Source organism: Paramormyrops kingsleyae, chromosome 14 (genome assembly GCF_048594095.1).
Source record: "Paramormyrops kingsleyae isolate MSU_618 chromosome 14, PKINGS_0.4, whole genome shotgun sequence".
NCBI lineage: Eukaryota > Metazoa > Chordata > Actinopteri > Osteoglossiformes > Mormyridae > Paramormyrops > Paramormyrops kingsleyae.
The window spans coordinates 29995893-30067981 of record NC_132810.1 but is presented as its reverse complement, the minus strand read 5'-3'; the positions used below and the strand labels follow the sequence as shown (position 1 = coordinate 30067981).

At 41.4% G+C, this 72089-nt stretch overlaps 2 protein-coding genes and 1 long non-coding RNA gene across 4 annotated transcripts in view; 1 reads left to right on the top strand and 2 right to left on the bottom strand.

Annotated features, from left to right (window-relative positions):
• Window positions 1-16690: 16690 nt before the first annotated feature.
• LOC111840261 (prostaglandin E2 receptor EP2 subtype-like) lies at window positions 16691-67926 on the top strand. The gene is made up of 2 exons (XM_023804906.2): window positions 16691-17494; window positions 67753-67926. Exons 1-2 carry the CDS (start codon window positions 16691-16693, stop codon window positions 67924-67926), a joined length of 978 nt encoding a protein of 325 aa, XP_023660674.2.
• On the bottom strand, window positions 19490-23964 carry LOC140578358 (uncharacterized). Its single transcript, XM_072698947.1, has 3 exons — window positions 23415-23964; window positions 22883-23165; window positions 19490-22648 (listed from the first exon to the last, which is right to left on the bottom strand). Exons 1-3 carry the CDS (start codon window positions 23897-23899, stop codon window positions 21935-21937), a joined length of 1482 nt encoding a protein of 493 aa, XP_072555048.1. The 5' UTR covers window positions 23900-23964; the 3' UTR covers window positions 19490-21934.
• A 4010-nt stretch (window positions 67927-71936) lies between the features above and the next one.
• Window positions 71937-72089, bottom strand: part of LOC140578359 (uncharacterized) — a 7410-nt gene continuing 7257 nt past the window's right edge. For both annotated transcript variants that reach the window (XR_011982498.1, XR_011982499.1), the window contains one exon: window positions 71937-72089. This exon is cut by the window's right edge. This is a non-coding gene — a long non-coding RNA (uncharacterized lncRNA).

The window sequence follows — 72089 nt, the reverse complement described above, 5'->3', positions numbered from 1 at the left end:
ACTCTGTGGTATAACTGTCACTAATATTTGAATTTCATCAAATGATAAATCTATAAAAACTAGGTTTGGGTTAAAAGCCCTTCAACCACAACCTCAACATAAGAACAAGCCTAAAAAATCCACAACTCAATGAAATTATAAGCAACTTCAGAAGAAAAAATGCTCAGTGATTTAAAAGTAGACTTGGCAACACTGGATGTTTCTCAGTACAAAGAATGATAGTACTTGTGGTCTTGGCAAGACCGGTCTTGCTAACTTTCCTCCTAAGAATGAACTTGGGGCGAAATCAATCATAAAGTCATCTTCCTCAAATCTGTGGAGGTTATAGACATGAAGTAGGATTTTTGAGCTGTCATTTCCTATTGTTAAAAAGAAAAGAGTGAATGTCTTAATCAGCTGACATTAATTTGTGTGAATATTAGTGTTCTTCCCACTGCTCCATGAGACTGTATAGGTCCCCATTTCAAAATGCATGTTAATCCTCTATGTCCATCAATAGTCTATTTTGTGAGACATACTGTCATTTAGTTCTGACAGCTAATACACAGTGATGTTGTCTGATGTTAGCTGAAATTATCTTAAATGCTCACTGTGCCAACAACCATATTTCCTGCAAAGAAAAGGAACAGAGTACACAAGTAGTATACAATGGATATAAAAATGCCATGTTTTTGTGATGAAAAAAATTAGATCACGATAGATCATTTCAAAGCTTTTCCCACCTTTAATGTGACTCATAACCTGTACAGTTACATTGAAAAACAAACCTGTTAGGGGGGGAAATAAAATAAAAATCGTTCAATAAGCTGGTTGGATATGTGTGCACACCCTTAAACAAATACTTAGTTGAAGCACCTTTTGATTTAATTAACATTCAGTCTTTTTGGTAGGAGTTTATCATGGTTTTCATGTTTTGGGTTAGTAAATTAGATTTGGCTTTTGTCCCTGTGTCTGTGTTTTGACTTCAGCCTGGTTTTAACTTTGGATTTGTTTACTTTTCTTTTCTGATGTCTGTTTTTGACTTTGGACCATGATTCTGGAATTATATTTCTAACTTGGAATTGGATTTATAACACAATTTGATCTTCTCCTTGTCCAGTCATTATACTTGTAATTGCTAAAATAAATATTTTATTTGTTATTATTAATATACAGATAGAGGAACATAGCAACAGAGTATTGTGTTTGAGTGCCAGACCCATTTAGCGGTGATGTTTTTAAAATTGAAGGGCAAACCCATTACACATGCATGAAGTTACCCTCCTATGTATTTAAGATTTTACCTCAAATGGTCTCAGTTGCTTATGCTATGTTTGTGCTTTTTAATTTATTTTTATTTATTTATTTTTGTGTGGAGGGGGCAGCTTCACACAATAGCCATTGAATTACCAATATTTCCAATTGATTTATTACCATTATGGCCATGTTTCTCCCCAATTCAATTACTGCTGAAAGGGAGAGGAGAATGCAAGAGCTTTATGGTTCCTAATCGTTATTTAATAGCCCATTGGGTGGTTCATTACCAACATAAATTATTTAAACATTATTACATTATGTCATTACATTTGTTTCTTCATTGTAATGTTTTTGTACTTTTGGGATCTCTCATGTCATTAAAAAACAAAGGAATATCGGGAAGGGACAGAATTAGTGCAGAAAGGTGATTATAGTTAGATATTCTAGTATGAAGCGGCAGGTTAAATTAGTATACACAGAGTATACACAGAAGGGCTTACGATAGACACAAAGGGTCAACAGGGACGTATATAGTAGGGAATGTGAGATATTTACAACCATCACATAACATAAATATTAATGCAATATGGAACTGATCGAGAGGGTATTTTTTCAAGTATTTCCCAAATGTGGATGAGTCATCATTTAGGTGACGTCACATCTGTGGGTTTGATAACAGAACTACATCCTTTGGGAGTTCATTTTTAAATGTTAAAAAAGAAAGTATAACTAATATACGTGAAGGGAGACCCCAGGGATCCAAACGCAGAGGAAACAGGTAGCCAACACGAGAGACAGGAGTCATGGTCAGGTACACAAGTGGGGGTCGAAAGGCCAGAAGGAAGGGGTGCAGGCAGGTGCATGTACGGAAAAGGTACCAAGACAGGGACACACATTCACCAGTGTGGGTATCAGGTCTCCCTTACGAAACAAAACTATTGTATATTTAAATAAATGGAAATTACAGTCTATTTTATTTGACAACGCTGGACTGTCATGCCCCGCTCGTCCAATCCTCCCATGTGCCACGCCCCGTAATCTACGCCGTGCGGAATCCCTGTGTTTATCAGCTGTTTCTTGTTCTAGTCATTAGTCATATGTATTTCAGTCAGCATTCAAGTGTGTTCCACCAGTGCTGTCATTAACGTTGTGTTCCTCAGTGTGTGTGCGCCACTGATTAAACCCTTCGTTCCCCGACTTCCCGTCTCTCCCTCCTCTGTCCCCGCTCGGCACGACAGAACTTTTACTCACAATTTAAACACCTGTAAGCTACTGAAATTATGAAATTACAATCAGAAACCGCATTATTCATACCACAAATTAAAGTATTTTAATCTAAAAAAATAACTATGCATGCCCCTATAATATATGGAAAAACGTATTAGATACGTTTTCATATATTATAATATTTTGGAAAATACATAAACAATTTCGCCTTCATATATTAAAATTTATATGAACAACATATTGTCATGATCGCCGAGGCACAGACCGGGGAAGCAGGACATAAGCCATGGAGTCGGGTAACGTGGGATTTATTTGAATCGAAATCACTCGGAAACTTTAAACGTTAATGACCGGACTGGGAAACATACTCGAAGGTGGACTTAAGTACACAGGACTAATTAACAACAACGAGAGACAGCTGGCAAACGTGATTCCACACGAGGTAGCGAGGGGGCGTGGCACAAGGGAAGATCGGACGAGCAGGGCATAACACATACTTAGTGCAATATATTTTCATATATATTTTCATATTGGTCAGCAATCCAGATATTTCTGTGTTAAAGACAGTGGTTGTACTGAGAAAAGGTAGCAAGTTAAACATATATTTCTTTGTTGTTGATGTCAAAATAAAAATGGACATTGTTTTTGCGGTTAACCATAGTAATTTTGTATTTGTAATTTATATCAGATTATCAATCTAGTACTGAACACAAAATGTTCTGGTCTCTTTCTCACACTCCTGTTGACCTAGTTAAGGTCTCGATTTTGTCGAGACCTTAACACACTACACTACACTACACTACCAGTTCCAAATAATGGTAAGACATGACTAACCGCAACAGAACTTTTGACTTTACATGACTTTGTTCATAATTCTTCAGGACAAGTGTATTATAACAAAGAATGACAGGTCCAAGACATGGATGGATGGATGCATAAATTTACTACTCAAAGCGAAATTCATTAGACTAAAAAAAAAAAAAAAAAAAACTTGCCTCAAAGTTACCAGGTTACGGAGTTTGGCATTTTTCTTTTGTAAGCACTTAATTTCTGCTGGAGGCTGGAGAGAATCTCTTCTGCAGCTCTTACCTGAGCTTCATGTATGGCCTTCCTCTGTATTAACAAATATTTGACGTTAGTCAGGGGTGAAAGTAGTTTTCATTTCTTGCCGGTACTACAATCTTTTAATCACTTTATCGTTTTATATCTCTCTTCAGTCGCTCCTGAAAAAAAACTTTAATATTTAAGTGGGCTTACGTGAAATGACAAAAATGTTTTACTTGCAATCACTAAAAAAATATATATTTTAATAATATTCGGGTCGCGGTCGGTCAGGTCGTTTGAAATAAAGATGCCAATTAAACAATTATATAATTTACACATTTTTTATAAAAGACAAAGACTTTATTGGCTGAATAACTGCGGAAGATGCAGCGCAAGCTCGAGACTTTAGAGAGGTGACGACTGGGGAGTTCCAAAAACGCACCGACAGAAAGAGCAAAGTAGACATTTGCAGAAATTATTAAAAGCTATTGATCATAGTGCTGGCTTTGTCAACCTTTTAAAAAACAATTGTTACCTTTTAGCCTTCTTTTTAAGCCCAGGCCCTACTGTAATAAAATTTGTAGTGTGAAATCCTCGTATAATGAATTCGAGCGTCCCTGCAGCGCACCCCTTCAAAGTAGCCTAATATGCGCGCATAGGAAACATTTAAGTCATGACAATAGTTTGTCTGACAGAAAACACCTGTGCAGCGCTCTGTGATGTCGGAATAAACACAAATCACCACAAAAGAGGAACACATTTTTATCGAGGGGATTCTTCACACCAAACGCCCTGCCAAAATCCGACAGAGCGCAAATAAAAGACCTGTCTGCAGCAGACGCGTGCAAGTGCACCACAGACTAATAGCTATTTCGAGTAGCCTAAACGCTATTCTCTTCATCGAATGCATGTCTCAAATTACATTTTGTGGGTAGATGTGTTTTCAACTTAAACAGCGGACGTTACTCATTGTAAATGTGTTTTTTTAGACCGCATAGACCCTCTACTCTTACCAGTACTACGTACCGGCTGTAAATCTTATAACGGTACGTCTTACGTTCACCCCTGACTTTAGTTATACTGTATGTACAGTACATTACAAATTTACATGACTGACTTGTATTGTTTACAACAATTTGCAAGACACTTTAATGGCTTATGATTGAAATGTATTTCGATAAAGGACATTTATATGTTGATGAAATTTGGAAAATGATCAACCCAAGAAACAATCATTCAGTAAACCTAAATTATTATGTGTGCCCCTCTTAAAAGAGTGAATGGAAATCCATTCCATACCAAGTCAAGAGAGAGCTACTGAAAATTACCCAAAGTGACCTAAAACTAGAACTTGCCAACATTTAGCATCTATTAAAGTGCAAATCCATCTTAGCAGGGCACAGGAAAGATGGTCTTTCCACCAATCAGAAATCCTTTAAAAGTTAAGAAGAATCTTGTACAATCTAAGGAATAAGATAGCTTTCATGTTTTGCACACCTTTTGGTCCCTGTCTTAATTCCCTGCATAATTCCATGTGTTTAATGTAAAAATATTTTATTAATTTTTGACTAGTGTCAAACAAATAACTGCCCATAGACACTGAAACATCCATCCATTTTACAGGTGTTTTATTCACTGTAAAACATTGTTCCACAAACACACTGTGGTTCTAATGAAAGCATTGAGTTACTAGTTTCTTACCTCAAGCTATGGTACATAGCGCTTATTTGTATTTTGTATTTGGAGTTCCAGTATCTATTTCATACTCAAGTTACCTTTTTAATGTTGCCAGAAAATGAACTGGGTGCTTATTCTGTGTCTTCTTCAAAATCAAGTCGTTTTGGCTTCCTAATTCATCTATTTTTCATAACTAGTGAGGGCTCTTTATTTCCCGTTCAGTGAGAATGAGAGTACTTTCTTCATCTGAAACATTCAAATGAGTTACATGTTCTATATTATAATTATCACCACACAATATATCTAAAAACCACAATACAACAGGAAACGTGTAGGAAAAGTAGGCTTTGGTAGCTAAACTTATACTATATTGGCAAAAGTTCCAGAACACCCCTCCAAATCATTGAATTCAGGTGTTTCAATCACTTCCATAGCCACAGGTGCATAAAATCAAGCACCTATTTCTATGCATATGCATACTACTTCTACAAACATTTGTGAAAGAATGGGTTGCTCTCAGGAGCTCAGTGAATTTGCGTGGTACCGTGATAAGATGCCACCAGGGCAATAAGTGCATTTCTGAAATTTCCCCACCACTAAATACTCCACGGTTAACTGTTAGTGGTATTATAACAAACTGGAAGAAATTGGGAACAACAGAAACTCAGCCACAAAGTGGCTGGCCATGTAAAATCACAGACTGAGGACCACGCATGATGAGGCGCACAGTGTGCAGAATTAGCCAAATGTCTGTAGGATCAATAGCTACAGACCTCCAAACTTCATGTGGCCTTCAGATTAGCTCAAGAACAGTGCATAGAGAACTTCATGGAATGGGTTTCAATGGCCGAGCAGCTGCATCCAAACCTTACATCACCAAGTGCAATGCAAAGCGTTGGATGCAGTGGTGTAAAGCACGGTGCCACTGGATTCTAGAGCAGTGGAGATATGTTCACTGGAGTGACAAATCATGCTTCTCTGTCTGGCAATCCGATGGATGAGTCTGGGTTTGGCGGTTGCCAATGGCACTTGACTGACTGTATTGTGCCAAGTGTAAAGTGTGGTGGAAGGGGGATTATGGTGTGGAGTTGTTTTTCAGGGGTTGGACTTGGCCCCTTAGTTGCAATGAAAAGAACTCTTAATGCTGCAGCACTCAAAGCCATTTTGGACAATTTCATGCTCCCAACCTTGTGGGAATAGTTTGGGGATGGCCCCTTCCTGGTCCAACATGACTGCTCACCAGTGCACAAAGCAAGGTCCATAAGGACATGAATGAGCAAGTCTGGTGTGGAGGAACTTGACAGGCCTGCACAGAGCCCTGACCCCAACTCGACAGAACACCTTTGGGATGAATTATAGCGGAGACTGCGAGCCAGGCCTTCTCGTCCATTATCAGTGCCTTACCTCACAAATTATCTCCTGGAAGAATGGTCAAAAATTCCCATAAACACACTAAACCTTGTGGACAGCCTTCCTAGAAGAGTTAAAGCTTTTATAGCTGCAGAGGGTGAGCCAATTCCATATTAAAGCCTATGTATTAAGAATGGGATGTCATTTAAGTTCATGTGTGTGTGTGTGTAAAGGCAGGTGTCCCAATACTTTTGTATATACAGTGGTACCTCAGAACTCAAACTTAATCCGTTCAGAACACCGGATCGAATCCTAAAAAGTTCGGGTTCTGATCGAATTCTCCCCATAAGAAATAATGTAAAACCAATTTATTGGTTACCGGCTCAAAAAAAAATTACACCTAAATGTGTTTTTTTTAGCATTTAAACACAAAAACAAGACGAGCATATACTGTACTAGACACATTTATCAAAACAGTAATTTGTAAAGTAAGGAAATAAATGTATCCAAACAATGTGTAAAGTTAAAAAAAAAAAAATGTGTCCTGCTGTGTTTTGCCTGCCTTACCTGTAATTAAACCCCGTATTCCCCGATACGCTGACGTCTACGCCTTTGTCTCCGTTCCGTCCCCGCTCGCACTACAATATTATTATAATTAAATGTATTAATTGTTTATTATTAATATGAAAATAATTAATAATAAATTTTTATTTTTAAATGTTTTTTATTATATAATAATAATTACTGTTACTGTCTATCATTGTCTAAATGTATTTTTACTGTCTAAATATATGTATTCAGCTGGTGTAAACGTGCATGATGCTATCGCAACAAATGCGAGGCTGAGACTGAAGCTTTACCCTTTGTTTTCGCCGAGAGACGTGCCGCGTGACTCATTTCCCCACGCGTACGAGTTATCTTAGGTCGGCTTTCACGGTTTCACTTCTGAGATTCCTATCGAGCTCTACGTATTTTTTTTTCCGAACTGGTTGGTTCGACCTTTAAGAAATTCGATTTCTATTGAATAACTGAGGTACCAGTTGTATCAATATACTCGGAGCTAGAAATGTGTGATTAGCATTCATGTCCCATTATAATTAATCCCCGAAAGATTCTTTGCAGCAATCACAGTGCATTACTAATCTATTGTAAAGTCATTATCTGAACAATTATTAATTAAAAAATCTAATATTAAGTAAAATTACAGAAAAATTATGATAATCGTAATAAAACACTGAGGGAATGGCACATTGTGACACAACAGTGACAAGTAAGACTAGCTTCAGGACCATGTATTTCTGCTTTACATAAGCCTACATACTGTAAATCAGCATACGGTTAAACAGAACTTGCAATATCAAGCATATAAATTAGCAGTACGGAGCGGAATTCATGCCACCTTAAAACGAAAACTTCAGGATGCACGGAAAAACAATCAATGCGATGCAAAAACCATGCCATATTGCAAAAGAGGCAATGCTTTTCAATGAGTGTCATGATGAGAATGTGACACAATGAAAAGCAAAACCATCATTCCATTGCTTTGCATCTTAAGTACCATTCAGGAAAACAATTAGAATGCTTTACATTACTCATAGTTCAATGAAGAAATCGTGCCACATCACACCGAAATGCAATGGCAATATTTCTTGCCTAAATATTTCTGTAAAAGACATTCTGAAGTGAGGCTCTTGGGCACAGCTGGGGTGTAGTAGTTGTAGCCATAGCCTATTCTATAATGGCTGTCACCTCATCCATTAGATCTTAAGCGACTGTCCCAACCTGATTTCCGCAACCATGCCCTAGCATGAAACCCTAGCATGATTTTCTGGATGGTAGCTAAATAACTTGCAAAGCAATTGAATGGTGATTTTGCTTTTTATTGTGTCACGTTCTCCTTACAAAGCTCACTAAAATTGTGCATTGCATTTCTACGTGGCATGGTTTCTGCGTACTGCGCACTGTAAAACAATATGTCGCGTCCATTGTTTTTCCGGACTTGCCAAAGTTGTGTTTGCATTTCAAAGTGGCACAAATTCTGCTCCATAGTCTGGCTAATAACCTGGAGTTTAATAATAAGCTACCAAACAACTTACCTGACAACTCCAGCACCTTCGCTTCCTGTACAGGCCATCTGTTAAAGCAGTGGTTCCCAAACTTTTTTCTTTCATTATCAACTTGGCAGGAAGAAATATTTTCATACCCCACATCAACAAAACAATGAGAGAAAAGTCTAGTTGTAATTTTACTTAGATAAACTCATTAACATTATTTTTTTCAGTAACTTTTGTTAAGCAAAAAAACAACTCACTTCAAACAACTTTTTGTGACATTCGTCACTACACTGCTTCAATAGTCAGCACTTTAAAAAAAAAAAAAATACAACAATAAAATGCAGTCTGTATAAACAAAAAGAAATGCAGAAACTTGTGAAGAGAGGTGAACAAGGCATTTAGTGGTAAAAAGGTAATGGCAGAAAAACCATTCTCACAGAGATGGGACGTAGCAAAGGGAAGCAGAATGCCCACAGCTCTTTGTCCTATGAGTGGATGCTCCCTCTCCACACCAAGCCAGAATTCATTCACTGTCTGTGCTGCAAACCTCATCCTGAGGGTGGAATCAGATGTCATCTCAATGAAATGGTCTTCAGCAGAAATAAAATCAGCAGGTGCAGCTGAGCACAGTTGTTTGGGAAGTATTTGTGAAAAAATGCTCTCAGGGCAGAGATGTGTTCTTTAAGACACACTGTGCTAGGTCCCAACTGACTCACTTCAGCAAATTCACACAGATTCTCAAAGCAATCAGCATTTCCTTCATCAAGTCGCCTGCTGTCTCAAGAATGCACTGATTTTGTCTGCCTACCTCAACTGGAAGATGTTTGTCTCTGCCTTGAAGCTGAAGATTTAATTCATTCAGCTTTCCAAATATATCGCTGAGATAGGCCAGCTTCATCAGAAAGTCTTCATCGCTAAACTTGTTTGCAACTTCATGCATGCGTTCCTCCTCCAAAAACATCAGAATTTCCGCTCTGAGCTGAAAGACTCATGTTAGCACTTTGCCTCATGAAAGTTACCTCGCCTTGCTGTGAAACAGAACAGCTACATGTTTGGCTCCCACCTCCTCACAAAGTGCAGAGAAAAGTCGTGCTTTAAGGGGTCTTATTTTGTGCCCGGGACGGGAACCTCTTGATAAGTGCCTGCAACCCCTTATTTTTCCCTGCCATTGTTTGTGCACCATCCGTGCACACGCCCACACAGTTTTCCCATTTCAGGTCATGTTCTGTAAGATAACAGTCAAGAAGCTGTCGCAATACTTGGGACATACTTGCAAAACAGCAAATCCTCACACAGGGACTCTGACATGACAAAGCGAACATAAGCAATAAACAGACAGTGTTTATTGCTGTCTGTAGCCTCGTCCACCTGTAAGGCGAAACGCTTGTCTTTCAGTGTAGCGATGAGATGTGCTTCAATGTCACTTGAAATATCACATATGTGCCTTGCTATTGTGTCACTGGACAGAGGTACAGCCTTTAATTTTGCAGTGCTCGTCTCATCGAGCACAGTTGACACCATACATAAAGCTTTGGGGAGTATGAGCTCCTCCGCTATCGTGTGTGATTTCTTGCACTGGCCAATTCTGTATGTAAGGAATAATTGACGACGGGCCGTTGAATTATTAGAAAAATAATGCACACCCGAGGTGGTGATGCGGCCACGACGCGAAGCGGAGTGGCCGTTACACCTCGGGTGTGCATTATTTTTCTAATAATTCAACGGTCCGGAGTCAATTATTACGCTTATACTACGGTTGCCACATCTCAAGACATCGATCAGATTATATATTTCAAGGGATTCGTCTGGTTTTTCTACTTAAATCGCTATTGTGAGTAGGATTATTTCTTCCGCATCTCATCCAATGACTCTTTTGCTAGTTCCAAAACGTCATTAGCTGTTGTTTTTTTGGTGTTTTCTTCGTGTTTTTCTCCCTCGAGTATGTCTAGCTGTTCTTCGCTGATCGTTTTATGTCTTTTGTTGTTGCCGGCTGCCTTTGATGTCCGCTTCCGTTTATGTTGTTTTTCATCTGGACTGTCTAATACTGCTGCAGCCCAGTTGTTGAAAGTTTCATATTCACCGTAAATATTAAAATTTACTTTCGGAAAATCGTCTGTCATGTTGTTGTTTTTGTTAGTCCTGTGTGCTGTATAGGTACTGTATGCTAATTTCCGTTATTACAGTTAACTATGCGAAGTGATATGGAACTGTAATGCGGTCAAGAGAGCTGCCTGGAACTACGTTCGCCGTGCGTTTCCCTGAAAATAATTGCACACCTCAGAACGTTCGTCAGCCAATCAGATTCAAGCATTCAACGGTCCCGTAGTATAAGCAACTTTATTACACGGCTCTCTGGAATGCTTGATTCTGATTGGTCAGTTGAGACATTTGCAGGTTCATTATTTTCAAATAATAACCGCTCCAAGGTAATAACGCATAGTCATGTGGTACTATATCGTTTCGCGGAAAGATAAAAATGTTATTTTAAAACAAATATGCCAATAAAATGTTTCAAATTCATATTCATGTCCATGTCATTTTCCTTATGTGGCAAGTAGCCGTGTAATAAGCGGGATAATGTACAGGCAGCCGGTAGTTATCGCGAAATAAGCCCCTTCAGTGTGATACAAGACCCTCCGCTTCGCGTCGGGTCCTGATCACACTGTCGGGGCTTATTTCTGCGATAACTACCGGCTGCCTGTACATTATCCCTTACTTATATGATGCCATTAGTGCTTTGGTGTTGACTGATGCAGATTTTACAAAGTGTGTTTCCTGCTGATGGTATTCTCCAAGTTTCTCTGAAAGAACTCAAGTGGCTTATTGATGTGACTGGGGTGTAATGTTTCTAAGTGTCTTCTTAATTTGTTGGGTTTCATACTGTCAGCTGCCAAAGTTAAACATAAAATACAGACAGGTCTCTCCTCATCTCCTACCACATTATCAGTAAAACCCAGAGCAAGATATGCTTCATCATACTTTCTTTTTGATTTGTGTCACTCAGAAGCACCACCTGTTTTTCTTTTCCTACCTGTTAAATATCTGTCCAAGGGGTCAGGACCACCACTCCTCCCTCCCTCTGGTGGAGCACCCCGACCACCACCTCATCGTGGCGGATCTCGGCCAGGTTCCCATCTATTGGTCTCCCAGAAAGGGAGAGGACACCAACGTCGGGGTCGACTCCTTAGCTCGCCTTCGCTCCCCCAGGCTCCAGCTCAACAGTCACCCTCGACTTCACCCGTGGCACCTCCTTGATTGCCTGTGGGTCCCCCGCCTGTGACTCCCCGGTCGCCTGCAGGTGCCACGCCTGTGACAGTCTCCCAGACTGGGGCCGCGGAGGGCAGTGCGTCAGTCGCCTGGATTAGGGCCTCACAGGGCAGGGCATCGGTCGGCGGGACTAGGGCCTCGCAGGGCGGTGCGTCGGCCGCCGGGACTGGAACCTCAGGCACGGGAATCACGGGGACCAGAACCTCTGGTGCAGGCACCACAGGGACTGGACCCTTGCAGGGCGGCACATCGGCCACCGGGACTGGAACCTCAGGAGCAGGTGCCACGGGGACTGGACCCTCGCAGGGCAGTGCGTCAGTGCGTCGGCCACCAGGATGGGAACCTCACAGGGCAGCGTGTCGGCCGCCGGGATGGGAACCTCGAAGGGTGGTGCAGGGGCAGCTGGGTGAGGAACCACGGAGGGCGGTGCAGGGGCCGCTGGGGGCAGAGCAGGAACTGGAACCACGGGGGACAGAGCAGAGACTAGAACCACGGGGGGCAGAGCATGCGCCTCGGAGGAAGCGGCTGCAGCCAGGGTTTGCACCTTGGGGGAAGCCTGCTCTGTCCGAAAATGGAGCAGCTTCTGCAGGCACTCCGCCATCCTCTCCATTTTACAATGCAGGGAAGTTGGAGTGAAGGAGGTGAACTCCCCTTGCAGCTGTCTGCAGAGCGGGGCAGCTTCAGGGGAGTCTTGCACCACCAGATTCCCCATCACCCACCAGTATAACCCCCGAAGGGCAAAGAATTGCCAGGACAGGGTCTCTGGTGTAGGCGAAGCAACGGGCAGGCGGGCTCTGGGCTCAGGTGAAGCAATAGGCAGGCAGGCTTCATGTGCAGGCGAAGAAGCAGGCAGATGGGTGTCGTGCGCAGGCAAAGAAGCAGCTGTGCAGGCTCTGTACACACTCTCACAGGGTGCAGCTGCACAGGCAGTGGACGCCGGCGCGGGAGGATTGGAGGCTGACGATCCAGGGGCAACAAACATCGCCAGGTCGAGCACGGTGAGGCAACACTTACGTTTCCTCCTTTTCTTCATGCGTGTTGTCTTTTTCGGAGCGTCTTCAGGCAGTTCCAAAGGGAAACCTGCCTGATCATCTTCTCCGTGACACCAAAATATCCCTAGATCGAGTTGCAAGGGCACGAGCAGCAGGGTCCTCCCGAACCTCGGGCTGTCGCAGCCAGTACACGACCCCGTTCGGTTAAGACGAGGTATTCCTCCTCAGTGAGGGGAGGCGTCTTCTCTGGGAGTCCGGTCATTCTGTCACGCTGAACGTCACCCGTAGGGCAGACAGAGAATCAGGACGCCAGGAATCGGGAAAATGCGGGGTTTAATTAAAGGGAGAACGAACGAACGAACAAGCAGCAAACGCAGGTTGACAATACAATGACCGGACTGGGGAAACAAACTTAAACGTGGACTTAAATACATTGAATTAATGACAGCAACAGGAAACAGCTGGTAAACACGGGGAATCCACACGAGGTTAACAAAGAGGCATGGCACACGGAAGGAGCGGGCAATTGGGACAGGACAGGGATAAACAAAGACTAATTACAAATGGGTCGAGGTAGGCAGAACCAACATCCAACAGACCACTAGTGAACTAAACAGAGACAGGGAATTAAATACAGAGAGGTAACAAGACTAACAAGGGGCAGGTGAGATTAATCAACAAGGTTGGGAAAACAGGTCACAGATTAAACTAATAATTAACTCAAGGAACTAAAACTAAGAACTAACCAAGAAATAGAGAAAACAGAATCTAACACTGGGGGAATAACAGACAGGTAGAAACACAAGCACGGGTACAAAGAATGAAACCAAAACCAAATACAAAATCACCAGACACAGGAACTAGAAAAACTCATACAAATGAAACATTAGTGGAAATTAACGGGAGAACAATCAAACATGCAACAGAGGGGTTCACAGACAACTGACAGGGAGCAGGGGAAAACACAAAGACTGACAACACGAGGGACGGGATGACCAGCAATGCCTGCTGGCCAAACGAGGAAGGGATACAGAGTGGGACAACAGGAGCTGACCCTGACACTCCCACACTTTGAGAATCACTTTGTTAATTGGTCGTTTTGAGTTCGGCCATCAGCATTCCACAAGGCAAGTTTTTAAAATGTCTGTTGAATCATAATCTATTATCCATTTGGTTTCAATTATACTGACTGCATCTTTGTCTGGACCTGCAGTCCAAGAAACCAGTATGTATTTCTGCGTGTAAGCGTTGCCGTATTATGCCGCGCCAAATAGTACTGCTTTGAAGAGCACGCTGCGCATGCGCGTTGAGAAAAAATTAACGTTGAGCACCACGTCAGTTGTCTGGTTAGTGAAGTAAAATCAAAGTGAGGCAAATTAATGTAAAGAGCCACAAATATGGCATACACAGAGAGTTGTGTGATAGCTGGTTGGTTCATCATTATGTCCTTATTAAATGGGGCTAGGAAACGTAACCGTTTTAGAGGATTATGGACAAATTGAAAAGGAAGTACATTTTGCCTTCGTGTAATGCATAAATTGAAAATGGAAAGGGAGGTTGGTTTTGTAATAATTATGTGTTGTACAAGATGCATTTCTACTATAGATGAAATACAAATAAATGATTAAATGTCACTCTGGCTGTATGGGGTTTAATGGAATTTAAAACCTGAAATGCAGGACTAATGGATGCTGATGAGCCCGATTGATGTGGTAGAAATTAATTTGTTTATTTTATTTTTTTAAATAGGAAAACCCTAACAAACTCAGATATTTGTAGGGAGCCTCACCCCTTACCTTAATCAAGTCAGGATCTGGTAAGTTCTCTTAAGCCTGAATACTGTGTATTGTTACTGGTCGATCGATTCCAGATCAAAGATGTCATAGTGGATAAGATATCATATAACCTTATCTAAAAGACATCAGCAATTTCCTTGGGAGATCATTAAAGTTTCTATCTCAATTTAATATCAATATTGAGTCAGGGAATTCTTTCTTCTTAAATTATACTGCCATTTAGTCATACAGTATAATGTCAAATATACACATACAGTACACTGCCTGGCCCAAAAAAAGTCGCCATTAGCCTTGATTATGGTGCATATTTGTCATGGCATTGTTTCCACAAGCTTATGCAACATCTCATTCTTTATTTTCATCCAGATTTGCATTCATTTCTCACCAAGATCCTGTATTGACAATTGAGTTGAACCACTCCATAAAGCCTCCTTCATCACATCCCAGAGACCTTCAATGAGGTTAAGGTCACAACTCTGTGGTGACCAAGTCACGCGTGAAAATGATTCCTCATGCTCCCTGAACCACTCTTTGACAATTTGAACCCATTGAATCTTGGCATTCTTGTCCTGGAATATGCCCATGCCAACAGGGAAGAAAAAATCCATTTATGATGGATGGAGGTGTAACCTGGCCATTCAGTAGATTCAGGTACTCAGCTGACTTTACTTTATTGCTGCATAACGTTGCAGGACTGTAATAATGATCTAGTCATTGGCTTTTAATTATCTGCTGATATAAATTCAAATGGTGACCTTTTTTTGGCTGGGCAGTGTATGTTAACACATGTTGTACAATTATCTTTAGCAGTTCTTAAACAATGAGATCTCTGAGGATGACTGTACTCTGTGTGATTTTCCACATGTTATGTGTCTCAAAACAGAAATAAGGGGACAAAAGATGGAATTTAATGTGAATGTATTCAATGGCAAATGTGTGCTTATTGGCATACCCCAGTATGCAAGTCTTTATGTGTGCATTCCATAAAGACATTACCATCTGCATTGTATGAAGACTAAGAATGTCCAAAATAAAAAGGGACCATTTAATATTTGTTGATTAATGTCCTGATGATGACTTAGTGTTTATTATTAATGACTCAACGCACTGTAATGGCTGTTGATAGAGCTTTTTGTGTGGTGCTCAACCAGCCGTTTTACAAGTCTATTTTTCTTTATTGTCTTTGCAAAGACCAAAATGTCAAAATTGCATTAGGTTGTTTTAATCTCTTAATATGTATTTGCAGGATTAAAACTTGATGACTTAAGTCCTGGTCTTTTTTTGTATTTTGGATGTATTTTATTTGTAGTTTTTACATTTATGGTATTCATCAGACACTCTTATCCAGGGTGACTTCTGTTTCCTAGTTATAGGGACAGTCTTGCTCAGTAGTCAATAGTCTTACTCAGTGGGGCAAAGGTGGTAATTCTGGAAGTAAGCATAAGCTGGATTTGAACCTACAACCTCTTAGGCGAACTACCACTAGGCCACCACCAACATATTAGTAATTTAATAATGACTTTGTAAATAAATATTTACAAACAGCATATTCATGGACTTAACAATCTGTCATGCACCACTGGAGCAGTATTTGAATCATCAATATATGTAGACCTAATATAAATATTAAAATTATATATTATATCACGTATATATACTGTTTTTCAGTACATTACAATATATTTTTGTTCCGTAATGGCTACGGGAATCGCACATGTAAAACTACCCGGGGAGAAGCAGGCACTAGGGGAAAAACGGGGAGAACGACCGCTAGGAAATTGGACACGTAATCAACAACTCTGCAACGAGAAAACCGGCTACAACAGCTGAATGACTGTGGCAATCAATTAACAATAAGCCGCAGCCGTCAGTATTCCGGTGAGGAGGCGTGGCCGCGGCGCGAAAATGGATTCTACCCTTAATATATAACCATATAGGACGCAACTTTCCGATGGTATATTACAACTAATGTTACTGAAAACTTTTTATGGGGCTTTAAAACGTTTACAGTAAATTAGCGTATAGTTAGGAAGTGACAATTTTTCAAATGGATACAGAGAATGACACTTGCCACTATCGGTTGTTTGTTGAGCCGGGGAGCCCCGCAATCAGCGCATTCATGTTTTCTGCAGGAGTTGCTGGGAATGTAATCGCGTTAATCCTTTTAGAAATTCGCCGAAGAAAGGACAAAACTCGACAACGTCTTTCACTTTTCCGTATGCTAGTGATTTCGCTGGTGGTTACGGATTTAATGGGAACTTGTCTTGTTAGTCCTCTTGTGCTTACTTCATACGCCGTCAATTTAACGATAACGGGAATGGATAACAACCACGACGTGTGTAAATATATCGGATTTAACATGACTTTCTTCGGTCTGGCCACTTTGTCCATCCTTGTTGCAATGGCTTTGGAGCGCTGTCTTTCTATAGGATGCCCGTACTTCTATGAGAGGCATGTCACTAAGCACCGCGGCTCCTGCTGTATTCCCTTTATTTACTTGAATTGCATAATATTTTGCGTTTTGCCTTTCATTGGCTTCGGGGATTATGTGCAGTACTGTCCAGGGACGTGGTGTTTCATTGACATGAACCCTTTAAGACTAGAGGACAAAATTTACGGCAATCTATATGCAACTATGATGCTTGGGATAATAATCTCAATAGTGGTTTGTAACGCCTGTGTAGTCTATCATTTGTTTCTTATGTACTGGAGGCGCAAAGAAAACCAGGCATCTATAGTCAAACAGACCAGAGGAGATGAAACATATTTCACTATGGCAGAAGAAATTGAACATCTTCTTCTGATGGTCTTTATGACGGTGGCCTTCATGATTTGTTCACTTCCACTTACGGTAAGGCAAAATAACGGTTCTGTTTATCGTTTGTAAGCATTCAGTGTTTATGCTAAACAAATACAAAAAGAATAATAACAATGAAACGAATCATTGTGATCCCAGTATTTAATAATTATGAATAATTTGTGGGTAGCGTTGTACAAGATCATATTGATGTAATACAGCAGTTAGGCTACTTTTATGGGGGGAAAAAAGCAAAAACTCTAGAAATAAATTTAAGAGATTTCAAAGTATCGGGTACAATTGAGTAATCCATTTTATTTTGAATCACCATTACAGTTTCAATCAATTACTGCGGGTTCGTGTGTGTATGTATGTATGTGTGTGTGTGTGTGTGTGTGTGTGTGTATATGTATGTATATATGTATGTATATATATATATATATGTATATATGTATATATATATATGTATATGTGTGTATGTATATATATATATATATATATATATATATATATATATATATATATATATATATATATATATATATATATATATATTATACACACATACATACACACACTCACCTAAAGGATTATTAGGAACACCTGTTCAATTTCTCATTAATGCAATTATCTAATCAACCAATCACATGGCAGTTGCTTAAATGCATTTAGGGGTGTGGTCCTGGTCAAGACAATCTCCTGAACTCCAAACTGAATGTCAGAATGGGAAAGAAAGGTGATTTAAGCAATTTTGAGCGTGGCATGGTTGTTGGTGCCAGACGGGCCGGTCTGAGTATTTCACAATCTGCTCAGTTACTGGGATTTTCACGCACAACCATTTCTAGGGTTTACAAAGAATGGTGTGCAAAGGGAAAAACATCCAGTATGCGGCAATCCTGTGGGCGAAAATGCCTTGTTGATGCTAGAGGTCAGAGGAGAATGGGCCGACTGATTCAAGCTGATAGAAGAGCAACTTTGACTGAAATAACCACTCGTTACAACCGAGGTATGCAGCAAAGCATTTGTGAAGCCACAACACGCACAACCTTGAGGCGGATGGGCTACAACAGCAGAAGACCCCACCGGGTACCACTCATCTCCACTACAAATAGGAAAAAGAGGCTACAATTTGCACGAGCTCACCAAAATTAGACAGTTGAAGACTGGAAAAATGTTGCCTGGTCTGATGAGTCTCGATTTCTGTAGAGACATTCAAATGGTAGTCAGAATTTGGCGTAAACAGATTGAGAACATGGTCTGAGCAGCAGTGTTAATTTCACTGACAAAGACTATGATGAAAAACACAAACTTGAAGCACAATGAAATTAATAGAATTAAATAGTGGATTTTTCTTTTACTGTGTTTGAAAAGTTCACTGTCATCAACTGAACTTGGTGTAGAAATAAGCATAACTAAGTTCGTTTTCACTAGTCTAATACTAGTCTGTTTACATTTTTGAAAGAGGACATTTGAGTTTTCATCGAGTTCTATGCATTGGTGTTTTTTCTTATGAATGAAAACACATCATATGGAAGTATTTTGTTTAAGGCTAATTTTTTTTTTGGTAGCTCTTTGTTGGCTCCTCCCTAGCCTCCGTGTGACAAAAGCACAGATTATTGATAACAGGAACATTGATTCCATGTATTTCAATGGTAAAATACACCAATCAGCTGTAACATTAAAACCACCTGCCTAATAGGTACCGCTAATAGGTGTAGGTGCCGCTGTTGATTATGTATGTATGTATTTATTTATTAATTAAGAAGGACGGGGGGGGTTCTGCTGATATTGGGGTGGATGCCTTCACCCCTGGAATGCACACACTACTCTGAATTTGCCAGGATCACAGCATATTAAAACTTAAGTTCATGCAGTTGATGAAAGTTGACACTGTGCCAGGTAATGTAAACGATTGGTAGCAGAGCTCCCCTCATGGCCATTGAGAGAAAGTCTCACGATATTTCAGGTGAGTTCGAGGTTTCAGAGCTTAGTAGCCAGATCGCACAGAGGCAGGGATTATTGTGAGCACTCAATGAATGGAGGCTGAAGTTGTGTAAAAGACATGCATTTATTCCTAACTAACACTACAACTAACATAAGACAGACACTTAACATAAACAACCACGAAATAACGGAATAGAAACAAACAGAATGTAATTATGGAAATGCAATGACCAGATTTAAATGGGTAACCTTAAAAGGGAAATACTGTTCTGCAAAGCAAGCAGGTTGTTGGAGTGGAACCCCTTGGATTCTTCCTCTTATGAAGCTTTAAGGTGAAAGGCTTTGTCTTGGTTACAGTTGTCTGTTGGGTAGCAGGCCTTCAGGAGGGCTTCTTGTGGGCTTCTCTTCTCCTGGGCTGATGTTCTCCACCTCTCTCTTCTTTGGGCTCTCCTTTCTCCTAGAGGCTTTGTTCTGAGGTGCCAGGCTTTATGGTCTAAAGTTCATGAGTAGGGATGACCAGGAATTCGACACCTGAACCAATGGCTGACCATCCAGTTGGCGGGTTTTCGGAGGGGTGTCTGTGGCAGTCCTTTTGGTATTTATGACCAGACTGATTCCTCTTTTACTGATGATTTTCATTAAACTGGTGTAACTTTTGATACATACAGTTTCATGGTAACCACATTTGGAATCAGGAGTGATTTTCCATCAGTTTTACACCAAACATGCCATACTAGCCTGGCGGTTCACACCTCATACCATCTGCATTAATTAATGAACAATTTCTTATATTATGTATGTTGATGAATCCCATCAGTCACACAGTATTGGTGTTTTGCGTTGCACATCAACAGAGGTTGCTACTCTGGATAATTTTTACAGACAATACATTGCATATTCACATCCAAACAGCACGTCTTACTCATAGATAGGCGTGGCTGTCAGTTTGTTACAATACCAATTTAAATTAAACATCTGGGAGCGACATTCTGGTTGGTGTGGCTTATCCCAATGATCTGCTCTCCAGCATTGATAGTATATACATTAATTCAGTCTTTTAATGTAGAATAGTATAGGACAAAGAATTGGTAATGGACCACAAAGATCAGATAAGGGCCACAGAGGAATGTGGAAGAAAAATGGGGGGTTGTTAAACAAAGAAAGAACCTCTGATAATTAGGACCCACTAAGATACCTGGTTACACTACTTAATTTAATTTTCAAGATTCTTCTGGGGTAACCATGAGAACATACAGTGGTACCTCAGAACTCCGGATCGAATCCTAAAAAGTTCGAGTTGCGATCGAATTTTCCTCAAGAAATAATGGAAAACCAATTAATTGGTTCCCGGCCCCAAAAAAATTACACCGCAATATGTTTTTTTTAGCATTTAAACACAAAATTAACCGGATAAAACAAGATGAGCATATACGGTACTAAACACATTTAAGCACATTTATCAAAACAGTAATTTGTAAAGTAAGAAAATAAATGTATCCAAACAATGGGCCTCATTCACCAATATTTTCTTAAGAATTCTCTTATTTAGCAGGAACAAATTTAAGAACAACCTACGTTGGATTCATGATGTATTCTTAAGTAGCAGAATTGTTCGCACCTTTGTACTTAAGAATGGTGAATCCTACGTCTTCGTAACTGAAAGCGCGTGCCAGTTTGTTCTAATTAGCATAGGGAAACGCCCTGCAATTTCCCATAAAAGGGCATGAGACTGTAGGGCCGTGTGCAAGGAATGGCGAAGAGGCGAGCAGGCTGTGAGCTGCTTGGCACTAAGAGGAAAAATGTTCAGTAATGCTGAAGTAGAAGTATTACAGTTTTTCTCCATTGGTTTGGCTCATTTCTTGAAACCGAGATGACATTCTCAAAACCATAAGGTCATTTGGCCAAACAGTCTTACAGTTCTGCTCAACATTATAGCTCACTAGCAAAATCAAATATCTTTCCCCAAACTCTTCATCCATGCTTCAAAAGCAGATTCCTTTCCCATATAAAAGGTCAGTACAGTCAAAATAGCACAGATCCTTCTCAATTGCCTTGGCACATGTGCATTCATTTAGTGCTTTTGTCAAAATAAGCTGGATGGTTTAGCACAACACCATGGATCCCCTGCAAAAGCTCATATCTCTCCCAAAACAGTTTATCCATGTGTCAAAACTAAATATCCTTCTCATATAAATAGTTAATGCCCCCAAAATGCATTATACCTTTGGCATTGTTTAAGCACTGCAAGTCAAAATGCTTAGACGTTTTGTCACTGAGGCACAGGTCTAGCAACAGAATACAACTATGAATAAAACTAAAAGATTTTACAGTAAAAGCAGCCTCCAATAAACCACTCATACTCAAGGAAACTGTAAACATTATTCGTACAAAGAAATGTTAACATTAGAGAACATACTGTGAAAAGAAAACGTATACAGGATTCTGTAAATGTGAACAGTTATAAACACAAACAAAAAACAAAAAAACCAAAAAAAACTCTAGCCTACCATACTGTAAATAAAGTTTCAGAACTATAGTACAGTAATATTTTCAGTGGTCGCCATTGTCACCCTCTCTTTCCTGGCCACCATCCTCATCCTCCTGGCCATCGACGCGCTGCTCTCCGTTAGGCCATAAATTCTCATCCACATCGCAACGGATATTTTCTCTTGCGATGCAGCGAGGGAAGAAACTGCGTGAATGTCTCAGCCATCCCCTACATTGATCCCCTGTGATGTCCTCACATGCAGCATCCATTGCATGCAGCAGGGCCCTCTGGTCTTGAGCCTGATGCTCATACACCCTCCACCTCCAAGCTGAAAAAAACTCCTCAATAGGATTTAGGAAAGGAGAGTAAGGTGGAAGAAACTCCATTAGCATCCGGGGATGGGTGGTGAACCAGGTTCTGATGCGTGGGCCACGGTGGAAGTTCACATTATCCCACACAATGACATAATGTGGTAGCTGAGGTCCTTCTTCACCTCTCTCATTTTCCGGGATCAGATCAGTATAAAGGTGGTCCAAAAAATTGAGGAGCTTTTGTGTATTGTAGGGCCCTAAACTGGGAATGTGTGTGGCCACACCTCTTTCTGATATAGCGGCACACATTGTTATATTTGCTCCTCGCTGGCCTGGGACATCCACAGTGGCTCGGTGGCCAATGATGTTACGGCCATGCCTTCGACCTTTGGCCAGGTTGAAGCCAGCTTCATCAACGAACACTAGGATGTGAGGGGTTTCGTTGCCTTCTAATGCCATTATTCTCTACAATAGAATAAAAATAAATCTAATTAGTCAAGTAGAGACAGATACTGCAGGGAGGATCTAAAGTACTGTAAAAAGAGGGAGTGAAAAACTGAAGACAATTTCTAGGCAAAATGCTCTAGTCACACAAAGCTGGATTCTGAAGGTAAAAAGGATAAAGCAAAACAAAAAAAAGTGGTAACCATGTCTTACTGTAATAGTGTTACAATGATAGACAACCAGTAGTTGACTTACATGCACATACTGGTACCGCAGCTCTTTCACTCTGTCAGAGTTTCTCTCAAATGGTACCCTGTAAATCTGTTTCATGGTCATCTGATGTTTCTTCAATACCCGGTCTATTGTGGAGATGCTGATAGAGTTTATATTTTGGAACATTACATTGTCTAGAAGGATTGCATTACGAATCTGTCTCAGTGTGATGGCATTATTTGCAATGACCATGTTGCATATTTCTCGTTCTTGTTGTTCATTTAGAAGTTTTCTTCTGCCACCCACTTGAGGCTGTCGTCCAATCCTAGACATACAAGTCAAAGGTCAACACTGTAAATTTGTTACAAAATGAGTTACCAATGTAATTGTACTGCTGTTTTATGGTACTAAGTGTGATGCACTGCACAGTGACTGGAATACTATTCACAGTATTTTCTCCATTTTTTTTTCTTTGTCATTTTTATAGTATCATATAACATCACATGAAGATATTACAGTACTCTAGGCCTACACACACACCAACACTGAATAGTTCAATAGAATAGTTCTGTACCTGTTTTCCCTGTGAAAGGTTTGGATGATGGAGGAGACTGTAGACCGAGGCACATTAGGCTGCACTCGGCGACCTGCCTCTGCCATTGTGAGGCGATGGTTTATAACGTGGTCAATAAGGGTGGCCCGGATTTCATCTGGGACATCATGGTGCCTCCGTGCTCCTCGGCCTCTTCCCCCTATTCCTCCACGCATTCTCACTCTTCCTCTTCTTCTTCCTCCTCTTCCTCGAGCAGGAAGTTGCTGTTGTACTTGGCGAGGTGCTTCCATGTTCACACTGCAAATGAAACTGGCCCCGGGCCAAGCTCTGTCTATATACTTTTGGCAGCAGTCATAATCATAGACAACACCTGTCAGGTAACTAAACAAACTGTTTGATTGGTCATCTGAGATGTGGGAAACTGCTCCTTCGTTAGTTCTAATTTCACCTGATTGATTGTCAATTGCTGTCATAAATTTATCAAATGTTCCAAGAAATTCTTTCATGGTATTATATCCTTGACTAATTTTGACAGTTGAACAGACAATTGTGCATATGATGACTTACACAATGAAACCATGCTGATATGTTTTGGAGAGAGTAACCATTTCACTGAAAAATCAACTAATAAGTTTAGATCAGCAAGATCTATTTATTTGGAAAATGTGCTAAATGTGGGCTCATTGTGCTAACTGTAGCTACTTGTAGATAATCATTTGAAAAAAAGCACAGAGTCACTTGAGACATGTACTAAAGCATTTGCAATTTGATAAAACCAATGAGAAATGACATCCTGTTGTGAACAATTGCAAGGTGGTTTGGAGATTTGTCCATGTTATTTTGAGAATGTCATCTCGGTTTCAAGAAATGAGCCAAACCAATGGAGAAAAACTGTAATACAATAAAATCCCGTTATAGTGGTCTCCCTTATAACAGAATATCATCTATAATGGACGACGTCCACTGGTCCCGGCCGCGCGCCTTTTAGAACATGCAGAAAAAGTATCGGATATAGCAGACTCGCATTTAACGGAATTTCTCTTAATGGACAAACAATTTAGTCCCCAGCGTCGCTTTTAGCTGTAGTTTTGTTCAGCTATAACTGACATACAGGCTGAAGAGTTACCCTTTGCTTCCGCTGACAGACATGTCACGTGACTCATTTCCCCGCACGTACAAGTTATCTTAAGTTGGCGTTCACGGTTTGACTTCTGAGATTCAGATTGAGTTCTAGCTATTTTTTTTTTCGAACTGGTTGGTTCGACTTTTAAGAAATTTGAGTTCTAATTGCCTCGAGAACAGAGGTACCACTGTATATGCAGTGGTAGCTATACATATTTATTTATACAAATTTATATAAGTGTTCGAGTGAGACGGGTAAAATAGGTGATACTCTGTGAAACACTGTTATGACGGTGGCACACAAAACACTAAGATTGTCTAAGGACACACACACAATCATAACCTTGGATATCGAGACTCATGAATAGTCATGAGTAAATCGATATACAGGGTATACAAAAGCCAAACTTAAAAGAAACTTTCTCTTAGGGTGTTGGGTGAATCCGTGGTAGGTACAGCGGGCTCAAGCACCCAGTCAGTGAAAATCATATTTACAGTTTGGTGATTCAGTTTAATTTTTTATTGTATTTAGCTTCTCCTCAGATCTGATTAATACAATATTTTGAAGGATTACTGCAGTGTTATATTTATAAAGAACACTCCATTCTGTCATGCAGCAGTCAAGCAGTTGCTGCATGGAGGGAATAATCAATTCTCACACCATCAATGTCAGGGGTTCCAGCGCCTATTAAGGTTGCACTTAAGAAGCTCTCCCTTAAGCAGTCTCTTAAGAGATTGTTTGGGAAACAGATTTAAGAAAGGATATGGCTTTCATAAAATGTATCCTTAGAGTCTGCGTAAGATGCTAAGAGTCATTGTTATTATTAACCTCATCTTTTAAAAAGAAAAACTAGTTTAGTATTGAACTGTTTTAATGCCAGTTAAAAGTGTGATTTGTGGTTATCAAAAAATGGATGATTCCTAATTTCTGTGAAATGACCAAGTTTGTGTGTGTGTCATTTTTATGTACAGGCAGTGAAGAGTACATGAATGAAACTGTAGTGAATTTGTCTTTGTTTATTGTAGTGGCTGCGAGTGATAACTAATGGTGCTTTTCCACTGCCACCAAGAACCAAGCTGTATCTGAGCCATGCCACAAACTGGCAGTTTCTGATAGTAAAGAATGTGAGCCGCACCCAAGCCGTAACTGTGCTGACATGGCCCTGCTTCCTTGCAGGGACAAAATTCTGACCAAATTGAGTTGGTTGCATCACCACCACCACCTTTACTGTGTATGGATTATCTGAAGGAAAAAAGCATATACACTCACCTAAAGGATTATTAGGAACACCATACTAATACGGTGTTTGACCCCCTTTCGCCTTCAGAACTGCCTTAATTCTACGTGGCATTGATTCAACAAGGTGCTGAAAGCATTCTTTAGAAATGTTGGCCCATATTGATAGGATAGCATCTTACAGTTGATGGAGATTTGTGGGATGCACATCCAGGGCACGAAGCTCCCGTTCCACCACATCCCAAAGATGCTCTATTGGGTTGAGATCTGGTGACTGTGGGGGCCATTTTAGTACAGTGAACTCATTGTCATGTTCAAGAAACCAATTTGAAATGATTCGAGCTTTGTGACATGGTGCATTATCCTGCTGGAAGTAGCCATCAGAGGATGGGTACATGGTGGTCATAAAGGGATGGACATGGTCAGAAACAATGCTCAGGTAGGCCGTGGCATTTAAACGATGCCCAATTGGCACTAAGGGGCCTAAAGTGTGCCAAGAAAACATCCCCCACACCATTACACCACCACCACCAGCCTGCACAGTGGTAACAAGGCATGATGGATCCATGTTCTCATTCTGTTAACGCCAAATTCTGACTCTACCATTTGAATGTCTCAACAGAAATCAAGACTCATCAGACCAGGAAACATTTTTCCAGTCTTCAACTGTCCAATTTTGGTGAGCTCGTGCAAATTGTAGCCTCTTTTTCCTATTTGTAGTGGAGATGAGTGGTACCCGGTGGGGTCTTCTGCTGTTGTAGCCCATCCGCCTCAAGGTTGTGCGTGTTGTGGCTTCACAAATGCTTTGCTGCATACCTCGGTTGTAACGAGTGGTTATTTCAGTCAAAGTTGCTCTTCTATCAGCTTGAATCAGTCGGCCCATTCTCCTCTGACCTCTAGCATCAACAAGGCATTTTCGCCCACAGGACTGCCCCATACTGGATGTTTTTCCCTTTGCACACCATTCTTTGTAAGCCCTAGAAATGGCTGTGCGTGAAAATCCCAGTAACCGAGCAGATTGTGAAATACTCAGACCGGCCCGTCTGGCACCAACAACCATGCCACGCTCAAAATTGCTTAAATCACCTTTCTTTCCCATTCTGACATTCAGTTTGGAGTTCAGGAGATTGTCTTGACCAGGACCACACCCCTAAATGCATTGAAGCAACTGCCATGTGATTGGTTGATTAGATAATTGCATTAATGAGAAATTGAACAGGTGTTCCTAATAATCCTTTAGGTGAGTGTATTTTACCTATTATTTATTATTAGTAGTATTGCACATCTTGTTGTATTGATTCATTTCAGATAGCTTGGAACTTAAAAATTTCCAACCTCCTACTTAGAAAAGTACTATAGAACAGCTGAATGGTATGGAGATGTGGAGGGGGAAAAAATGAACTTATTAATAAACTAATAATTATAAACCAAAACGATAGACATGTCCAGTTAAGTGTGCTTTAAGCACTAAACTATGGGGGACAATGCACACCATATAACTTTCAAATGATGTGTTTTTAAACACATTCATTAATAATTGCACTGTGGCCATTCACTGTCAATGACTGTAAGCAAGACAGCTGGGCCGTTCAACGTGAAGTACACACACAAACATTGAGATATTAATTAAAATTCACCCATAAAGAAATCTGGAAATCAAAGGGGTGTTGCTTAATTTTGTTGATATTCCCCCCTGAAAACTGAATATAAAGTAAACTTTACTGCGGTGTCATAGTTAAGTTTTAAACTAGAATGTGCTTTCCGGAATGTTTTTGTATAGATCCGTATATCCTGACATATAGTGCCACCAGAAAGTATTCACACCCCTTCACTTTTTTGCACATTTTGTTACGTTAGACTTATTCTAAAATTGATTTGAGTATGGTTTTCTTTTACTAAATCTATACAAATGGTTCATAATCGCAAAATGAAAATGTATTTTCAGACATTTTATTAAATTTATAAAAAATGTGAACATTTAAACATAATAGGTAGATAAGTATTCACACCCTATACTATGCCACTCAAAATTGAACTCTGGTGCATCCAGTTTCTACTGATGATCCTTGAGATGCTTCTACAACTTGATTGGAGTCCACCTGTGGTAAATTCAGTTGATTGAACATGATTTGGAATGGCACACACTTGTCTATATAAGGTCTCACAGTTGACAGTGCATATCAGAGTAGAAAGCAAGCAATGAAGTCCAGGGAATTGTCTGTAGACCTCTAGACCGGGTTGTGGCAAGGCACACATCTGGGGAAGGATACAAAAAAAGATCCCGAAAAGCACTGTGGTCTCCATTATTTGGAAACGGAAGAAGTTTGGAACCACCAGGACCCTCCCTAGATCTGGCCGCCCGACCAAACTGAGTAATCGGGGAAGAAAGAGCCTTAGTCAGAGAGGTGACCAGGAATCCAATGGTAACTAAGGCAGAGCTCCAGTGTTCCCTTGTGGAAATAGGAGAACCATCCAGAAGGTCAACCATAGCTAACGCACTCCACTAATCAGGCCTTTATGGTAGAGTGGCCAGATGGAAGCCACTCCTCAGTAAGGCACATGGCAGCTCACTTGGAGTTTGCCAAAACGCACATTAAGGATTCTTAGACTGTAAGAAGCAGAATTCTCTGGTCTGATGAAACCAAAATAGAACTTTTTGGCCTGAACTCAAAGCGTCATGTCTGGAGAAATCACCTGGCTAACACCATCCCTACTGTAAAGCATAGTGGTGGCAGCATCATGCTGTGGGGATGTTTTTCTGCAGCAGGAACTGAGTGACTAGTCTGCATAGAGGGTAAGATGACAGCAGCAAAATATAGCAAGATTCTTCAAGAAAATCTGCTCCAAAGTGCTCTGGAACTCAGACTAGGGCAACGATTCATCTTCCAACAGGACAATGATCTGAAGCACATTGCCAGGAGTGGCTTCAGGAGCAGTCTGTGAATGTCCTTGAGTGGCCCAGACTTGAACCCACCAAACACCTTTGGAACAACCTAAAAAATGGCTGTCTACCGGCGCTGCCCATCCAACCCGATTGGGCTTGAGAGGATCTGCAGGGAAGAATAGGAGGAAATCCCTAAAAACAGGTGTGCCAAACTTGTAGAGGCATACCCAAGAAGACTTGAGGCTGTGATTGCAGCCAAGGGTACTTCAACAAAATATTAAGCGATCGGTGTGTGGTGAATACTTAAGAAACACTTGATTAACAAGCTTTTGGAAATAAAAAAAAATCTCAGTTCTTGTATGCCAGTGGAAAAGTGCCTTAAGAAAAATTATTTGTGCTGATGTCTGTGAGAACTCTGAGGTCATTTCTGAGGTCTGTAAGGTGGAAGGGTTGGTTCTCCTGTGGCTCAATGTGTTGCGCAACATGATTGGACTATGTGTATGTTGATGCTTCCATGTCCCACTCTCGCCAGTGTAGGAATTATTAGCTCAGGTAAATTTTAATATCTCCACCAATATGTTTGAATTAATTAAAGTTTATTATTTAATGCTGATTATTAATCAATTGTTATGCCGAATGGTCGGCTCCTCCAAACTCGATTGCGGTATCCCCTTGAGTCTGTTAATGTGAGACTTAAATGGGATTCACTAATTACCAGTATCGCTTAGTAACTTGAGTTAGAAGGCTCGTCCACCGAGCTGCGTCACCAGGTAATGTAAACAATTGGTAGCGAAGCCCCCCTCACGGCCGATGAGAGAGAGTCTCGCGATGTTTCAGGCGAGTTTGAGGTTCAGAGCGTGTAGCAAGATCGCACAGAGGCAGGAACTTAGTGTGAGTACTCAATGACGGAGGCTGAAGTTGTGTAAAAGACATGCATTTATTCCTAGCTAACACTACAACTAACATAAGACAGACATTACACCTAACACAAACAACAAACACGAAATAACGGAATAAAACAAACGATGTAATTATGAAAATGCAATGACCGGATTTAAATGAGTAACCTTAAATGGGAAATACTGTTCTGCAAAGCAAGCACAGTTTGTGGAAACACGACGCTAAAGTCTTATAGCAGGTTAACAGAACAGCTTAAGTTGTTAGAATGAAAGGAAGTTGGTTTACTTGGTTGAAGAGTGGGGGGGGGGGTCTTGGCAGTTGATGGCAGAGCTGCTGAGCTGATGGCACTCAGGAAGGCGCGGCGTTTGGAGCAGTGGAGTGGAGTCCCTTTAGATTCTCTCTCCTGGTGAAGCTTTGTCTTGGGTGCTGTTCTCTGTTCAGCTGGGCCTTCACCGGAGGGTTCTTGTGGGCTTCTCGTCTCCCGGGCTGATGTTCTTCTTTGGGTTGGCGGTTATTCTCTGCGCACCTATTTTCTGAGGTGCTAGATTTTTATGGTCTAAAGTTCATCACTGTGGGCAGTGGTGGCTTGATGGTTAGGGTAGTGCACTTGTAATTGAAAGATTGCAGGTTCGAATCCCCCACCAGCAAGTCACCACTGAGATACCCTGAGCAAGGTACCGTCCCCAAGCACTGCTCCCCGGGCGCTTAATTAGCTGCCCCCTGCTATGTCACGAAAGTCACATATGGGTCAAATGCAGAGGTCACATTTCGTTGTTGCACACTGTGTGCTGTGGTGTGTTGACAATGACCACTGATCACTAAATTCTAATTCTAATTCTAATGAATAGGGATGACCAGGAATTCGACTCCTGGCCCAATGGCTGGCCATCCATTTGGCGGGCTTTCGGAAGGGGGTCTGTATCAGTCCTTTTGGGATTAATGGCCTGACTGATTCTCCCTTTACTGATGATTTTCATTAAGCTGTTATAACTTTTGATACATCCACTTTTATGGTAATCACTGACCAGATTTGGAATCAGGAGTTTTCCATCAGTTTGACACCAAAAATATGCCATACCAGCTGCACAGGTACATACCTCATACCATCTGCATTAATTGATTAATGACAGAATAGAGCTTTCAGATCTGGAGACAAAGAAAAGCTGAGGAGAGTTCAAAAGGATCTCAAATATAAGATCAGAGGTGGCAAGAAGCACTTCAGGAAGAAGATGGAAAACCAACTCCAACAGAATAACGTCAGAGAAGTCTGGAGGAACATGAAAAAAATCTCTGGACACTTCAAAGACACTGGAGGAGCCACAGTGTCTGCTGACCGGGGGGGGCCAACGACTTGAATCTTTTTTTCAACAGATTCGACTCGGGGCCATCAACCACCTCCCCCACCCCCCAGCTTCCATCAACCCCCCTTGTTATGCTGCCCCCCCTCCGTCCTGGTGCAATCCCATTGTTACCTGAGCTCTCCTCACACCACCACCTAGTTTCACCCTCATCTACATATCTACCCACAAGACAGCCAGCCCCATCCCCCAACCCAGCCCAGCCTGATATCTGCCTCACAGTCGATCAGGTGAGAAGCCAGCTCAAGAGGACGAAGGCAAGGAAGGCAGCAGGTCCGGACGGAATCTGCGCCAGACTGCTCAGGGAATGTGCAGACCAGCTCTGTCAGGTGGTTCAGCATATCTTCAACCTGAGCCTGAGTTTGGAGAGGATTCCTGAACTGTGGAAGATGAGGGGTTAATCATATCATAATTTACTTACTAATTCTAATAATATGTCTAACATAATGTAGACATCAGATTTGGGAACTGATATTAGCCCAGTAGGACGGGGTGATCTCACCCCACCCAGTTTGGAGAAATTGGGAACTGACGGTACGCCAGCAGGTCAGGACGACCTGGCACGAGACACGAGGAAAACAGGAACCCACCATAGAACGGATACTTATTATTGCTTATGCTTAACAAAAGAAGGAAACACGCACTTACTGATTAATTAGGAACATGTACTCACTGGCTAACTAGAGCAAATGTCAAGATGTGTTGTCGTCACGCGAAGGGAAAATTACAGAGAAGGGGGGCGACACCCCAGAAGGCCTATAAAGGGACAGCCCCGATATTTATGGATTGAGCTTCTTCCTGTACATGCTGAATGTATGTCAGATGGTTGCTCCCGGATTGCAATCTGTCAGAGAATAAACTGGTGACTTGCAACTACTCCTCGACTGTGCAGTGAATCTCTTCTCATCAACGGACCCGGCGGAGCTCAGACTCCAACAAAGACTTCCTGTGTCATCCCGGTGCCGAAAATTGCACACCCCAAGGAGCCCAACCATTTTAGACTTGTGGCCTTGACTTCTCATCTGATGAAGACCATGGAGAGGATCATCCTGCACCACCTCCACCCACTGATGAGCTCAGCGATTGACCCCCTGCAGTTCGCATATCGGTCCGCAATCGGGGTGGATGATGCTGTCATCTACATGTTGCACCGAGTCCTCTCTCACCTAGAGCAGGCAGGGAGCACTGTGAGGGTCATGTTTTTTGACTTCTCCAGTGCTTTCAACACTATCCAGCCTGCACTACTGAGAGGGAAGCTGGAGGGAGCCGGTGTGGGCAAGCAGCTGACTGCATGGACCATCGACTACCTAACCAATCGACCGCAGTATGTGAGGCTCCATGACTGTGTGTCTGAGACGGTAATCTGCAGCACGGGTGCGCCGCAGGGCACGGTTCTCTCACCCTTCCTGTTCAGCCTGTACACTTCTGACTTCCGTTATAATTCGGATCAGTGCCACCTACAAAAGTTCTCGGATGATACAGCCATCATTGGATGCGTATCAGACGGGAACGATCAGGAATACAGGGGGGTCATCAGTGACTTTGTCGGCTGGTGCGAGACTAATGCTCTCCAAATCAACGCCAGCAAGACGAAGGAGATGGTCATAGATTTTAGGAGGAAGGCACCCCCTCCTACAACGGTGAGCATCCAGGGAAAAGTCATTGAGGTAGTGGACTCTTACAAGTACCTGGGTGTTCACCTCACCAATAAACTGGACTGGACAACAAATAGACGTCCTGTATAAGAAGGGCCAGAGTCGACTCTACCTGCTGAGGTTCTGAGTCTGAGGTCCTTCGGAGTATGCAGGACCCTGTTAAGGACATTCTACGATTCTGTGGTAGCATCCGCCCTTTTCTATGCAGTGGCCTGCTGGGGGAGCGGATGCACGGAAAGGGACAGAAGCAGGATTAACAAATTGGTGTGGAAGTCTAGCTCTGTGCTGGGATGCCCTCTGGAGACTGTGGAGGTGGTGGGTGAGAGGAGGATGTTAGCTAAGCTGACATCCATCATGAACAACCCACACCACCCTCTGCATGAGACTGTGAGTGGGCTGAGCAGCTCCTTCAGTCAGAGACTGATACACCCTCGCTGCAGGAAGGAGCGCTTTCGCAGATCATTCATCCCGACAGCAGTTAGACTCTATAACATATCATGATGTCATGAGTCACCCAGATACTTACCTCTATGGTCACCACTACTTACCACTTCATACATAATGCACCTTATAGTGAAATAGTTGTTATTTATTATTACTTGCACTTTTTCCCACAACCCACTATCCATATATTACATACTGTGTATGGGTGTACATAGGCTTTTTCTTCTTTTTTTTTCTTGTATTCTTATTCTGTCTAGAGCTCTGGTAACGCACAAATTTCCCCACTGTGGGATCAATAAAGTCCTATCTATCTATCTATTCTATCTATTCTATCTAATCTATCTAATCTATCTAAACAATTAATTATTGTATCTATGTGACTGATTCACATCAGTATAGGATACAGGGGTTTTGGGTTGCACCTCAACAGATGTTACACTTTGTGCAGATATTACATCAAATATTCATATTACAAACAGCACATCTTATCCATAGATAGGCGTGGCCGTTAGTTTGTGGTAATAACAATATAAGTTGCACATCTGGAAACAACATATTTTGTTCGGTGTGGCTTGTGCCAATTCATCTTCTCCAGAATGGATAAGATACACCTTAATTCAGTTCTTTTAACATAGCATGTTAGAACAAAGAAACTTGGTGATGGTCCACCAAGATCAGATAAGGACCACAAAGGAATGTTGGAAGAGAAAGGGGGGGTTTTAACAAAGAAGACTCTAGTTAGGACACATTGGTTACACTCACTTTCCAGATTCTTCTGGTATACCATGAGAACATATATACAATGGTAGCTATACCTATCTATTTATTTAAATTTATATGTGTTCAAGTGCAAAGGGGTGAAATAGGTGATACTCCGTGAACATGGTTATAAGGGTGGCACACAAAACACTAAGATTGTCTAAGGACACATACAAACATAACCTATCTGTATATTGAGACTAGTAGTCGTGAGTAAATCAATATACAGGGTATACAAAAGCCAAACTTAAATGAAATTTCCTTTAGGGTGTTCGTCTGTTGGGTGAGTGAGATGTAAGGCAGAGTGTATGTGGAGGGGGTTGTGTGCCAAGTCGAGGGACCCCTGTCCGTGAAGTCCACTCTGCTTGTCTGTAGGTCCCTAAATCTTTGGGCAATAAAAGTTGGAGTGCTAGCCTCCCTGGTTATCTGTGTGTGTGTGTTTGTGTGTGTAATCCCCCTTTGGTGCCTCTCGTACCAGGCTCGGCCTTGTCTCAGGCCACCTGGAATTTAGGCCCTGTGATATGTGCATGTGTGATCCTACACCAGTATGGGGAAGCAATTAAAAAGGCCAATTGGATGTTTGGTTACATCTCTAGGTGTGTGGAGTTTAAGTCAAGGGAGTTGATGCTATGATTATACAATTCCTTGATAAAACCCCACCTAGAATATTGTGTGCAGGTTTGGTCACCATTCCTTAAAAAGGACATTGCTGCCTTGGAAAGGGTGCAACGTAGGGCTACAAGAATGATTCCTGATTTTAGAGGAATGTCTTATGAGGAGAGGTTAGCTGAACTGAATCTGTTTAGCCTTGACCAAAGGAGACTAAGGGGGGACATGATCCAGGTCTATAAGATTCTAACAGGTTTGGATGCTGTTACTTCAGCATTAGTTCAAAGAACTCGTGGCCATAGGTGGAAATTAGCGGGAGAACATTTCAAACTGGATTTAAGGAAGCACTTCTTTACACAGCGTGTAGTCAGAGTATGGAATAGTCTTCTAATGTCATTTTTTAACTCAGCCTGTAGATTTAGATACTCTTGCTTTATTCTGTCATCCTCAGTTATCTTCCATTTCTGGAACAAAGCCCTTTTCCTCCTTACTTTATACTTTATTCCCCTAGTAAACCACCTAGGTTGCAATTTCCTAGATTTATTCTTGCTGGAAACAGGTATGAAGTCCTCTTGCACTTGCAATAATGTGCTTTTAAAAAATTTCCATGCCTCTTCAACAGTTTTGTTATTTAACTCCATCCAGTTCACAGTTTCTAGTTTTAATCTCATACAATTGAAGTTAGCCTTCCTAACATTATATATTTTTGATTTGGACTTTGCTCTTTGGGCACTAAACTTAACCTCAAATTTAACCATGTTATGATCGCTACTGTCAAGTGGTTCTAAAACGTCTAATTTACCAATCCTGTCCTGGTTATTAGAGAAAACAAGATCAAGAATGGCATCTCCCCTGGTAGGGGTGTTAACAAACTGAGTAAAAAAACAACCCTGTACTAATTCCACCATCTCCAGTTCATTTTCAGAAGAGCCAGCAACAATGTTCCACTGCATCCCCGGTAGATTAAAATCACCCATAACTACCACATCATTTTTATTGCTCATAATCCTAATATCACTGTATAACAATCTGCTTTCCTCTGCAGCTACATTAGGTGCTCTGTAACAAAAACTGACAATTAGGCTATTTGAGTTTTTAGCATCTAATTTTAGCCATATAGCTTCCGTAGTTTTAATTGTATCAGTAAGCTCCCTTGCCTGCAAGTTTTTCTTTACATATACTGCAACACCACCTCCCTTCTTACCTATACGGTCTTTACAGAACAACGTGTAACCATCCATATTATATTTTTGTCCATCCTTTTCTCTCAACCACGTCATTTGTCATTGTTGACACACCACAGCACACAGTGCACAACAACGAAATGTGTCCTCTACATTTAACCCATATGTGACTTTCGTGACATAGCAGGGGGCAGCTAATTCAGCGCCCGGGGAGCAGTGCTTGGGGGCGGTACCTTGCTTGGGGTACCTCAGTGGGGTCTTCCTAGTCGGGGATTTGAACCTACAATCTTCCGATTACGAGTGCGCTTCCCTAACCATTAAGCCACCACTGCCACAATAATCGCGCTGTTAATTAACAGACAGGACAGACAAGCACTCACGCCGACCGAAATAAGAACAATAAATAGAAATAAAACAGCCACCCACGTAAACAAGTAAAGCACACAAACACTCCAAAAAACAATCCCAAACAATCGCTGCAGCTCAACACCACTCTCTCGCAGCAATCCTTGCGCACAACCAATCCCCTGTCAGCCAAGAGTCACCACTGTGACGTCTACCTGTGACGTTCCCAGTAGTTGACATCTACCCCAGTGGCTCCTGCAGTCCCTAGTAACAGCCCAGCTCCTGGTCCAACATCCCCCAGCAGACCAGCACCCAGCCCATTGCCCCCCAGCAGAGCACATGGGCCAGTCTCTGATCGAAGCGATCTTACCTGGTTCTGTCACCATGCCCTCACCACTCACTACATGACTCATGAACTCTGTCTTCTGGTGCAAGAGGGAGCATTTCTGGGGATTGAGGTGCAGGCCAGCCTTCTATATTGACCATTCCCAGACTCCCTCATGGCGCTGCCTGCTTGGAATTTTCTGGTGGCTGTAAAATGTAAAGTGCCCGACTTCCCCAGAGCAGTAGAAAGGGGCATCAGATGGTGGGCAGTGCCACCACTGTGGCTCGCTGTGGTTTACTTGCACTCGCTGGATATCATCACCGCTGGAGCCCCCAATCTCACAGACATAGTTTCAACAAGGAATAGATGGCAGCTGGTGCAATGTTGCAGGCGGGGACACGAACACCTCTATCAAGGCTATTGCGAGCATAGTTGTTCCCAGTAGTTGAGTTGTAAAAACAAATCAGGGGGGATGGTGAATTTTATCGTTTATCAGACATATTTTGTGCTGATGACAGTGCACATGGTGGGAGACCAACTGTGTACCCTTTTTATTGTTGTTTATGCAAAATTAATATACTCTACTATCCTAAAAAAAGCATGGTGTGGATGTTACGTGTTAGATACTCCTGTCATTGATCCTGACCAAGGCACCTCTGAATTGGAGTCAGTCCCCTGGCTGGCATAGCTATCACATGCTCCATAGTTAGGGTCAAATGTAGAGGACACATTTTCCCACTTGGTTCAAGTACAGCTTCATACTCATGGTACTTTGAAATCTTTTGGTAATTCATCTATTAAAATTCAAAACAAAACCTCAGAAAACACTGTAAATGAACATCTGAATCCTCTCAAGTCAGGTCAATTTAAATTCAAATGCAAAAACAAAAGAATGAAACAATTGAAACAATTTACAAAATCTGAAAATGAATCTTACAAATTACACAAATATATAGCACAAACTGAGATTTTTTTTGGATAAAAGTGACTTACATAAAACCTCTTAGAAGTTTCCAAAGATTTTCATAATCATGTTTTTTGTTGTCAATTTTCCGGGCTCTTGCTTTTCTTTTCTTTTTTGAGTCACCGAGTTAGAGACCATACTGTATCTCCCTTCACTTATACAGTAACTGTGTCTCACGACGGCCAGGTACTCGGCCATTGGAGTGTTTTCGGCACCAGAAGGAAGCCTACGAATGCAAAAGTGACTTATGTAAGTGACGAACAAAAGAATGAACGTAAAAGTGATGACAAGCGCAGACGGAACATGAAAAATAAATCCGAAATCGCGGGGGATGCTTTTGGAGGTTGAATAGCCAAAGATCAGTTTTAAAAACTAAAAAAAACCGAGGTAAAAAGAACGATTTGTTCGCGAATCGGCCATCACTAATGCATTCATTGATAAAATAGCACAAGGAATGGAATGGGGGATGTTCGTTTTAGAAGGGGGATGATTTTGACTTTTTATTTCAGGGGGGATGACATCCCTCCTCATCCCCCCTCAACTCAAGTAGGCCTACTGGTTATTCCCCACAGCTGTACATATTGGTAAAGCGGCTCCAGTGCCAGTGCCCTGAGAGCCATAGAGATCCAGGACCTCCTGCATGGTGCTACTGATAGCTGTTCTATGTGTAACTGTGGAGGTCTGCCACAAATGCATCCAGGGTTTTGCTGTCCCACCACTGGCGACTTGTCAGCTCCCCCCCTCATCACTTCCTCCAATGGCCGCTGACTGAAGCGCTGCTCTAGTGCCACCACCAGAGTGGTGTAGTTCCACTGCTTGTTGGGGGTCAGACTGAGGAGGGCTTGGAATGCTTTCCCCTCCAGCGTCAGGTGCAGCACCATCTCCTCATTGTAGGGGAACACAATATTAAGCACTTCATGAGAATGCAGCACACTTACATTCACTATCATATCAAACCAAATTAAAGTTTACAGTGGTACTTCAAAACTCAAACTTAATCCGTTCGGAACTCCGGATCGAATCGTAAAAAGTTTGAGATCTGATCGAATTTTGCCGATAAGAAATAATGGAAAACCAATTAATTGGTTCCCAGCCCAAAAAATTACACCTAAATATGTTTTTTTTTTATCTTAAACACAAAATGAACCGGATAAAACAAGAAGAGCATATACTGTACTAAACACATCTAAGCACATTTATCAAAACAGTAATGTGGTATCTTCTCAATAAGAACACCCAGGCATTCCTGTAGAATTGGTCTTCTTTACTCCACACCCATGCCTTCCAACAACACAACGTTTTTCTACCACCACCTGCCTAACCACACCCAGGCTAATTAACAACCCTCTATTGCCCCCTACAGGACATCTATAACCAAATACTCCATCTACTACATTCCTCCCCCCTTAGGTTCTGTTGCACTCACCGAAACAAGAAAAATAAATAAAGAAATAAACCATAATAATAATAAAAATAAAATAAAATACAAGAACACCCAGTTTAACATTTGTCACCTGATAGTACCATGACATATGTCTCACACATTTCCTTTTTTTTTTAGCATACAAAATTCTTTAGCTAACTTGGTTTAAACACCGTGCGTTGTGAATGTCTCACAGGTGACACATACTCCCGCAACTCCTTGGTAGCCTCCTCGTCCGCCTCTGATGGTCTCACTCCTTCTTGTGTTTCACCCTCCAAAACACCTCCCTGCCTGCCTGCAGCCTCCTAAGGCATTACCCAAGCCTCAGATGGATCCATACATGCCCTCGGTGGCACCGTGGTCCCAGGACCTACTGAGTCCTCCTCTACTGATCTCACCAGAATCTGATCTACATGTCTACATACGACATTACCGTCCCCTAACATGACCTTGTATGAGACCGGTCCTGTGACTTTGACAATAAAACCAGGGATCCACTTAGACCCGTAACTAAAGTTCCTCGTGAAGAAAAAAAAAAAAAGGTCTCCCACCTGGAAACTTCGCCCCTGCACCTGTTTGTCATGAAGTTTCTTCTGGGTGTCCTGCTTCCATTCTACCCTTGCCCTCAGATCTGGGTGCACCTGGTCTAAGGTTGATCGTAACCTTCTACCCAGCAGCATTTCCGCTGGAGACAACCCCGTGGTCGATTGTGGGGTAATGCGGTAGTTAAACAGCACTCTTGACACCTTAGTTGAGAGCCTCCCTTCACCCACCTTCTTCATCATTGACTTCATCATTCTTCATCATTGACTTAAAAGTCTGGACTGCTCGCTCGGCGCAGCCGTTGGAAGAAGCATGGTATGGAGCCGAGGTAATGTGTCTAATACTGTTTTTTTGCGTGAACTCCTTGAACTCCGCACTGACAAAACATGAGCCATTGTCTGAAACCAACATCTCAGGTAACCCATGGCTGCAAAAAATCAATAGTGGTAGCTGACGTGGCCGACTTTACTGGATAAACATCCATCCATTTAGAATAGGCATCGATCAGGATCAAAAACATAAATGGTCCCATAAATGGTCCCGCATAGTCCATGTGCAGTCTTTGCCAAGGTTTACTCGGCCACTGGAGCTGGTGCTGGTACATTCCGATGTTCTTGGCATGTAGGGCATCCTTTCCCTAGCGCCTCAATGTCAGAGTCTAACTTTGGCCACCAAAAGTAGCTCCGCGCTAAGGCTTTCATCCGAGAAATGCCTGTGTGCCCGTAATGCAATTGCTGTAGCAATGCCTTGTGCCCCGGCTGAGGAACAATTACACGCGATCCCCACAATACACACCCATCCTGCACACTTAACTCAGTATTTCTCACCGTGTAAGGCTGAAACGCTGGGTCCACGTGTTGTGGCCAACCATGTTGGACAAACTGTCTAACCCGAGACAACACAGGGTCTTTACCAGTCCAACTTCTTACTTCGCCTGCCGACACCAAAGATATGTCCTCTATCATCAGTACTCGATCCTCTTGCTCTGCCTCCGTTGGCTGCTGAGGCAGTGGGAGTCTACTCACGGCATCTGCGTTGTCATGGAATTTACCTGGCTTGTACCGGATCTCATATTCATAGGCTCGGAGTGTTAACGCCCATCGCTGAATCCGTGGAGATGCCATGTGAGGCACTGCCTTCAGCGCACTGAAGAGAGACAAGAGAGGTTTGTGATCGGTGCAAATAACAAACCGTCTTCCTTACAAATATTTATGGAAGCGTTGTATCCCAAACATCACAGCCAAACCCTCTTTGTCCAGTTGTGAGTAGTTGCTCTCAGCAGTTGTCAGAGTACGAGACATGAAACTTATAGGTCTCTCTTGCCCGTTCCGGCATGCGATGTGACAACACCGCACCAACACCGTATGGTGAAGCATCACAGGACAAGATTAAATCCTTCTGGCTGTCGTAATGCACCAATACTTTGGAGGAATGCAAGAGTTGTTTAGACTCCTCAAAAGCCATTTCCTGCTCGCGTTCCCATGTCCACCAAGCATCTTTTCTTAACAGTTTGTGCAAGGGGGCTAATAATGATGATAGGCATGGCAGGAACCTGTTATAATAGTTCAGTAATCCCAGGTATGCCCTCAGCTCTGTAACATTAGCGGGTGCCGGTGCCTTCTGTATTGCCTCCACCTTGTGTGGCATTGGATGAAGCCCTGAGGCATCCACTCTATGTCCTAAAAACTCCATTTCAGGCTCCATAAAAGCACACTTGCTGCGCTTCAGCCGCAGACCCCCTTCCTGTAGTCGTGTCAGGACCTCCTTCAGAGTTGCCAGGTGCTCCTGATCGCTCCGTCCTGTCACCAGGATGTCATCCAGGTAAACCGCCACGTTTGTCATCCCTGCCACCAGACTCTCCATCAAACGCTGAAAAATGGCAGGACTAGAAGAAACACCGAAAGGAAGACGATTTACTTTGAACAACCCTTTAAATGTGTTTAACATGACATACTGCTTGGACGCTTCATCCAAGGTCACTTGCTGATATGTGTGACTTAAGTCCAGTTTGCTAAACTTTTGTCCCCCTGCTAGTTTTTCAAATAAGTCTTCCAGCTTTGGAATTGGATATTGCTCCAACTTGGAGACTAAATTTACAGTGAGTTTGTAATCCCCACAGATACGTACTGAATGGTCCAGCTTCAGAATGGGCACAATAGGTGTTGCCCAATCAGAAAACTTAATAGGTTCAATTATGCCCTGCTTCGTGAGTCTTTCCAACTCCTCCTCCACTTTCTTTCTCATTGCAAATGGAACTGGTCTCGGTTTATAAAACTTTGGGGCAACTCCTTCATTTACATATATTTTAGCTGGTGGGCCCGTCCAAGTTCCCAATTCCTCTTTGAAAACCCCTTCATGTTGTTTCAAAACATCCTGCAACGTCAGGTCTGACTGCACCTTGTTAATGGCAATAACATTGTGTAGCTCCAACTGCTTGAGCCACCCTCTGCCTAACAGGTTTGGCCCTGTACCTGCTACCACTACTACTGGTAGCTGCTTGACTTTGTCTTGGTATGTAACTGTGACGTCCGCAGCCCCCACTGTTGCTAGTTGTTCTCCTGTGTATGTCTTCAAAGTCCATGGGCAGTCGTGCAGCTCTTGAGCGCTCCCTGCTACCCGTAGCTTTGTATACGCTGTCTTTGTCAAGATTGTCACACTGCAGCCGGTATCCACCTCAAAATCCACCATGCTGCCATTTATATTTAGTTGTGTGGTAATGGGGTCCACACGTGGCATTTTTGCCACCTTTACCCTATACATTGCAAACACTTCTTCATCACTAGAGTGCTTCTCCGGGACTTCATTTATATGATGTGCCGAAAGCTTTTTATCTTTTCGATACTGCTTCTGCTTCCCTCCCTCTTGAAGCTGTAACTGTGCTCCCGGAGGAGCAGACCTGCACATTTTTTTTTACATGCCCCTTTTTCCCGCAACTATGGCACGACACCGATATGAAACGACAGTCCCGTGCCATGTGTTCACCACCACATCTGTAACACGTTCCCCCTACCGTTTTGCTGCGCCCATAGTGTCTTGAACTCACTTTATGCACTGCAAGTTGCGATACGGTCTTCGACATTGGGCTGTCCAGCATTGTCGTTTGTCCCTGCAGGTCACGCACATCCTTATTAGCCGTTTCAATAGCTTGTGCGATTTTCAATGCTTTTTGAAACGTCAGCTCGGGCTCCGCCAGTAACCTCCGCTGCATACGATCATCCGATATACCGCACACCAGCCTATCACGTAGCATTTCTTTCAATCTTTCCCCGTAATTACAATGCTGCGCGAGCTCCTGTAGCGCCCGTAGCGCTGCTACATACTGCATTACACTCTCACTGTCAATTCCCACACATCTTCGCCTTCTCCCCTATGTGCTTGTAAGATTTAAGGCTTATCTGTGGGCCTCCTCTGGAGCTGCTGGCTTCTACCTCTTCAGTGACAGACGGTACGTTTCTGTACTCCAACTCTTGTCGCACTGGCGGGACCGCTGGATTTGTCCTGTTGCCACCGACCTGCTGATGACGGCGGATGACCCGCTGATCTCCCCTGCTCTGCATCTTTGCTACCAGCTGTATGCTCGCAGAAGTGGCGTTTGCTACTCTCTTCGCCGGCCAGTAGGACGTGCTATATCTTCGGTGAGCTCTGAGGTCTTTCTTTGTGTGGCTCTGCTAAACGCTAGGTCGCTAGCAAACAAAACTTGTTTGCTGAATGATTTTTTCACTTCCCGTGAACTGGATTTCATACTCCTGACAGAGACTTGGCTCCAGGTTGGTAAGAGTACACCATTCACTGAACTTCTTCCACCAAACTGTGCTTTCTCTACTATTCTGTTTGCTGTTGTATATCACCCTCCTAAATTCAATAATGATTTTTTTTTTTGTGGATTTTGCTGATTTTTTATCGAAGGTTACTCTGAAGTATGATCAGTTTTTAATTGCTGATGATTTTACCATTCATGTTTCCTGTGAGTCCAAGCTTATGGTTAATGATTTTTAAAAAAATCTTTTTGCCTCTTTTAACATTGTTCAGTCTGTAACTGGCCTGACTCATGAAAAAGGACATACTTTAGACCTTGTTTTGTCATGGGGACTACCTGTGCGGGTTAATGATATCTGTGAATCAGCTTGTATTTCTGACCATTTGCCTGTACTTTTCACCGTTTCAATCCCATATTTGAGAAAGAGAACTTCTGCCCCGCACGTCACATTCATATGATAACCCCTGGCACAGCACCACTGTTTTGTAACCTGTTTAATGAATTGAATGTGTGTGATATAGTAGCAGGCAATCTTGCTTTGGGTGGCAAGGAGGTTTTAAGTTATTTTGATTCCTTTTGTACTAATATTTTGCATTCCGTTGCTCCCTCTAGATCTAAGCACAATAAAGCGCTTTCTGAGTCATGGCAAAATGAATCTATCCGTGCCCCCTGAAGTCCTTTCTGGTGTACTGAAAGAAAATGGAGAAAGGGCAAGCTTCACATTTTTAAAAAAATATATTTTTTTTTTATTGAACTTTCGACGACATGAAAATGTACAGGAAAACATTTTCAACATTAATGAAAAGTCAAATATAGAATAGAAAAAAGCCCCCCCCCCGCAAAAAAAAAAGAAAAAAAAATTTAGCTAATAGCAAACCTGTTGGTCACCTAATGTTAAATGGAATCAGATACAGGATTGTCACTGCACAAAAACAACAGACAACAGACAACATTCCAGACCCACCAAGACAACAAAATATTAAATTAAACCTTAGTTACTCAGGGATGGCTGCCAACCCTAATTTTTGAACAAAAAAGGACCCCATATTTTATTAAACTTATGCAGTGAACCATTCAGTGTACACCTTATCTTTTCAACTTTAGCAAAAAATAGAACTTCCTTAAATTAATCCATAAGGAGTGAGGGGGAGGAACAGAAGACTTCCACCTCAGCAAAATCAGCCGTCTAGCTAATAGAGTAACAAATGCCACAAAATCTGCTTTATATTTTCGTAGTAGTAAATTAGGGGGCAACACTCCAAATACTGCCGTGAGTGCTACTGGTTCAATTTGAACCGCAACACAGACAGAAATTGAACTAAATACCTGCGACTAGGGCTGGGCGATTTGGCCTAAAATCAAAATCTCGATTAATTGAACATTTTAACTCGATTACGATTAATGAATGATTATTTTATTTTTGCCTTCATAGTTCACTGACAAGTTTTGTACAGTAAATATGCTCACATATTACAAGTGAGAGATTTTTGAATGAAGGGTGCATTACTTGATTTTAAAATAATTGAACGAAACATACTATCTACTATCTATGATTATTTATTGAACATCAATGTTGAACAACTGAAATTAAAGCACACATTGCCTAAAACGTACAGTCACTTTGTTCTTATAAAAAAAGTAAAAATAAATAACTTGCACTTTTGGAAACAAAATAAATTATTTTCAATGTTTTTCTTATTAAAAGTAGAAAATAAGCAGCATCTCTTCTAAATAAAATAACTCTTGTATATCCTGTAACTAATATTTTAAACAGTGCATTTCTTGCATGTTCTGTAAACAAATATTTTAATGTGCAGCGCAGTTTTAGAAAAATGTGATTGCGATGGCACAGTGTATTAGTGATGCTCCGATTGATCGGCCACCGATCATGATCGGCCAATATTGGCTAAAAATAGCTTGATCGGCGAACCCCAAAAGCGCCAATCAAAAAAGCCGATCACTTGACGTAAATTACTCGCGCGACTTTTTCACACGTGCATACATGGCGCACAGGTAAACAACAGCAGAGCGGAGCTTACTAGTGGCAACATGAGTTCTCCCGTCTGGAAGTTTTTCAAAGTGTCCGATAAAGACGTAAAGTTAGCCGTTTGCAATGTATTGTGTGATGAAATCCCTCGAGGTGGAAGCAAGCAACGCCATTTTAACACCACTAACATGATTAGGCATCTTAGAACACGCCATACAACTGAATATGCCGAGTATGAGAAACTAAACCACTCTACTCTCGGGGAACATTTCATGTGCTGACCCTGGAGGTGTCAGGCAACAGTGCTGACCAAAGTGTCACTGCCCCTCCTTCAGTGTGGGGCGCCAAGTGTCAAGCGCTTGATTCTTCAAGATCTTGACTGTAGCCTATTGCTACAGTTTTTTTTTTCAATATAGTTAATTTAGAGTTAGTTTCATTTCTACAAATGGTGCAAACTCTGCTAGATTATATACTCAGCAAAAAAAGAAACGTCCCTTTTTCAGGACTGTGTATTTCAACAATAATGTTGTAAAAATCCAAATAACTTTACAGATCTTCATTGTAAAGGGTCTAAACAATGTTTTCCATGCATGTTCAATTAACCATAATCAATTAATTAACATGCACATCCGAATATCACACCTATGTGACAGGTACAGGATGGCCACAACAACTGCCCGAGTCACACCAGGAACACACAAGCCCTCAGTCCAGCCTCTCTCAGCATATTGCGGACAGTCTGAACACTGATGGAGGGATTGTGTGTTCCTGGTGTGACTCGGGCAGTTGTTGTGGCCATCCTGTACCTGTCACGCAGGTGTGATATTCGGATGTACCGATCCTGTGCAGGTGTTGTTACACGTGGTCTTCCACTGCGAGGATGATCAGCTGTCCTTCCTGTCTCCCTGTAGCGCTGTCTTAGGCGTCTCACAGTGCGGACATGGCAATTTATTGCCCTAGCCACATCAGCAGTCCTCATGCCTCCCTGCAACATGCCTAATGCACGTTCACGCAGATGAGCAGGGACCCTGGGCATCTTTCTTTGGGTGTTTTTCACAGTCGGTAGACAAGTCTCTTTAGTGTCCTGCGTTTTTAGAACTGTGACCTTAAATGCCTACTTTCTGTAAGCTGTTAAGGTCTTAACGACCATTCCACAGGTGCATGTTAATTAATTGATTATAGTTAATTGAACATGCATGGAAAACATTGTTTAAACCCTTTACAATGAAGATCTGTAAAGTTATTTGGATTTTTACAACATTATTGTTGAAATACACAGTCCTGAAAAAGGGACGTTTCTTTTTTTGCTGAGTATAGAATGTTTTTACAATAGGGGGAGAGTGCAAAAGAAAGAGGAGTATGACTGAGGGCCATCAATGAAGCCGGTTTAGAAGAAACTGACTCCATATTCAGCCATGATGGAGAGTCTGGTTGCACTTCTAGATGAGTCCACAAATGAATTATTCTGATATTTGTTGCCCAATAGTAAAACTTGAAATTAGGCAAGGCCAAACCACCAAGGGACTTTGGATTCTGTAAAAGTTCTCTCCTGAGTCGAGGAACTTTCTTATTCCAAATAAACTCTGAAACTAAAGAGTCCAGTTTTGGAAAAAAAGGTTTGAGGAAGAAATACTGGCATGCAATGAAAAAGATAAGACAATTTGGGGAGAATAGTCATTTTGACCACGTTAACCCGGGCTATCAGGGACAAGGGCAATAACGACCAGCGATTAAAATCTTCCTGAATCCGAGTCAGCAATGGGGCAAAATTGAACTTAACAGGGATTTTGTCAACTTTGTTTCTACTCAAATTGACTTTTTTCTTTCTGTTAATAGGACTCCAGGGGTTTCAGCTTTACTTCTTTGGGAAACTTTGAAGGTGTACATAAGAGGTGAAATTATTTCATATTGCAGTTTTGAGAATAAGCAAAGGAGAAATAAGTTACAAGAATTAAGCCAACGTATCGGTCAGCTTGATAAGGTTTATGCCTCCTGTCCGTCCCCAAACTTATACAAGGAGCGTCTTTCTCTTCAGGCAGAGTTTGATACCCTTACTACTAATGAAGTGGAGGACCTGTTACTTAAAGCTAAACATTCACATTATGAATATGGTGACAAGTCCAGCAAACTCTTAGCTCGTCAGTTACGGCAGGCCTCCTCCTCTTATCAAATTTTACAAATTCATACCTCTTGTGGCCTAACAACAGATCCATTAGAAATTAATGACCATTTTAAACAATTTTAATCCTCCTTATATTCCTCAGAGTTAGAGACAGATTCATCTTCGTTTGACAGTTTTTTCGATTCATTAGATTTATTTAAAGTGGACCCAGTCTCAGTTCAGAGACTGGAAGAGCCAATTACTGTGGACGAACTTAAAAGAGCCACACTATCCATGCAATCTGGGAAATGTCCAGGTCCAGATGGTTTTCCAGTGGAGTTTTATAAGATTTTCTTTGATAAATTAGCACCTATTTTGATTGAAATGTTTATTGAATCGTTTGAACTGCTTAAATTGCTTAACCAGGCTTCGATATCTCTAATTTTGAAAAAGAATAAGGATCCATTGTTATGTTCAAGCTATCGTCCTATAAGCTTACTGTGCGTAGATGTAAAACTTTTATCCAAATTATTAGCTATGCGATTGGAATCTGTTTTGCCCTCCATTATTTCTCCTGATCAAACGGGGTTTATCCAGAACAGACACTCTTTCTATAATCTTAGGAGACTTTTCAATATCATGTACAGTGCTCCAGGTTCGTCTGGCTCAGAGGCCCTGACTTCTTTAGATGCAGAGAAAGCCTTTGACCGGGTGGAGTGGGATTATCTGTTTTACGCATTGGAGCGATTTGGATTTGGTCAGAGGTTCATTTCCTGGATAAAATTGTTTTATTCTTCCCCTATGGCATGTGTTAGATATGGAAGCCCGTTTCCGCCACAAAAAGAAAAAAAAATGTCATAATAACGAGAAACTTTCTCATTATTACGACTTAGTATCTCATAATAACAAGAAACTTTCTCATTATTACGACTTACTATCTCATAATAACGAGAAACTTTCTCATTATTACGACTTACTATCTCATAATAACGAGAAACTTTCTCATTATTACGACTTAGTATCTCATAATAACGAGAAACTTTCTCATTATTATGACTTAGTATCTCATTATAACAAGAAGCTTTCTCATTATTACGACTTAGTATCCCATTAAAACGAGAAACTTTCTCATTATTACGACTTAGTATCTCATAATAACGAGAAACTTTCTCATTATTACGACTTAGTATCTCATAATAACAAGAAACTTTCTCATTATTATGGCTCACTATCTCATAATAACGAGAAACTTTCTCATTATTACGACTTACTATCTCATAATAACGAGAAACTTTTTTTATAACGAAAAAAAAAATTCGTTTTTTTTTTTTTTTTTTTTTTTAAACAACGAAAAAAATAATTCTCATGACTTCGACTAAAATGACCTTCTGAGGGTTCTTCTGGTTCCGGAGTCAGCTCCAAAGCTTCGACTACGTTTTTGGCGGGTATGTTTTTTGCGCATCATATTTGATCTGTTTTTCACACCACTGTGCTATGTTATTGGTGTGATTTTACTGCACCACCAGGCAATGATCCTAAAGAATTGTAACATATATGTTCACAGAAATGGATGCTTTGATACAGTTTTTAAGACAAAGAAATGTTCCGGAAGAAACAATTGAAAAATTGGAACGGGAAAAGGTAAGATTTAACTAAAACTAAAATTACAGTAATATTTACTATTATCACACTGAGCGGAGGGCGAACGGATTAACAATAGGGAAGGAGACGCTGGGAGTCGGAATTGGAATTAAGAAAGGGGTTTAATGAGGGGAAAACCAACAAAGGGGGAGAAGTAAGGACTGGCACAGGAACAACTACGTTAATGACAGAACTGAAACTAAACGTAAGACACGGACTTAAATACACAGAACTTAATGAGTTAACACGAAACAGGTGAAACTGATTGGAGATTCCACACGAGGTTGAGTGGGGTGTGGCACACAGGAGGATCGGGGAAGCTGAACGTGACAACTATAATCCTCCTTTTAGGAGTGAGATTGTCTCAAATTAACCACAGAGGAATGTAACATTTTAATGTTGAAACGGCCACCTTATATTTATTTAAGTTTATTTACCGCATGTGAAGTAATATTTATGAGAAGGTAACCTAACACTTTGACCACTTAGTTAATGTGCTGGATGCATAAAAAAAAGGAAATGTAAAGACTCAAAGACTGCAAATCTTTAGGTTCAGAAGGCAAATTCATCATTGATAATGGTCTGAGGCGGGTCTACCACGAACAAGTGACAGGAGGTTGAATGGCCACAACTTTAGTTAATTCCATTTGATATCAAGTAACACAGGTTTTTGCGTCAAAAACCATTACTGAGCAAAGCATGGATGACACACTGCCTATGTCTCCTGAAAGTCAGAAAACACCTAGAATTCTAGTTGTTCACCGTGGAAATGTACTTCCTGAACTTATTTTACATTTTTCTGATGAAAGTATTCTAGGCAAAAATGTGAAAATCCAGCTTGTACTGCCAGATGGAAATTTTGAGATGGGGCATGATGATGGAGGAGTAGTAAGGGACTGTCTTTCTGAATTCTGGCATGACTTTTATGACCAGTGCACCATGGGTAGTTCTTTGAATGTGCCTTTTCTTCGTCACGATTTTGGCCAATCACAGTGGGAAAGTGTTGGCCATATAATAGCTTTTGGATGGCGGAAGGAAAAGTATCTTCCTGTCAGACTAGCTCCAGTGATTTTGGAACAAGCAGCCTCTGGGTATAACAAGAGTGATTTAATTGAAAATTTCCTCGTTTGTTCCAGAAGGAGAGCGAGCAGTTTTCAAATCTTGGCGGTCAGACTTTGACAGTGTTGACAAGGATGAATTACTTGAGATTTTGGATAATTACCTTTGTAGGAGAGGGCCAACAGCCAACAATTTTGAAGATATCCTTCAAGAGCTGGCACACAAAAAGCTGCTCCAGGAACCTGCATATGTCATTGATCAGTGGGCTCGCCGACAACGCGATCGTGACAGAATTGAGGTCTGTCATTCTGTTGCGTTCCGCGTTGTCGGCGAGCGGGCAAGCAGGCAAGTGGAGCCGGACTGACAGGCAAATGGGGTTTAATAGTACGAAGTGAGCCAGACATCCACGAACACGGGAACAATACAATGACATATCTGGGAAACCGAGGGAGACGCCGACTGATATACACAAAACAAGCCGAAACAACAGGGAACAGCTGGGCACAATCGGGGAAGCACACGTGGATAATGAGGGGGCATGGCACACACGAGGATCGAACGGAGCCGGGCGTGACACCCTGAACCTTTATCTTTTGTTTGAATTAGACTTGTTTACAGTGTTAACATCCAACAAAAAGGAGGAAAAGTGGAAAAATCCAAAAGAAAAGGGTAAATGCTAGTGTTAATTCAGATTAATGCAGGTGTTCAGATGTTTTAGACATTTTATGCTCAGGTGTTTTTTGAATTCAAGAAGTTTAATGTAAATGTTCAGATGTTTTAGACATTTTATTCTGAGATTTTTTTTATATAATTCTTATGTTTTGGTGCTGTGCACTTTATTTTCACTTTATACAGTTTATTTCTGTTAACATATTGGATATTGCAAAGGAGTACATTAAAACAAAGTCATTTAAGAAAAAAGAAATATATCGACTCCAGTGTTTGGACTAATAAACAGTACAATGTGAATTTAAATTTAGAATGAGTCTGATGTTTTGTAGTTTACTTTTGAAAATCCTCGTTCAAGTATACATGAATATAAATGCATATATTCCATGTGACAATTTCCTTTGACATTTTTAGCACCAGTACATCACTCAACATTTAGTTCACTAATAATTAGCTCTCTAAGTCTAATGTACGTATCCACCATTTCATAGGCATCATCTGACACAGACAGATTATACTCTGACATTAGTTCAACACAAACATTAAATACATCTTCATCACAAGGATAATCTTTAAACAAACAGTCTTCAAGACACAACTCAGCCTTCTCAGGGTCCACATTCTGCAAGAAATCTGTAGCTCCATATAAATGAGGTACTGTATACATCAGTAAGGGACGTCCGTTAGGGGACCTCGAGTTGTGGACTGGTCTTATTCTGTGATTGTTCCATGCAGACGCAATTTTATCCAGTTCCTCCTGAAGACAGAAGAAATAATAGGTTATTTACACCTCAAGGTGGTGCAATCTGGTTACATATAAAAACAACTACTGTAATGGTAATGTATACGTGAATTGTAATGTATAAATGTATACAGGTTAAGAACGGTCATGAAAAACATGGAAAAGTTATGGAATTGGAAAATAAAATTAGAAAATTGGATATTACGCTCTGGCGTTTATTTTGTGGTGTCGCAATACACCGCTGATTTGTCGGTCGTGAACGAAATGCCTCGGCTCTTTTAAGTAAACGATGGAAGCCAGCGGCAGACAGTGAGACGTTTTTTAATGTTAGTCGCTCCATACGCCGACTGACTGTAGGTTGTATAAATGACGTTCGCGTTGTGCGAATAATAACGAACGTCTCATGCACAGTCTGTTGTTTAGTGTTTGTAGCGAAACACTTCAACGTTCGGTATGTGGGTTTTGCAGTTTGGAACCATTGACGATGTTTAGCTTATATGTTAACCTATGAGTGGCGCACGAGAAGACTGCAATTAAGATCGGCTGTTATGTAAAATGCTACGATAATGCATTTGAAAATACAGCACAACCTGACATTATTATGACAGCAAATGTACACGTATCGTTTTGCTTTGCACTACAAACTGGAGTATGTGCAATAATTTTATAGCCATAATTTACATTGCCATTGTGTGTGATTGGTGTTCTATGTTATGCCTACCTGAATCATGTTTTGGAAACAAAACTGGATCAGCGATTTGTCCAGAAACGTGTCCATAAAATGTCCATCTTCTTTGAGAGTGTCAAAGAGGTTCATCCAAAATTGTGCGCACTGGGTTCGGAGAGTGAGCCACCATCTTTCAGTGCGTTGGTTAGTAGTACTTGGGCCGAAAGAGACGCACTGTGCCGCAAAATTTTCATTGGTCAGAAAAAATCTTTGCATATCTGCGATATTACTGTTCTCCGTTCCATGGTCCAGCCTGACTCTTGTAGGGCATCCTTCATTTTCAGAAACAGCTGTTATATAATATCCCGCAATAATGCGTGGATCATTGTTTGTTTTGTAAGATTTGAGCCAAATTATTTTCCGGGAAAACCCGTCGATACATCCACTTATGGCAATACCGTACGGTTTTAACTTATCATATCCATCGATGTGCCATACGTAATTGGGACCACGGCTATTGTACACTCTCCAACGCAGTTGATTATTTGCCCTTTGATCCACTCCCTGACTGTCTAGTAATCGCAGTATCACGCAAACTGTCTCTCTGTCAGTAATAATCCCATGTAACCAACATTTCTGATGCATCGATCTATAGCCGTGCGACTGACCCGATGTTTGTAGCTGTTGTTGAATGAATGCTGCCACATCAGCCTCGTCAGTTTTGTTTTTTCTTCTCCAAAGCTGACGTCTGCACAGAATTCGCTCGAGGGTTCGATTGCTAATTTGAGCTCCATGTAACTCTTTCAGCAACGTTAGTATTTCTTTATTTGTGAAGCCCCGTTTAAAGTACTGCTCAACATGCCTAGCAAACATAACTCCGATAACTCTAGCCACAGTCACCTCAGCTTGTTGTACACATTCGTGAAGTTTGGAGCTGACTCCGGAACCAGAAGAACCCTCAGAAGGTCATTTTAGTCGAAGTCGTGAGATATTTTTTTTTTCGTTGTTTAAAAAAAAAAAAAATAAATCTCGTAAAAAAAAATTTTCGTTATAAAAAAAGTTTCTCGTTATTATGAGATAGTAAGTCGTAATAATGAGAATTTTTCTCGTTATTATGAGATAGTGAGTCGTAATAATGAGAAAGTTTCTCGTTATTATGAGATAGTGAGTCATAATAATGAGAAAGTTTCTTATTATTATGAGATACTAAGTCGTAATAATGAGAAAGTTTCTCGTTATTATGAGATACTAAGTCGTAATAATGAGAAAGTTTCTCATTTTAATGGGATACTAAGTCGTAATAATGAGAAAGCTTCTTGTTATAATGAGATACTAAGTCGTAATAATGAGAAAGTTTCTCGTTATTATGAGATAGTAAGTCGTAATAATGAGAAAGTTTCTCGTTATTATGAGATAGTAAGTCGTAATAATGAGAAAGTTTCTCGTTATTATGAGATACTGTCGTAATAATGAGAAAGTTTCTCGTTATTATGACATTTTTTTTTTCTTTTTGTGGCAGAAATGGGCTTCCATAGTATGAACAAATAATACTTATTCAGGGTATTTTCCTTTGTTTCGTTCCACTCATCAGGGCTGCCCATTAAGTCCTCTTTTATTTGCTGTTGCCATTGAACCACTCGCTGCTGCCCTCCGGTCCGATCCTCGTATAACTGGACTGGTTAGAAACGGTCTTGAACAGAGAGTATCTCTTTATGCAGACGATTTGCTGATTTATATTTCTAATCCTTCTATTTCAATTCCTGCTGTGCTTGATATTCTCGAGTCATTTGGTTGCATTTCTGGCTATAAGGTAAACTTGGCCAAGAGCGAATTCCTTCCCTTGAACAATGCTGCCCGGAATATATCTTTGGATTTTCCATACCTTGGTATTCAGGTGAGAGCCAAATTTAAGGACTTGTTTAAGCAATAGGCGTGTGTTAAGATGCCAGGGGGGGCATGGGCTATCACGTTCCTTTATGTACAGTTCTAATGTTACCGGGGCATGATCTGATATTACGATAGGGTTATACACACATGACTGAACTGAATGGAGAAGTCGATTATCTATAAGAAAATAATCGATACGGGTAAAGGTATGGTGGGCATGTGAAAAGAAAGAATATTGTCTCCCGGATGGGTTAAGAAAACGCCAAGGATCGGAAATAGAAAACTCATCCATAAAGGACAAGATAGTTTTAGAAGACTTTGAGGGCGCACCAGTTCTAGAGGAAGAACGACCCAATATGGAGTCAAGCCAGCAGTTGAAGTCACCTCCCATGATAAGCATGTGTGTAGAGATGTCAGGCAATCGAGAAAACATTAATCGGAAAAAACTTTCATTATCCCAATTAGGGCCGTATATATTGGCGAAAATTACTGGATTGTTATATAACTGTCCTGTCACAAAAACAAATCTCCCATTAGAATCTTGGATAACATTAGAACATAAAAAGGGAACAGACCTGTGAATCAAAATAGCCACACCCTTAGATTTTCCTCTAAATGAGGAATGGAACATTTGACCGACCCATCTCCTCTGCAATCTAATGTGGCTAGAGAGATCTAAATGAGTCTCTTGGAGGAAAACTATATGCGCACCTAACTGTTGAAGGTGATGGAGCACCTTACTATGCTTAATAGGGCTATTTAAACCATTACAGTTCCAAGTAATCAATTTAAGACTTTGTGACATTGTCTACGTTAACAAATAGATCAGCGCATGCACATACAGTGTAGTATGGAATGTCTAACAGCTGTAACATTATAACTAGAAAATAAAGGTGACCATGCAATATTAAAAAGAAAGAAAAAGAAAGAAAAAAAAAACACTACCCCCCCCCCCCCCGGCTGAAGCGTCCTGCCAAACAAGACATAAGCAAAACCCAAGAAATACCAGAGACATTCAGATTGCTCCACAACATCTAAGGCAAGTGCTCCTATGAGTTCGCGACACAAAAGTATAAAGACAACACAGTAATAACATTTACTCCTTCAAAGTGGCTCATATACATATAGCCCCAAATAGAAATGTAAAAGGGAACAGCATAACAATCAAGAACAATGAGATAACCAATTGGCTTACCAGGCGACCAGCATCATTCTCAGACTGTAGCACTGGAGGAGACCGCAGACTTAAGATTTGTGTTCACAAAGTCCATTGCGGTGGCCGGATCCTCAAAACTTGCGTGTATCTCTGCCCGGCAGAATGATCCTAAGGGTCGCACGGAATCTTAAGCCATACTTCACCCCGGGACATGAAAGCAGCCGACGTTTAACGTCCGAAAAAGCAGCACGTTTCTTGGCAACTGCAGATGTATAGTCCGGAAAAATAAACAATCTTTTGCCCTGGTAAAGAAGAGGCGACATCCGGGAGCTGTCTCCTGCCCGACGTACAATATCATTCCTCACATGAAAGAAATGCACTCTAATAATGAACGGCCTTGGTTGTACACCATCCTTAGGTTTAGGTCGAAGAGTGCGGTGGCACGGCCGAGCAGGGGCACCTCATCCAGGCCGAGCACCTCTTTCAACAGTTGCGCAACAAACTCAGTCGGACGCGCACCTTCGATCCCCTCTGGCACCCCAACCAACCTTATGTTGTTCCTCCTCGCTCTTCTCTCCAGGTCTTCACATTTATCTGTTAGCAACTGAACTTGAACTTTTAGCGTGGAGACCGTAGAGTTCAGCGTAGTTAACGAGTCACTGTAGTCCGTGGATGCGCGCTCGAGTTCGGAGATAAGCTGGTCATGAGTGCAAAGTTTTTGCTGCACAGGCTCAATGGCACGTCTCATCTCCTCTCTCACTGACGAAATCTCCGCACGCAAATCAGACGACAGCAAATCAATTTTGCTGCAAATGTCACTCTTCAGTACGTCCAACATAGCTCGTAACTGGCCAAGATTGCATGCACCATCATCGCCCGCCGCCTCCCTCGATGGCGAACCGGGCTCTGTTGAGTGCGAGGCTTTCACGCGGCCTGCGCGACTCGACTCGGTTTTCGTTCGCAAAGTTGCCATGGTTGTCCCAAATAACGAGAAGAAATAAACTAAAGCTGTCCCTGTGCTTTAATCAACTGAGCACCAATTAAATCATGTAAAGAAAACTGCGTTGAAAAGTTTCAGTTATCACAAACTCACGGAGCAAACCGGAGATGCGTCCTACATCTTTGATGCTCCGATAAAGCTTAAATAAATTTTACCTGAAAGCCTTTCGGAGTACCAGAGAGCCGTTTAGGCTGCAAAAATAGAATATATGTCTTCTCTCGTTTCTAATAATATTCATAAGCCTCAGGTTCTGTTTAACCTTTTTAACTGCCTTGTAAACCCAGTTAATAACTCACCTTTGGTGCCATCATCCACCCTTCGCGATTCATTTTTAAACTTTCTTATTGACAAAATCTCTCTTCGGCCAAAATCTCTGGTTCCACTGATTTTAACCATTCTGCTCATTATCTGAGCTCTGCTGTCTTTAATCAGTTTGAGTCAGTATCTTTCTCCTCACTTTCAGGCATAGTAAAACAGCTGCAGCCTACATACTATCCCTCTGATAGTATTGGTTCTCGCCTTCTTAAAGATGTTTTTGATACTGTTTATTCCACCGTAGTGTGTGCCATAATAACTTAATAAAAATTACAATGAATCCGTTACTAGCTGTGATGCAGGGCTTAAACAGCTGTGATGCAGGGCTTAAACTTAAACTTGGACTTATGAATGTAAGATCACTGGCTCCTAAGGCACTATTAATAAATGAAATAATTACTGATTTTAGTCTTGGTGCCATATGCCTCACGGAGACCTGCCTTAAACCAAATGAATTCATGGCACTAAATGAATCTACTCCAGCTGAATACAGTTACAAGCATAACCCTCGACCAAATCGCAAAGGTGGTGGTGTTGCTGCAATTTTTCAATCCAGCCTAGGAGTGACTGAGAAATGTGGTCTGAGTTTCAGCACATTTGAAACTCTTGTTCTTAGTCTTGCTGGCACATCTCTTTCTTGCTCTTCATCCCAAATCACCATTGTTATTGTTTATAGACCACCTGGGCCGTACAGTAATTTTCTTAAGGAGTTTGCTGATTTTTTAACTAACCTGGTGGTCAGTACTGACAAAGCTGTTATTGTGGGTGATTTTAACATTCATATGTAGAAAGATAGTGATCCTTTAAAAATAGCGTTTACAGCTATTCTTGACACTCAAGGTGTATGTCAGAATGTAGTAGGGCCTACTTGTAACCTACCCTCTAATTTTAATTGTAAAAAAGGCGGCTACAAGAATTATACGGGTTCATACGATCGTTATTTTTAACTAGTCTAAACAATAGTCTATTTTTTAACTAATCTAGCACATACTGACAACAACCACAAAAAAAAACCAAGAAAGGTGAAGCAGATAATATGTTGGTAATCAAGCAGAAACAATACAAACACTCTTCTTCAACCCCATCACAGAGTCCCAGAAAGTTCATCAAAGTCCATACGAAAAAGGGAAGAAGGAAAAAAAACCGACTTCAGCAATGCATTGCCCCACAAAAAGTATACAAAAAGTCCTGGAGAGCTCTCACCGGCAAAACTGCTTATACCCAGGCTGCTCCACTCGAGACCATGATATCAACTCTTTCGCTTTGGGATATCCTCAATGGCTCGTATATCTGTGTCCTCCTCAGTGTCTAAAGATAATCCTCTTCATACCTTTTTTTTCTCACGTGGAGTCGTCTTAGCCTCCTCTACCCGTCTCCTCTTCTCTCTCCCCTTTTTTTCTCTGACTTCCTTGTCTTAGACTGTCGGCTGCCATGACTTCCCCTGTTTCTCGCTCTTCTGGGTCTTAAAGGGACCATTACATGATTCATTATTATCCGCTAAAGCTTTGTCCCCTACATAACATGTGGCTTTAAGATCATTTTGCAAAACTCATAACCTTAATAAGCATTTCTTACACCCCGTTTACTCTAAACATTTTTATCATGTCAACTTATCCTTCAGTAAAATACAACTTATGCCGTATACATATATACCACACCACTATGTCTCATGTGGCATTGTCACAGATCCCCCCCCCCAGCCGGAGGTAAGAGGGTATTAGCACTAAAATAGGGCTTGAGGTTTCCCACATGTACAGTGTCTATCTTGTCTGAGTTTTGCCATTTAAGCCTATAGTTAAGAGGACCTAACCTTTTCATCACTTGAGCTGGACCTGTCCATTTGGGCGCTAGCTTTGATGAAAATTTGGCAACGGCCTTAGATTGTGGGTGGGCCCTGACCCAGACCAAATCTCCCACAAGAAATTGCGCAGGTCTCCTGTGGGCGTTATAATATCTGGCTTGTCTACGTCTGGCCACTCCCACTTTCTGTTTTATCTCCTGTGCCATTATATGTTGCCGTTCTAGTAAGGTATATTGTGGTTGGTGAGGATGCGGAGCTGGCGCTTGATGGATAAGCATTTCCAAAGGGCCCTTCAGCTGTCTTCCCAGAGCGAGCTCGGCAGGAGTCCGCCCCGTGGTCTCATGTTTGGCACTATTAATGGCGAACCGGAACTCGGTTAACCACGTATCCCATTCTTCATGACGATCTTGGACATAAGATGCAATCATGGTTTTAAGGTTTCGGTTCACTCGCTCAGTAAGGTTGGTTTGGGGATGATAGCTGGTGGTCAACTTGTGTGTAACCCCCCACTTTTTACAGGAGATCTGAGAGGAGTTGACTAGTATACTGAGGACCCCGGTCCGAGACAATATACTTAAGAACCCCCCACCGGGTGAATACCTCATCTCTTAAGATTTGACAGAGTCGAGAAGTCTTGCTGTCACGCATTGGGAACAGTTCAACCCATTTGGTGTAGTAATCCACCACCACCAGCAGGTACATATTTCCTTTCTTACTCCGTGGCAGTGGACCCAGATAATCTAATCCCAACATATAGCCTGCCTCTTCCACCTCTGTATTCTGCATAAAACCAGCAGGTTTCTTATTATCAGGTTTGTATTGCTGACAGATAATACACTGTTTGAGGTGTTGCCAGACATCTTTTCGAACTGTGGGCCACCACGCCACCTCTAGAATTCGTAACAAAGTTTTAAGACGGCCTAGGTGGGCACCCAGGGGGTTATCATGGAAATAATGAATAAAAACGCCAATAAGGGTTGTGGGGACTACCAGCTGATACTTCAGGCCCACCCCTTTAGTTGGAATTGTCCAATAAAGGACATCCTGTATTATCTCCCAACCAATGCGTTCTGTTTGTCGACCAACAGTCACCTTACCTCGCATCTCTCTGACTTCAGGGTCGTGCTCTTGTGCACGTGCGATCTCAGCCAGAGAGACGGGTAAATCCGTTTTGTAAGGGGTTGAGTATGCAGATACGTAGGTGGTCGTCCCTGAAGAATCCCCTGCCACCGCTCGTGACATTGCATCTGGCACAATGTTCATACACCCCTTACGGTAGTGGACTTCAAAGTAAAATTGTTGCAGTCTTAGCGTCCAACGAGTCAATCTCGAGCTGGTGTTTGGACAATTAAAAGCCCAGGATAAAGCACTATGGTCAGTATAGACATCAAATTTGCAGCCTTCCAGATAGTGGCGCCATTTCTCCACGGCCCAAACCACTGCTAAACACTCCTTTTCCGCAGTGGAGTAGTTGTGTTCTGCTCCTCGTATCGCCCGGGAGGCATAGGCAATCACCTTTTCTCCATCTGGAGTCTGTTGAGTCAACACTGCCCCCAACCCCACATCACTGGCATCGGTGTGTACCTGAAATGGCAATTTTAGGTCCTTCATATCCTGTGGAACGGGGTAGTTTGTCACGGCACTGGTTTTATCTGGGTCTATTTCAACCCCTTTCCCAGAGACAATATGTCCTAGAAACCTGAGTTGATCTTTAAAGAAATGGCATTTTTTAAGGTTCAATGTCAAATTGGCTGAGTGCAGTTTAGCAAATATAGCATGTAGATCCCTTACATGCTGCTCAGGGTTGGCAGAAAAGATGATGATGTCATCTATGTAGACCCAACATATGCAACCCCTCAATTCTCCCAGGACTGTTTCCATTAGACGTTGGAATGTCGCCCCCGCATTTTTAAGGCCAAAAGGCATTGATTTAAACTGATAGAGACCCACAGGAGTAATAACTGCTGTCTTGGCCTTACTCCTTGGATCCATTGCCACCTGCCAATATCCAGACTGCAGATCTAATGTACTGAAGCAGCCTGCTCCATGGAATGACTCTAAAATATCATGGATGAGCGGCATGGGATAAGCATCTTGAGGTGTTTTGGCATTCAGCCTTCGATAGTCTATGCAAAATTGGTAGGATCCATCGGGTTTTCCCACCAGCACAACAGGAGAAGCCCAGGCAGACTGAGATGGTTCTATAATATTGTCATTCAACATCTGCCTCACTTGCTCTTTAATTATTTCTTTCTTCATTAATGACACCCGATATGCTTTGGCACGAACTGGGATTTCATCTGTTGTATGTATATGATGTTGTATCACATTCGTCCTTCCTATCTGTGCCGAACAAACCGAAGGCCAAGCCTGAAACAGCTCTTGCATCTGCGGTGGATGGCTCAATAGTGCTTCCTGTGCCATAAAGGTTGTAGTTGGCTTTTTACACAAAGGAAAGAATGAAGGAGTCATGGCAACATACAAATTCGCTGACTTTCCTGATAGACCAGATACAAACCAGGCCAAACTGCCTGGATAGCGGTTCAAGAAAGAAAAGAAACAGCCATGAATCAGCAAACCATAAGAACGCTTCCCCATATCAAGCTAAATCTGTGTTTTCGTTAGGAAATCGAGCCCAAGAACTAGGGGAAATCCTAAATCATCATCTGCCATGATGTGAGTCTCTAATGTCCAAATGGCCCCATGCCAGGTATATCCCAGATGGATCTTCCCTTCTGCCGTATGAGATCTTCCATCAGCCAAAACAAAGGTCTGTGGATTCTCCGTGTTTAGTTGTTCACCTTCCCGGGCCAACTTCAACCATAAGCTTCTTTGCATTAGAGTGTACGTACAGCCAGTGTCTAGCACAGCTTCCTCTTGACATCCCCGAGTTTCTATGAGTACCATCAATAGTGCAGGGGTTTCTGCTTTAACCAAAACTGCATGGGGTTTCCCCTTTTGTTCAGAATGGGTAGAACAGGTGCCTTTACTGGACTGTTTCCTTCTTGAATCTTCATTGGTGGTCTGACTGTTTACTCTGGCCCAGTAGTCTTTCTTAGAGGCCCAGTCACGCTCCACCATGGACCCGACTTTAACCAACTGCTCCACTGTGTGGACTGTTCCTCTTAAACAGCTTACCAGGGCAGGGTTGCAATTGTTCATTGTGCGCCTTACCATTTCACTTTCAGTCATCTCCGGTTTCCAGTTTAGGCATAACGCTCTGTAATCATAGACAAAATCTCTCAGACATTGATCTAGAGCTTGTACTTTGACACGTAGTTGTTCCTCCACTTCAGTAAGGTAGTCCGTGGGAAGGAAAGCAGAAAGGAACGAGTTCTTAAATTCAGCCCAGTTATGGATTTTCCGCCTTTCAGCCATCCACCAGCTCTTAGCAGAATCTTTTAAAACTGTTGCCATTGTTGCCAGAAGTTCAGCATCCGTCTTAACGATAAAAAGTTTTCACACTGTTCAATGAAATTAAGCACGTCTGTAGTATCCCGTGATTCACCAAAAGACGGAAATTCCAGGCGTACAGGAGGCTTAGTGGGAGCGCCAGACGTATTGCCAGAAACAGCAGAAAGCTCTGAATCACTAGGGGAAGTGTACCAAATTGAGGATTTACTAACCGGAGTGCTAGTTCGTTTTACTCTACTCATTTCTTTTGTCCATTGTTTATCTCTCCTTAATAAGCAATCTACCACTTTATGTTCTAACTGTTCCAATGATGTTTTGACATATGATTCAAAAGCCTCAAACCTCTGATCTACATAATCTCTGAGACTCTGCTCTCTGTTAAAAGCACTCTCCAAAGCTTTAAAATCCTCCTCAATGGTATTCACACATCCTAATAAGCCTACAATGTCTTCTTTCAACTCATTAACCCCTGTACCCTGACCATTTCCAGAAAATTCATCACCTTCCAAATCATCATTACCCTCTTGGTCCTCGATATACAAATCACTTAGAAGAGATGATATCTCAGATACAGGTTCCCTAAATGTTACAAAAGGCCCAGCATTAGTATGAAGGGTTACAACTTCCCCATCGTCAAACTCAGCTTCCTCGCTAACTTCCATTTTTTTATTTATTTTTTTATTTTTATTTTGCCAAATACAAACTATTGGTAATAGACAACAAATAAAATAACTCACATAATCCCCATACGGGCCACCACTATGTAACCTACTGTCATGCCCACGTCTGTCACGCCCACAGGGGCGGATCAGACAGGTGCGGGGCATCAGGGACTGATTACCTCCTCAATATAAGGAGAGTACCTCACACAAACAAACCGCGAAGTATTGCGCTATGTACAGCCTTACTGAGCGTTATTCTGTCCTCTGTCTCCCTTTAATCCCGTCCCTTGCCTGTCTGCCTGTTGTACAATCCTTACCTCTCATTCCTTGCCTCCTCAGTTCAGCTCCCGTCCTTGACCCGCCTGTCCTGCTGAGCCCGGCTTCCCCTGTTGTCCAGCCCGCCTGTTCCCCCGTCCTGTGTTTGCCTGTTGGACTGACTCCCCGGCTTTCGACCCCTGCTCCTGTTTTACGACCACGATTTCCGCTGACCGTCTCTGGACTTGTTAGCCTGATTAAAGCTCTGTTTCCCTGTACTTCTGGATCCGTGTCTCCCTTATCTACCCGGTGTGACCCCTACCCTCTAATTTTAATTGTAAAAAAGGCGGCTACAAGAATTATACGGGTTCATACGATCATTATTTTTAACTAGTCTAAACAATAGTCTATTTTTTAACTAATCTAGCACATACTGACAACAACCACAAAAAAAAAACAAGCAGATAATATGTTGGTAATCAAGCAGAAACAATACAAACACTCTTCTTCAACCCCACCACAGAGTCCCAGAAAGTTCATCAAAGTCCATATGAAAAAGGGAAGAAGGAAAAAAAACAAACCGACTTCAGCAATGCATTGCCCCACAAAAAGTATACAAAAAGTCCTGGAGAGCTCTCACCGGCAAAACTGCTTATACCCAGGCTACTCCACTCGAGACCATGATATCAACTCTTTCGCGTTGGGATATCCTCAATGGCTCGTATATCTGTGTCCTCCTCAGTGCCTAAAGATAATCCTCTTCATACCTTTTTGTTCTCACGTGGAGTCGTCTTAGCCTCCTCTACCCGTCTCCTCTTCTCTCTCCCCTTTTTTTCTCTGACTTCCTTGTCTTAGACTGTCGGCTGCCATGACTCAGCCCCTGTTTCTCGCTCTTCTGGGTCTTAAAGGGACCATTACATGATTCATTATTATCCACTAAAGCTTTGTCCCCTACATAACATGTGGCTTTAAGATCATTTTGCAAAACTCATAACCTTAAGCATTTCTTACACCCCGTTTACTCTAAACATTTTTATCATGTCAACTTATCCTTCAGTAAAATACAACTTATGCCGTATACATATATACCACACCACTATGTCTCATGTGGCATTGCCTGTAACCATACCCTTGATTTGATTATTAGTCATGGCATCTTGGTGGAACATGTATCTATTATGCCTCAGAGTCCTCAGCTCTCAGATCATTACTTGTTAACGTTTGAAATCCAGTATAGCCTCCCATTGACCACAGCTCCAAAGTACAGAATCAGACGTTCCATTGCCTCACTAACTACAACAACATTTATGAAACAACTTCCACAGTCCTTCACCCTTACATCTGAAGCATCGTGTATAAATGAACTTGAACAGGCGACTGCAAACATGGATAAATCCCTTCGTAGCACACTAGATCTTGTAGCTCCACTTAAGAAGATAAAGCATAGAGATAAGAAACCTGCCCCCTGGTACTCTGATCATACACGTGAACTCAAACAGGCATCACGCAAGCTAGAGCGCAAATGGCGCTCAACTAAACTAGAAGTTTTCAAATCTGCATGGAAAGAGAGCCTGTCTAAATACAGACAAGCACTAGTGACTGCTAGGTCTGTGTATCTCTCCAGATTAATAGACGGGAACAAAAACAATCCAAAATTCCTATTTGAATCCGTGGCTAGGTTAACACAGAATTCTCCATTAAACTCGCAAGTCCCACAGTCTCTTAAGAGTAATGACTTTATTACATTCTTTAATGGTAAAATAACTAAGATTAGACAGACCATCCAGTGCACGTCCTTAGCTACCTATGACTGCCAGACTCCTGCTAGTCTTATGCCTATCAATAATGAGACTTTTGAATCTTTCATTCCTATAAAACACCCAGAACTCCTGAGCTTAATTTCCTCCTGTAAATCCTCTACAAGCCTCATAGACCCAATTCCTACAAAATTTTTCAAGGAAATCGCACCACAGATTAGCAATACCCTGTTAAATGTGTTAAACTCATCTCTTAAGCTTGGATATGTTCCAAAACCTTTTAAAATGGCTGTTATTAGACCCGTTCTAAAGAAACCAAATCTTGAACCTAGTGTTTTAGGAAACTATAGACCGATCTCAAATCTTCCTTTCATTTCAAAGATCATGGAAAAGGTTGTAGTTGTCTTCTTTCCTACAAAAAAATTATACTAACGAATTATATCAGTCTGGCTTTAGACCAAACCATAGCACAGAAACTGCTCTAGTCAAAGTAATGAATGATTTACTTATGGCTTCTGACCGTGGCTTGATATCACTGTTGGTATTACTAGATTTAACTGCAGCATTTGATACTGTGGACCATAATATCCTCTTGGACCGGTTAGAAGGTGTGGTTGGCATTACAGGGACAGCACTCTCTTGGTTCCGCTCATATTTAACTGATCGCTATCAGTATGCACATGTGAACAACGAATCATCCAAGGCCACCAAAGTCACATACGGTGTCCCACAGGGATCAGTACTTGGCCCACTACTGTTTACCCTATACATGCTACCGCTTGGTAACATTATTAGAAATCATGGTGTTGGGTTTCATTGTTATGCAGATGATACACAGTTATATATATCTGTTAACCCTGATGATACATCACTCCTATCTCGGTTAGAAGATTGTCTGTTAGATATCTGGTGCTGGATGGCAAAAAAAATTCTAATGTTAAACACAGAAAAAACAGAAGTACTGGTGATTGGTCCCAAGGCTGCAAGAAATAAGTTTCACCACCTCAGCATTAGTGGCCTTCCTACACAATCCAACACAGTGGTTAGAAATCTTGGTCTTCTGGTAGATTCAGATCTATGTTTTGATGCTCACATAAGAAGTATTACTAGAACTGCGTTTTATCATCTACGAAACATAGTCAAGCTTCGTAAGATGCTCTCACTTCGTGATGCAGAAAAATTAATACATGCCTTCGTAACTACCAGACTAGACTACTGTAATGCCCTCCTTTCTGGTTGCCCGTCTGGTTCCTTAAATAAACTTCAGCTGGTACAAAATGCAGCAGCCAGAGTTCTCACAAACACTAAAAAATTTGATCACATCACACCAGTCTTATCCTCCCTTCATTGGTTACCAGTTAAGTCTCGGATTGACTATAAAATACTACTGTTAACCTATAAAGCACTGAATGGCCTTGCACCAGAATACCTTAGTGATCTGCTGACCACATACAATCCCCCATGCTTGCTTCGATTTCAAGGTGCGGGATATCTGTTAGTACCTAGGGTAGAAAGAGCTACGGCAGGCTGCAGAGCTTTCTCCTATAGAGCTCCTCAGCTGTGGAACAGTCTTCCACCGGATGTGCGGGTTTCAGGCTCACTCTCAAAATTCAAGTCTAGACTAAAAACACGCCTATTTAGTTTAGCTTATAGGGACACTAGTTCTAGCTCTAGCTAGCTTCCCACTCCCAGTTAAACCTATAGTGTTTGGTGTAGAGCTGGGTGGGGATCGGTGCCATTGGCTTTGGATAAACTGAATTGACAGTGCTGTCACTCTAGCTTCACAATTGCTTGTGGGATTGGAGTGCTGACATTTCAGGGACTCCCCATGCCTGCATTCCCACCTGCCTCTCCCTCCTACTTATGCTGCCATAGCCATATATGCCGGAGCATTGCACTTCATATTGCACTCAACTACCTTATAGCACTGCCTATAGTCTCCCCTACTTTGACTAATTGCATTTATTTCCCCTACTTCTCCTGGGGGGAGCTGCCTGGAGACCTCAATCTATCAATATGTCCAGTACACCCTGCAACATGTGACATCGCCACTACCAATGACGTCCGTGCATCCAGCTTGCCGTTCTGCCTGTGTCATCTTCCTTGTATGAAACGCTCCCTGCCTTCTGGCTGCCTGGCGATTGGAGGGAGCGGTGGCACCGGCTTGTCATCTCCCGCCTGCTCCCCGTTTGTGTTTCAGATTTAACTGTATTTGACTCTCCCTGCCGGCCCCTGGAGGATGGGCTCCCCCTTTGAGTCTGGTCTCTCCCAAGGTTTCTTCCTTCTAGGGAGTTTTTCCTTGCCATTGTCGCCTATGGCTTACTCACTGGGGGCTTTGGGTGGGGATGCTGTAAAGCGCTTTGGGACAATGTAATGTTGTGATAATGCGCTATACAAAAATAAATTTGTTGTTGTTGTTGTTCGGCCAATTGTACTTGCTCTGATAAATGCCAGTTTTAGCTTGGGGAATATTCCATCTGCCTTTAAACATGCTATAGTACAACCTCTTCTCAAGAAGAGAAATTTGGATCCTTCAGTTTTATCAAATTTTAGACCAATTTCTAAGCTGCCTTTTCTATCCAAATAGAAAGTGTTTTTTAATCAGATACAATGATTCCTGGCTGTGAATGAAATTTATTAAATGTTTCAATCTGGCTTTAAATCACATCACAGTACTGAAACTGCCCTCCTGTGAGTTACCAACGATCTCATTCACTTAGATAACTATACATCACGGACATTATTTGCACAAGTATTTACACTATGTATAGTACAGTGCAATACATGCTAGTCCATGGGTGCAAGATCATTTGCGTGATCTTGTCAGTGGACACAAGTAGGACCTAATAAAACACTTCGGAGAGTGAAGCTTTGAATTGGAATGAAGTGTTCTGACACTACCTGCACATTAATGCTGTGTAAAAGCTGCCTGCTCATATAATTGCTTTCATTTACTACTGTATTACAGTGATGGGAACATAAGAACATAAGAACTATACTAACGAGAGTAGGCCATTCGGCCCATCGAGTTCCATTTAGTCATTCAATGGTATTAAGGAATAGTGTATTATTTAGACAATCATATTCATTTATTGTGATAAATGGTTCAATGCAGTCACCAAAAAACATTTCTACAATAAACGGCAAGCCTGCAATTTAATTAAGCTGCAAAGCTTAATTATTCTCCAAGGTTTGTGTCCTTGAAAAATGACAATGGCATTTCGATCAGCTTAAGGCTACGTTCACACTGCCAGCCACATCGTTCAATTCCGATTTTTTGCTCAGATCGGATTTGTCTATCTTGACGGTTCACATTCATAAGTACAAGTGACTTTTGCCTCTTTGAACTTTGACTTCAGGCTCTTTATTTTTCTTTGGCATTGTACCCACGTTTGTGTCCGCGCTGTGCCATTTCTTTGGCAATTATTTCAAACTCTATTACGATAGGTTCCTTCCAGTTTAGCTTGAACAGATTCATTTCCCCAAATATCAATTAAATCCCCACCTTCTCCATCCTTCCACTCACTGTTATCGCAGCTCTCCTCCATTTTTACCTTCCTGCGCTGCCGGTGCAGGCTGATGTAAAAAATATCATTGCTGAAATTGGAATGAAGGTACAAATGATTTGTGCACTGCTGCTCATGGTATAGAATTGGCAAACACAGTACTGGTTTGAGGCAAAAGCAGAGTATTTATTTTTTAAAGTTGTGCACATAACTAGTTTTCATGTTTTGCAGATCCGTGTCTATATCAACTCTGCAGGTCAGAGGAAAGAGAGCCACCACTTGGATCTCATTGTGCTGAGATTCCTGGCCATCAACTCTATTATCGACCCCTGGGTTTTCATCTTCCTCAGCCCTTCTGTGTTACGTTTTCTAACAAGGGCCCTGTCTTGCAATGTACAAGAGTGATATTAAAGTCCTTTCTGGAGAAAGCTCAGGTTAAGCAGTGCACAAAAAGAACTTCTACAAACACTTTATAGTACATGATATGTAAGATGTTAGTGCTGCCATCTCACTGTAGCTCCACTCTCAGTCAACATAAAAAACCTGATTATACGATTACCATAAAAAGATCAATGGAAGGTCCTACGTAGATTTAGAGATTAGCTTATTGTAAGCACTGCAAAAGTTAGGTTTCAGTATTAAGATAACTAGCACTACAGCAGACAGCTTTGGTATCAATGATTTTGGGGGCAGAATTGTTTCTGATGACAAAATTGCTGCAAAGATTTTTACAGTGATTTTTATTTATTAAATCATTTGTTAGATTACACTGAGGTAGTGTGCTTAGGCAGAAAAGTACAAGTAATTAGGCATCAAAATACTGCATGTGTTAATGTGATCAAAGAAATAATAACGCATTAAGACTTTACAATTTAAAATGTAATAAGGGTTTGAGTCTCTGCCCTGGCTCCATGTGTGTGGAATTTGCACATTCTCCTCTCACCATCGTGGGGTTTCCTCTGTGTACTCCAGTTTTCCACCACAGCCAAAAAATATGCTAAGGTGAACTGGAGCTACCAAATTGACCATAGCTGTACATGTGTGAGTGAATGGTGTATCAATGTGTATTATATATATATATTTACTGTGACGCCAATGGGGTTGGTCAGCATGACTGATTATGCACTGTATCAGCATGCCTTGCACTGTAATGGTCTTATCTGTAAATAATATAAATGTATATGTGTATTCATGTATGTTGTAAGTAGTACATGTCGTAAATGCGAAAAATAATTAAGAATTTTAATATCCCTAAGGATAAGGTAATTTCAATTGCTCTACACAAAAAATATTTAATTGTAACATTTAAAAAAAAAAATTCTCAAGTCCGTGACAATATATGGAAGTTTCTATTGGACTTTATTATTTGTAACCTACAGAAGACAATCCACAAATATATACCATAATCCAGAAATATTTCACTATCCACAAATATCAATTTTTTAAAATTTGTTGTATAAAATCAAATCCACAAAAATGCAGAGTGATTTGCACACATGAAACAGGTTTTGCATATATGTGGATCATTTCATTTCTATTCATGGATCATGTAACATTTGTGTCGGATTATCATATTTGGTCAGACGAAATAGAGGACGTGCTAGGGGATCTGAGTTTTCACATTCACCAACCAATCAGGTAGCACTTCTCTTATGAATAAGTTAGTTATATGCATAATATTAACTTAATATGCATATGTGGATATTCATAGGTTAATATTCATATTCGTAGTTAATATGAATATGAATATTAACTTGAATATGAAAGTTTTCCTTAACCACCTTGTAAAACGAGGAAAACCTGGACATATGGAAACGTTACAGTTAACTCTTGTTTTATAATGTACACAATATGCGTGTATGCAACTCTTTTTCAACAGAAGTTACAAAATTCTAAGTTAAAGTTTGTTAAACTTCAAACAAATGATGCAATTCACTATTAACACGAAAACAAAAATAAAGTGTCAAAGGTTCCAGAAGTTGACATCACTTGTGAGCAGCATGACAGTTGGGGATGTACATGAGCTTTGCAAATGCTGAGTGGTTGCCAAAAAATTGAAAATTGGTGCATTTTCCTTCACTTGGTACTCCACTGTAATTTGCAACACCGGGTCATATGGGTTGCACTGCTAGACCTGGACAAACCGCTGATTTTTGAAAAACCACCCGGACGCTTGGACAAGGGCCCAAAAAGAAGACATGTCCAGGGGAACCCAGATGTATGGTAACTCAACATTTTTGACTTCCTATTTGTAGATTTTTGAACAATTCGTTCTGCAGCTGATCTGTTTTTAAAAAATCACAAATAGATCAGCATACAGAACTATTTATTTTTATTTGTGTTGTATGAAATCATATCCACAAAATATTGGAATGATCTGTATATTTGATCACAAAAAGGCCTACGATGTGATTTACTTAGATTTCCAGAAGGCCTTTGATGTTGTCCCCCACAAACGGCTCTTGCTAAAGCTCAAAGCTGCAGGGATTTTAGGAACTGTGGAAGCTTGGATCGAAAACCAGTTAACTGACAGGAAGCAGCGAGTAGTTATTAGAGGCACAATGTCACAATAGGCCTGTGTTCATAGTGGGGTACCGCAGGGTTCAACACAGTGATGTGTTCTTGCTGTTGCACCAGTTATAAACCTCAATGCTGCATGATAACTAACATCTAGTTTCTTCAAATAAGGTGAAGGTGCATGCATGTACACTCACCTAAAGGATTATTAGGAACACCTGTTCAATTTCTCATTAATGCAATTATCTAATCAACCAATCACATGGCAGTTGCTTCAATGCATTTAGGGGTGTGGTCCTGGTCAAGACAATCTCCTGAACTCCAAACTCAATGTCAGAATGGGAAAGAAAGGTGATTTAAGCAATTATGCACTGTTGCACCAGTTATAAACCTCAATGCTGCATGATAACTAACATCTAGTTTCTTCAAATAAGGTGAAGGTGCATGCATGTACACTCACCTAAAGGATTATTAGTAACACCTGTTCAATTTCTCATTAATGCAATTATCTAATCAACCAATCACATGGCAGTTGCTTCAATGCATTTAGGGGTGTGGTCCTGGTCAAGACAATCTCCTGAACTCCAAACTCAATGTCAGAATGGGAAAGAAAGGTGATTTAAGCAATTTTGAGCGTGGCATGGTTGTTGGTGCCAGACGGGCCGGTCTGAGTATTTCACAATCTGCTCAGTTACTGGGATTTTCACGCACAACCATTTCTAGGGTTTACAAAGAATGGTGTGCAAAGGGAAAAACATCCAGTATGCGGCAGTCCTGTGGGCGAAAATGCCTTGTTGATGCTAGAGGTCAGAGGAGAATGGGCCGACTGATTCAAGCTGATAGAAGAGCAACTTTGACTGAAATAACCACTCGTTACAACCGAGGTATGCAGCAAAGCATTTGTGAAGCCACAACACGCACAACCTTGAGGCGGATGGGCTACAACAGCAGAAGACCCCACCGGGTACCACTCATCTCCACTACAAATAGGAAAAAGAGGCTACAATTTGCACGAGCTCACCAAAATTGGACAGTTGAAGACTGAAAAATGTTGCCTGGTCTGATGAGTCTCGATTTCTGTTGAGACATTCAAATGGTAGAGTCAGAATTTGGCGTAAACAGAATGAGAACATGGATCCATCATGCCTTGTTACCACTGAGCATTGTTTCTGACCATGTCCATCCCTTTATGACCACCATGTACCCATCCTCTGATGGCTACTTCCAGCAGGATAATGCACCATGTCACAAAGCTCGAATCATTTCAAATTGGTTTCTTGAACATGACAATGAGTTCACTGTACTACAATGGCCCCCACAGTCACCAGATCTCAACCCAATAGAGCATCTTTGGGATGTGGTGGAACGGGAGCTTCGTGCCCTGGATGTGCATCCCACAAATCTCCATCAACTGCAAGATGCTATCCTATCAATATGGGCCAACATTTCTAAAGAATGCTTTCAGCACCTTGTTGAATCAATGCCATGTAGAATTAAGGCAGTTCTGACGGCGAAAGGGGGTCAAACACCGTATTAGTACTGTATGGTGTTCCTAATAATCCTTTAGGTGAGTGTATCTGGTCATAAACACTTTCACTTGACAAGAAATCTAAACCGAAATGCTAAGAATAAGGACTTTATACTATGTTAAGCGTTTTCCCCTCCATTGACACCCATTATAAGCAGAAGGCTTAATGTAAAATAAAGTCCATATTCCTTGTATTTCGGTTTAGATTTTTTGTCAGGTGAAAGTATTTATGACCAGATATATGTGTGAGAAATTTGGTGATTTTTGGTGGCTGTCTTGGTACTTTAAGTTACATTAAGCCTTTTCCTTATAATGGGCGTCAAAGGAGGGGAAAACGCTTAACGTAAAATAAAGTCCATATTCCTTGTATTTCGGTTTTGATTTTTTGTCAGGTGAAAGTCTTTATGACCAGATGTGTGTGTGCGAAATTTGGTGATTATTGGTCGCTATATTGGTACATTAAACCACATTAAGCGTTTTCACATTAAGCGTTTTAGAATATCCCTCTCAAAGGTACTATGAA

What these genes read in the sequence shown, in the direction of transcription:
- LOC111840261 (XM_023804906.2), top strand. Translation starts at nt 16,691, where the DNA reads ATGGATACAGAGAATGACACTTGCCACTATCGGTTGTTTGTTGAGCCG. An exon ending in TTTGTTCACTTCCACTTACG is followed by an intron (nt 17,495 to 67,752) that starts GTAAGGCAAAAT and finishes CATGTTTTGCAG; the next exon opens with ATCCGTGTCTATATCAACTC.
- LOC140578358 (XM_072698947.1), bottom strand. Translation starts at nt 23,899, where the DNA reads ATGAAAGAATTTCTTGGAACATTTGATAAATTTATGACAGCAATTGAC. An exon ending in ACCTTTCACAGGGAAAACAG is followed by an intron (nt 23,166 to 23,414) that starts GTACAGAACTAT and finishes TTGTATGTCTAG; the next exon opens with GATTGGACGACAGCCTCAAG. An exon ending in TGCGGTACCAGTATGTGCAT is followed by an intron (nt 22,649 to 22,882) that starts GTAAGTCAACTA and finishes ATTCTATTGTAG; the next exon opens with AGAATAATGGCATTAGAAGG.